This window comes from Diceros bicornis, chromosome X (assembly GCF_020826845.1).
Source record: "Diceros bicornis minor isolate mBicDic1 chromosome X, mDicBic1.mat.cur, whole genome shotgun sequence".
Taxonomy (NCBI): domain Eukaryota; kingdom Metazoa; phylum Chordata; class Mammalia; order Perissodactyla; family Rhinocerotidae; genus Diceros; species Diceros bicornis.
In genome coordinates, this window is record NC_080781.1 from 48,605,470 (window position 1) to 48,677,558 (window position 72,089).

Below are 72,089 nucleotides of genomic sequence, written 5' to 3' on the forward strand. Positions count from 1 at the left end.
TTATGAATAAAGCCACTATAAACATCCGTGTGCAGGTCTTTGTTTACCTTTGGGTAAATACCAAGGAGTGAAACTGTTGGATCATATGGTAAGAGTATATTTAGTTTTGCAAGAACCCACCAAACTGTCTTCCAAAGTGGCTGTACCATTTTGCATTCCCACCAGCAATGAATGAGAGTTCCTGTTGCTCCGCCTCTTTGTCAGCATTTGGTGTTGTCGGTGTTTTGGATTTTAGCCATTCTCATAGGTGTGTGGTGGTATCTCACTGTTGTTTTCATTTGCAATTACCTGATGACATAGATGTTGAACATGTTTTCATACACTTATTTGCCATCTGTATATCTTCTGTGGGGAGGTGTCCGTTGAGATCTTTTGCTCGTTTTTAAATTGGATTGTTTGTTTTCTTATCGTTGAATTTTAAGAGTTCTTCGTATATTTTGGATGTCAGTCTTTTATCAGATGTGTTTTGCAAATATTTTCACCCATTCTGTAGCTTGTCTTTTCATTCCTCTTAACAGTGTCTTCCACCGAGCAGGTGTTTTTAATTTTAATGAAGGCCAACATATTGATTTTTTCTTTCGTGGATTGTGTGTTTGGTGTTGTTTCTAGTCATTGTCAAACCCAAGAGCACCTAGATTTTCCCTTATGTTATCGTCTAGAAGTGTTATAGTTTTTCATTTTACACTTAGGCCTGTGGTCCTTTCTGAGTTAATTTTTGTGAAGGGCATAAGGTCTGTGTCTAGATTAATATTTTTGCATGTGGATGTCCAGTTGTTTCAGCACCATTTGTTAAAAAGACTATCCGTTCTCCATCGAATTGCCTTTGCTCCTTTGTCAAAGATCAGTTGACTATATTTGTGTGGAGCTACTTCTGGGTTCTCTATTCTGTTCTATTGATCTTTTTGTCTGTTCTTTCACCAATACCACACTGTCTCGATTACCTGTAGCTTTATAGTAAGTCTCAAAGTAAGGTAGTGTCAGTCCTCAGACTTTGTTTTTCTCCTTCAATATGGTGTTGACTCTTCTGGGTGTCTTGCATTTACAGATAAACATTAGAATCAGTTTGTCAATATGTACAAAATAACTTGGTGGGATTTTTATTGGGATTGCATTGAATCTGTAGATCAAGTTGGGAAGAACTGACATCTTGACAATATTGAGTCTTCCTATCTGTGTGTGTGGAATATGTCTTAATTTATCTTCTTTGATTTTTTTTATCAGAGTTTTATAGTTTTTCTTATATAGTCCTTGTACGTATTTTGTTAGATTTATATCTAAGTATTTCATTTTTTTGGTGCTAATGTAAATGGTATTTTTGGAAATTTAAAATTCGAATTGTTCATTGCTGGTATAAAGGAGAGACTTTTGTGTATTAACCTTGCATCCCTCAACCTTGCTATAATTGTTTATTAGTTCCAGCAGATTTTTTGTTGATTCTTTGGCATTTTCTACGTAGACAATTATGTCATCTGTGAACAAAAACAGTTTTATTTCTTCCTTCCCAATATGTACACATTTTATTTCCTTTTCTTGTCTTATTGCATTAGCTAGGACTTCCATTACAATGTTGAATAGAAGTGGTGAGAGCAGAAATTTTTGCCTTGATCCTGATCTTAGCAGGAAAGCCTCTAGTTTCTCACCATTAAATATGATACTAGCTCTAGGGTTTTTGTAGATGTTCTTTACCTATGTTTTTTTAATTAGGATTTTTTTCTCCAAAATTTTTATTCAGACAATTTCAGACTTACAGAAAAGTTCCAAGAATAGTACAAAGAACTGCTATATACACTTCACCCAGATTCCTCAATTGTTAACTTTTTGCCACATTTGTTTATCCTACTCTATTTCTCCTCCTTTCTCATCTATATATATTTCTTTTTTCTCCTGAACCCATTTATACTCAGTTGCAGACATGATGCCCCTTTACCCCTAAATACTTCAATGTGTATTTCCTAAACGAGGAATTAGCTTAGTAAACACAGAGCAATTAGGAAAATCAAGAAATTCACTTTGATACAATACTATTATAAATATAATCTACAGAACTTATTCAGAACTTACCAGTTTCCTCAACAATGTCCTTCATAGCAAAAGAAAAGTCTGAATCATGTGCATTCAGGTGTCATATCTCTTTGGTTCCCTTTGATAGGGAAGAGTTCCTCAGTCTCTCTTTGTGTTTTCTGACACTAACATTGTTTAAGAGTGCAGGCTAGTTATTTTTAGACTATTCCTCAACTTTATTTTGTCTGATGTTTCCTCATGCATTTTGGTAGGAATTTTACAGAAGTGATGCTATGTCCATTTATTTATTTTTTTTGAAAGTTTTTACTTATCTTTATGGCCATTTAATATTTGTTTTTAATTTTTTGTTTATTGCAGTAACATTGGTTTGTAACATTGTATAAATTTCAGGAGTACATCATTATACTTCTATTTCTGCATAGATTACATCATGTTCACCACCCAAAAACTAATTACAACCCATCATCACACACATGTGCCGAATTATCCGTTTCACCCTCCTCCCTCCCCCCTTCGCCTCTGGTAACCATCAATCCAATCTCTGTCTCTATGTGTTTGTTTATTGTTGTTGTTATTACTACTTAATGAAGGAAACCATATGGTATTTGACCTTTGCCCTCTGACTTATTTCACTTTGCATAATACCCTCAATGCCCATACATGTTGTCACAAAATGGCTGGATTTCATCGTTTCTTATGACTGAGTAGTATTCCTTTAGGCAGTACGCTCTTTGACATCAGTCTGAGCAACATATTTTCAAGCACCATGTCTGACCTGGCAAGAGAAACAATAGAAAAAATAAACAAATGGGACTACATCAAACTAAAAAGCTTCTGCACAGCAAAGGAAACCATCAACAAAACGAAAAGACAACCTAACAATTGGGAGAAGATATTTGCAAACCATACAACTGATAAGGGCTTAATCTCCAAAAGATATAAAGAACTCATGCATCTCAACAACAAAAAAAACTACCAACCCAATTAAAAAATGGGCAAAAGACCTGAACAGACATTTCTCCAAAGAAGATATACAGATGGCCAACAGACACATGAAAAGATGTTCAAAATCACTAACTATCAGGGAAATGCAAATCAAAACTACAATGAGATATCACCTCACGCCAGAATGGCTATAATTAACAAGACAGGAAACAACATGTGTTGGAGAGGATGTGGAGAGAAGGGAACACTCCTACACTGCTGGTTGGAGTGCAAACTGGTGCAGCCACTATGGAAAACAGTATGGCGATTCCTCAAAAAATCAAGGCTAGAACTACCATATGATCCAGCTATTCCACTGTTGGGTATTTATCCAAAGAACTTGAAAACACCAGTTTGTAAAGGTACATGCACCCCTGTGTTCATTGCAGCATTATTCACAATAGCCAAGACTTGGAAGCAACCTAAGTGCCCATCAAGGGACGAATGGATAAAGAAGCTGTGGTATATATACACAATGGAATACTACTCAGCCATAAGAAACGATGAAATCCAGGCATTTGTGACAACATGGATGGACATTGAGGGTATAATGCAACGTGAAATAAGTCAGAGGGAGAAGGTCAAATACCGTATGATTTCCTTCATTAAGTAGTAGATAATAACAACAATAAACAAACACATAGGGACAGAGATTGGATTGGTGGTTACCAGAGGGGAAGGGGGGAGGGAGGAGGGTGAAAGGGATAATTCGGTCCATGTGTGTGGTGATGGGTTGTAATTAGTATTTTGGTGGTGAACATGATGTAATCTATGCAGAAATAGAAGTACAATGATGTACACCTGAAATTTTTACAATGTCATAAACCAATGTTACTGCAATAAACAAAAAATTTAAAAAAATAAATCAATCAAATAAAACAATAACAAAAAATCTTAAAAAAAAAGATTGGGTAAGAAATAAATGAAATAAAGAACAAGAAAACAATAGAGAAGATAAGCAAATCTAAAAGTTGGTTCTTGGAAAAGATAAACAAATTGACATATCTTTAGCTAGATTAACCAAGGGAAAAAGGAAGAGAACCCAAATCAACTAAGTTATAAGTGAAAAACATTACAACTGACACCACAGAAATACAAAGGATCATAAGAAGCTACTATGAACAACTATATGACAACAAAGTAGGCAACCTAGAAAAATTCTTAGAAACATGCAACCTACCAAGACTGAATTAGGAATAAATAGATAGTCTGAACCTGCCAATTACTAGAGAGATTGAGTCAATAATCAAAATTCTCCCAATAAAGAAAAGCCCAGGATCAGATGGTTTCAATGGTAAATTTTACCAAACATTTAAAGAAGAATTAACACTAATCCTTCTCAATATCTTCCAATAAATCAAAGAGGAGGGAACAGGGCCAGCCCCATGGCTTAGTGGTTAAGTGTGCACCCTCCGCTACTGGTGGCCCCGGTTCGGATCCCAGGCACGCACCAACACACCGCTTCTATGGCCATGCTGAGGCGGCATCCCACATACAGCAGCTAGAAGGATGTGCAACTATGACATACAACTATCTACTGGGGCTTTGGGGGGAAAGAAAAGGAGGAGGATTGGCAATAGATGTTAGCTCAGAGCCGGTCTTCCTCAGCAGAAAGAGGAGGATTAGCATGGATATTGGCTCAGGGCTGATCTTCCTCACAAAAAAAAAAAGAGGAAGGAACATTCACAAACTCATTTTATGAGGCCAAAATTACCCTGATACCAAATCCAGAAAAAGACACTAGAAAAAAAGAAAACTACAAGCCAATATCTCTGATGAATATAGATGAAAAAAATTATCAATAAAATTCTAGCAAACAAAATTCTACAGCACTTTGAAAGGATCATTCACCATAATCAAGTGGGTTTATTTCTGGAATGAAAAGAAGGTTCAATATATGTAAATCAATCAATGTGATACATCATATTCACAGAATAAAAAAATATCATATCATCATCTCAGTATATGAAGAAAAGATTTTGACAAAATTTAACATCTCTTCATGATAAAAGCTCTTTAAAAATTAAGTATAGAAGTATCATACCTCAACATAATAAATGTCATATATTATAAGCCCACAGCAAACATCATACTCAACAGTGAAAGTTTGCAATCTTTTCCTCTAAGAGGAGAACAAGTCAAGTACTTCCACTCTCACTAGTCCTATTCAACATAGTATTGGAAGTCCTAGCCAGAGCAATCAGGCAAGAAAAATAAATAAAAGGCATCAGAATTGGAAAAGAAGAGGTAAAATTGTCTCTATTTGCAGATGACATGATTTTATATACAGAAAATTTGAAAGACTCCACCAAAAAACTGTTAGATCCAATCAACAAATTCAGTAAAATTGGAAAATGCAAAATTAACATCCCCAAATCAGTAGCATTTCTATATACTAGCATCAAACTATCTGAAAAAGAAATTTAAAAAAAGATCCCATTTACAATGGCATCAAAAATAATAATAGACTTAGGAAGAATTTAACAAAGGAGGTGAAAGAACTTTACAATGAAAACTGCAAAACATTGATGAAAGAAATCACAGAAGACACAAATAAATGGAATGATATCTCATGTTCATAGACTGGAAGATTTTATATTGTTAAAATGTCCATACTACCCAAAACCATTTATACATTAAATACAATCCCTATGAAGATTCCAATGACATTTTTCACAGAGGTAAAAAAAAAAATCCTAAAATTTCTGTGGAACCACAAAAGACCATGAATAGCCAAAGCAATCCTGAGGAAAAACAAGAAACCAGGAGACATCATACTTCCTGATTTCAAGCTAAATTATAAAGCTATAATAATCAAAAGAGTAGGGTGCTGCCATAGAAACAGACACATAGACAAATGGAACAGAATTAAGAGTCCAGAAATAAACTTACACATTTATATAGTCAACTAGTATTTGACAAGGAAGCCAGGAATACTCAATAGAGAAAAGACAGTCTTTTCAATATACTGTGTTAGGAAAATTGTATATTCACATGTGAAAAACAAAACTAGGCCCCTATCTTACATCACTCACAAGAATTAATGCAAGGGGATTAAATACTTAAATGTAATACTAGACACCATAAAACTGGAAGAAAATATAGGAAAAAAATCTCCTTGACCTAGGATTTGGCAATGATTTTTTGGATATGACACTTAAAGCACAAGCAATAAAATCAAACACCAGCAAGTGGGACTACATCAAACTAAAAGGCTCTGCATAGCAAAAGAAATGACCAACAAACAAAAAGGCATCCTATGAAATGGGAAAAAGTATTTGAAAATTATATATCTGAAAAGGGGTCCAAATGTATAAAGAACTTGTACAACTCAACAGCAAAAAAACAAATAATCTAATTTAAAAATGGGCAGAGGACCTGAATAGACATTTTACAAAGAAGATATATGAATGAACAACAGGTACATAAAAATGTGCTGAGCATCACTAATCATTAGGTAAATGCAAATCAAAACCACAATGAGATATTATCTCACACTTGTTAGAATGGCCATCATCAAAAAGACAACAAACAACAAATGTTGGCAAGGGCCGGCCCCGTGGCTTAGCGGTTAAGTGCGCATGCTCCGCTGCTGGCGGCCCGGGTTCGGATTCCGGGCGCGCACCGACGCACTGCTTCTCCGGCCATGCTGAGGCCACGTCCCACATACAGCAACTAGAAGGATGTGCAGCTATGACATACAACTATCTACTGGGGCTTTTGGGGGAAAAAAATAAATAAAATTTAAAAAAATTAAAAAATTAAACAAATGGCAAGAAGGTGGAGAAAAGGGAACACTTGTGCACTGCTGGTGGGATTGTAAATTGGTACAGCCACTATGGAAAACAGTATGTGGGTCCCTCAAAAAATTAAAAATAGTACTACCATATGACCTAGTAATTCCACTTCTGGGAATATATCCAAAAGAAAAAAAAGTACACTATGTTGAAGAGATATTTGCATCCCCATGTTCATAGCAGTATTATGTACAATAGTCAAGATATGAAAACAACCTAAATGTTCATTGACAGATGAATGGATAAAGAAGTTGTGGCATATAGATATAATGGAATATTATTCAGCCATAAAAAATAAGGAAATTCTGCCATTTGAGACATGAAAGGACCTTGTTGCTAAGTGAAATGTCAGACAGAGGGAGGTAAATACTGTATGATCTCACTAATATGTGTAATCTAAAAAAAAAAAAAGCCTCAGAGAAAAAGATCAGATTTTCAATCACCAGTGGTGGGGAGGTGGGGAAATTAGATGAGGGTGTCAAAAAATACAAACTTACAGTTATAGGATAAATAAGTATTGGGAATGTAATGTATAACATCATGACTATAGTTAACACTGCTGTATGGTATATTTGAAAAGTGATAAGAGAGCAAATCATAAAAAGTTTCATCACAAGGAAAACATGTTCTTTTCCTTTTTCTTATCTATATAAAATGATGGATGTTAACTAAACTTAGTGTGGCAATCATTTCAAAATATACAAAAGTAAATTTATTATGCTTAACTTATACAACTTGAATGTCTCAATAAAACTCAAAAAAAGATGTAAATACCACCCAAAACAATCTACATATTCAATAAAATCTCTATTAAAATCCCAGTGTTGTTTTATGCAGAAATAGAAAAATCCATATAGACTAAATTCGTATAGACAATCAAGGGACCCCAAATAGACAAAATAATCTTGAAAAGGGAGAATGTAGTTGGAGATCTCATACTTCCTGATTTCAAAACATATTACAAAGCTACATCAATCAAAACTGTATGATACAGACTTAAGGACCTACATACAGACCAATGGAATAGAATAGAAAGCTAAGAAACAAACAATTGTATATATGCTCAAATAATTTTCCATAGGGGTGCTAAATCATTCAACGGAGAAAGGACAGTCTTTTCAACAAATTGTGTTAGGAAAATGATATCCACAGGCAAAATAATGAATTTGAGCCCTTACCTCACATCACATACAAAAATTATCACACAATGGATCAAAGACCTAAACACAAGAGCCAAAATTATACAATTCTTAGAAGAAATCATAGGGACTGTGTGGGAGTCAGGAATAAGATAATTATTTCATGAATACGACACTCAAAGCACAGGTAACAAAAGTAAAAAAAAATAGATAAATTGAACTACATTAAATTTTTTAAAAAATTTGTGCATCAAATGACACAATAAACAAAGTAAAAAGGCAATTTTCAAAATGGGAGAAAATATTTGCAAATTGCATATCTGATGACTGGTTAATATCTAGAATATATAAATAACTTCTACAACTCCATAACAAAACACACACACACAAAAAAAACAATAAAAAAAATGGGTAAACAACTTGAATAGACAATTCTCCAAAAAAGATGTACAAATGGCAATAAGCATATGAAAAGACATTCAACATCACTAATTAAACAATGTTGGAAACACTAAGATAACGAAAAATGTTAGAAGGAAAAACTAAGGAATGAGATTTCCATAAGGGATTTGAATAGTTCCAATACATTACTGGTAATCTAGAAGATCACACATATGCATAGGGATGTGCATATGCCCAAGGCTGTGTGGATGCACAGAAAAAACCAGAGAAGGCAATAAGTGCTCACCTTTTGCTGAATTTGAGGCTCCGTGCAAGCAGGAAGTGAAGATGAAAGCAGAATTGTCAACTCATGGTTGAATGTTGAAGGCATGTTCCAACATGTACAGAAAACTCCTTGGTAAACACTGGTAGACTTACTGGAACCAGACATTTAAGAAGATACTTGTGCATTCACTACCTGACCATTAATCTAATGGAACAGAGACTTCAGTGGCCACACACATGACAAAAATACAGAGTATACAGAATTAGTTCAAAAAAGTCACTGAACAATTAAAGACAATAGTTACCAAAAGCAGCAAAAACAACGAATACTTGGGAGAGGAGAGAATTTGATCTCCAGAGTTCCCAGATTGTATTATTTAAAATGCACAGTTTTCAACAACAAAAAAATATAAGACATCAAATAAATAAGCAAACTATGCTTCTTAATCAGACAAAAATATACTCTCCACACAGAAGGAAGGAAACCATCTCTAAAGAACTAAAGACAAGTTTGAGAAAGGTATCTCATAAGGTAGAGACAGACATTTTTAAAAAGAGCCAAATAGAAATTAAAATGTTGAAAAGTGCAGTAACTGAAATGAAAAAAAATCACTAGAGGGGCTTAACAGTATAGTTGATCAGACAGAAGAAAGAATCAACTAACTTAAAGTTGGTCAATTGGCATTATCCATTCTGAGACAGACAAGGTGGAAAAATGACAAAAAATGAACAGAGCCTCAGAGACATATGGGACAACATCAAGCATACCAAAATTGAGAGTACAGATATAAATCCATGTATTTATGCTTGATTGATTATTAACAAGGGTTCCAAAACCATTCAATGGGGGAAAAATAGTATTTTCAACAAATGGCGTCAGAGACAACAGGATATCCACATACAAAAATGTGAAGTTGGATCCCTACGTTCTACCATATGTAAAAACTAACTTAAAATGTATCATAGACCAAAATGTAAGAGCTAAAATTATAAAACTCTTAGAAGAAAACAGGGGCACATCTTCATGACATTAGATTTGGTAATGGATTCACAAATATGACACCAAAAGCACAAACAATAAAAGAAAAAAACAGATAAATTAGACTTCATTTAAAAACTTTTGTGAATGAAAGGACATTGTCTTGAAAGACAACCCACAGAATAGGAGAAAATAATTGCAAATCACACAACTCATAAGAGTCTGGTATCCAGAATATATGAAGAACACTTACAACTCAATAATAAAAAGATAGATAACTCAATTTTTAAGTGGGCAAAGATTTGAAGAGACTTTTCTCCAAAGAAGGCAGACAAATGTTCAATAAGCATATGAAAACATGCCCATCACCATTGTTTATTAGTGAAACACAAATCTAAACCACAATGAGATACCACCTCACACATTAAGATGACTACTTTTGAGGTTCCTTGAAAAATTGAAAATAGAACTAGAATATGATCCAGCAATTCCATTTCTGGGTATTTATCAAAAGAAAACAAAAACACTAACTCAAAAAGATATGGAAACAACTTAAGTGTTCATCAGTGGATGAACTGATAAAGAAAATATATATGAATATTATTCAACTATTAAAAAGAATGATATCTTGGGCCAGCCCCATGGCTTAGTGGTTAAGTGCACACGCTCCACTACTGGCGGCCAGGGTTCGGATCCCGGGCGCCCACCGACGCACCACTTCTCTGACCATGCTGAGGCCACGTCCCACATGCAGCAACTAGAGGGATGTGCAGCTATGACAAACAACTGTCTACTGGGCCTTTGGGGGAAAAAAAAAGGAGGAGGATTGGCAATAGATGTTAGCTCAGAGCTGGTCTTCCTCAGCAAAAAGAGGAGGATTGGCACGGATGTTAGCTCAGGGCTGATCTTCCTCACAAAAAAAAAAAAGAATGATATCTTGCCATTTGCAACAACATGGACGGACTTTGAGGGCATTATGCTAAATGTAATAATTCAGACAGAAAAAAATACCATATGATCTCACTTATATGTGGAATCTAAAAAAATGAAAAAAACAAGCTCAGATATACAGAAAACAGGCTGATGGTTGCCAGAGGTGAGAGGTGGACAAAATGAGTGAAGGGAGACAAAAGGTACAAACTTCCGGTTATAAAATAAAGAAGTCACGGTGATGTAATGTACAGCAATGGAGACTATAGTTAATAACACTGCATGGCATATTTGAAAGTTGCTAAGAGAGTAAAGCTTGAAAGTTCTCATCACAAGAAAAAAATTCTGTAACTATGTGTGGTGATGGATGTTAACCAGACTTATAGTGGTGACCATTTCCCACTATATACAAACATTGAATCATAATATACAGGTGAAACTAATATAATTTTGTATGGCAATTATACCTCAATTTAATAAAAAGGGATGCAAAGAAACAGCAAAGAAAAGATGACTACTATCAAAAAAACAGAAAATAATGTGTTGACAAGGATGTGGAGATATTGGAATACTTGTGGACTGTTAGTGAGAATACAAAATAGCACAGACTTTATAGAAAATATTGCATTCCCTCAAAAAATTAAATATTGAATCACCTTATAATCTAGCAATTCCACTTCTAGGTTATATCCAAATTTTTTTTTCCTTTTTTCTCCCCAAAGCCCCAGAAGTCAGTTGTATGTCATAGTTGTACATCCTTCTAGTTGCTCTATGTGGGACGCCACCTCAGCATGGCCTGCTGAGTGGTGAGTAGGTCTGACCCCAGGATCTGAACCTGTGAACCCTGGGCTGCTGAAGCAGAGCACACAAACTTAACCACTATGCGACTGGGCTGGCCTCTATGTCCAAAAACTTTAAAAACAGGATCTTCAAGAGATATTTGTACACACACGTTCATAGCACCATTATTCACAACAGTCAAAAGGTGGAAGTAATCCAGTGTCCATCAATAGGTGAATGGATGAACAAAATGTGGTATATACATTCAGAGGAATATTATTCAGCTTTTAAACGGAAGGAAATTCATACACATGCTACACCATGGGTGAACCTTGCAAACATTATGCTAAATAAAATAATTCAGTCACAAAAAGACTAATATTGTGTGATTCAATTTTTATGATACTACAGTAGTCAAACACATAAACACAGAAAGTAGAATTGTGGTTTCCAGGGGCTGGGGGCAGTGGGGAATGAAGAATTGCTATTTAATAGATATAGCATTTTGATTTTTGCAAGATAAAAAAACTTCTGGAGAGTGACGTCAGCGTCATGGTGGTGTGAGCTTTCCTGTAAACACTTCCCCTGATAAGATACAACAAAAGGAACAGTCACAGACCAACAACAGACTGCAAAAAGCAAGATTGGAAAGATCCACAATGCCACACATCTGAGAGTGGAACATGTAGGGCCCCCGGAGGAAGTGTGCAGAGGTAAGGACAACTCCTCTCTCCCCATCAGGTCAGAAATCCTGGTCCACACGGCTCCCCGAGAGGAAGGAGGGGCAGCCCACTGCGGGGAAATTGGAGCTCTTCGGGCTCTCTCAGCCAGTGGGCAACTACCACACAGAGGACTCAGAACTGCTACCGGGTACCATCAACATCTGATAACCACAGGAGAGTGGATAATGAGGGGCGAGTGATAAGCCCCCCATGCCAGGGATCCAGGGTGCAACAGAGCGAGCCGCCCCACTGCCTGCATGCCGGACACTGAAGCTTAGTCGACCACACCAGACTAAGCGGCCAGCGGATTGCAGCGAACAGCCAGGGCAGAGCACAGGGGGCTCAGATTACACAGCCCTTAAGCCCCACACAGTGGCGGCAGTTGAAATTGCAACCAGATATTTCCAGAATGAGGAAAAATAAAGCCAATACAGGAACAACAGAGCAAATGTACATGAAATCACAAGACCAGAAGGAAAATGGCAAGCACCCAGAAACCAACCCTGAAGACACAGAAATCCATAACCTAAATGACAGAGATTTCAAAATAGCTATCATAAAAAAACTCAACGAAATATGAGATAACACAGACAAAAAACTCAATGAGATTAGGAGTTTCTTCACAATAGAAATTGAAATCATAAAGAAAAAAACAGTCAGTACTAATGGAGATGAAGAACACAATGGAGGAGATAAAGGATAATCTGGAATCTGTAAAGAACAGAGCTGACAATATGGAGGAAACAATTAGCATTATAGAGGATAGGAATACAGATATGCTCCAGATGGAAGAGGAGAGAGAACTAAGACTAAAAAGAAATGAAGAACGTATCCAAGAAATATCTGACTCTATTAAGAAATGTAACATAAGAATTATAGGTGTTCCTGAGGGAGAAGAGAGGGAAAGAGGAACAGAGAGCATATTCAAGTAAATAATAGCTGAGAACTTCCCAAATCTAGGGTAGGAGCAAGAAATACCAGTAAGTGAAGCCAATAGGTCACCTAAATATGTGAAAAGGCAAAGGCCCACTCCACGACATGTAGTGGTAAGGCTGGCCAAAGTCAATGACAAAGAAAAAATGTTAAGGGCAGCTAGACAAAAACAAAAATTAACGTACAAAGGAACTCCCATCAGGGTCTCAGTGGATTTCTGAACAGAAACTTTACAGGATAGGAGAGACTGGAATGATATATTCAAAATACTGAAAGACAAAAACTTTCAGCCAAGAATACTCTATCCAGCAAAAATATCCTTCAAATATGATGGAGAAATAGTAACTTTCCCAGATAAACAAAAGCTAAGGGAGTTCATGGCCACGAGACCCCCACTACAAGAAATACTCAAGAAGGCCCTCAGGCCTGAAAAAAGAAGAGAAAGGGAATACAAAGCTTGGAGCAAGGAGAAAAATAGGTAGGCAAACTCAGAAAAATAGTAGATCTTTACCGGAATAGGTTAGCAACCTCTTAAATACCAAAATCAAAGATCAAAGGAAGGAATTCACCAAAAATAAATATAACCACATCACTGTAAACACACACCCACAACACAAGATAGAATAAGGTATAACAAGAACAACTTAGAAGGGGAAGAGGAAAGTGATTGAATTGATTTAGTATGAGGAAATAAGAGGCCATCAGATAGTGGACTATCTCATACACAAGATTTTTTATAAAAACCTCAGGGTAACCACTAAACAAATAATCAAAACAAAATCACATATGATAAACAAAGAGAAAACTAGAAGAGTCATAAGACAGAACAACCAAACTGAATTGGCAGTCTGAAACAAATGAGACAAGAAAGAAAGGAAATGCAAAAGAACCAGAAAATAAGTGACAAAACAGCGACATTAAGCCCTCATATATCAATAATTACCCTAAATGTAAATGGATTGAACTCTCCAATCAAAAGATACAGAGTGGCAGGATGGATTAAAAAGCAAGACCCAACAATATGCTGCCTCCAAGAAACACATCTCAGCTCTAAAGACAAGCACAGGCTCAGAGTGAAAGGATGGAAGACAATACTCCAAGCTAATGGCAAACAAAAGAAAGCAGGTGTTGCCATACTCATATCAGACAAAGTAGACTTCAAGATAAAACAGGTTAAGAGAGACAAAGGGAAATATATAATGATAAAAGGGACAATCCACCAAGAAGACTTATCACCTATAAATATATATGCACCCAACATAGCAGCATCAAAGTACATAAAGCAACTATTAACAAACCTAAAAGGAGACATTAACAACAACACAATAATAGTAGGGGACCTTAATACCCCACTTACATCAATGGATAGATCATCAAGACAACAAGTCAATAAAGAAATAGTGGACTTAAATGAAAAACTGGACGAGATGAACCTAGTAGACATATACAAAGCACTCCATCCAAAAACATCTGACTACACATTCTTCTCAAGCGTGCATGGAAAATTCTCAAGGATAGACCATATGTTGGGAAACAAAGCAAGCCTCAATAAATTTAAGAAGATTGAAATCCTAACAAGCATCTTTTCAGAACATAATGCTATGAAACTGGAAATTAACAATGAAAAAGAACTAGGAAAGTGACAAAAATGTGGAGATTAAACAACATGCTACTGAGTAACGAATGGATCATTGATGAAATGGCTTCCATCATGTTTGTCCAGCAGTGTACACCAGTGTGCCCACAGCAATTATGGCCCAGCCACAACAAGAGGGTGCACACAGCCTACACAGGGGACAAACCTTGAGCATCTGGCTCTGGTGACCAGAAGGGGTTACACTACCAGGTCCCACAAGGCACAATCTACATAAAGACATCCCTTCAAGACTGGGAGATGTAGTTGACCTGCCTAATACATAGAAACAAACACAGAGAATTGGGTGAAATGAGGAGACAAAGGAATATGTTCCAAACAAAAGAAAACGACAAAACCTCAGAAAAAGAACTAGGTGAAATGAAGAAGCAATCATTTAGAAAAAGAGTTCAAAGTAATGCTTATAAAGAAGCTCACTGAACTCAGAAGAATGGAGGAACGCAGCGAGAACTTAAATGAAGAGATAGAAAATATAAAAAGAAGAACCAATCAGAGCTGGAGAATACAAACACTGAAATAACAAATATTCTAGAAGGAAACATCAGTAGATTAGAGGATATAGAATAAAAGATCAGTGATCTGGAAGACAGGGTAGTGGAAATAACCCAATAGGAACAGGAAAAAGAAAAAAGAATTTAAAAATGAGGGTAGCTTCAAGGACCTCTGGAACAACATCATGCAAACTAACATTCACATTGTAGGGGTCTCAGAAGGAGAAGAGAGAGAAAAAAGGACACAAAAAATGCCTGAAGAAATAACGGCTGAAAGCTTCCCTAACCTGGCAAAGGAAACAGACAGCCAACTCCAGAAAGCACGAAAAGTCTCAAATATGATGAACCCAAAGAGATCCACACCAAGGAATATTAGAATTAAATGTCAAATTAAATTAAAATGTCAAAGTTAAAAGCAGCAAGAGTAAAACAACTAGTTATGTACAAGAGAACTCTCATAAGACTATCAGCTGATTTTTCCTCAGAAACTTTACAGGCAAAAAGAGAGTAGCATGATATGCTCAAAGTGCCGAAGGGAAAAAAAGAGAAACAAGAATACTGTACCCAGCAAGGTTATCATTCAGAATTGAAGGAGGGACAAAGAGATTACAGACAAGCAAAAGCTAAAGAAGATCATAACCACTAAACTGGCATTACAAGAAGTGTTAAGGAGACTTCTTTAAACAGAAAAGAAAATTAACTAGACATAAGAAAATTAGGAGAGGGGAGAAAAGTCAAGATGGCGGCGTAAGCAGACTCTGAACTCACCTCCTCCTGCAGGCACAGCCACTTTACAACTACTAGTGGAAAAATTACCCCTGAAACAGAACTGAAAGCTGGATAAGAGGAACTCCTGCAACAAAGGAAAATCTTAATTGAGGTGAAAGAGGCAGAAACTCCCTCCTGGAGAGAAAAAATGCCACCTTCACAAGGTGCCAGATTCACAACAACCCGGGAGCATCCCAAAGGTATGCAGCCCTCCCTGGAGGAGCGGGGCCCTGAACCAGGGAGCACTATGTGGACCCAGCACAATAGACACAAGTGACATAATATCTGACTTTGCCTGCTACTAAAACATTGGGGAGTACCCCTAGAAAAGCTGGCTCACAAAGAAATTGAAACAGGCTCTTAAAAGGCCCACACGCAAACTCACCCATTTCAGAAAGCAACCGAAAATCACCAGAAAGAAAGGTGCAGAGTGCTTTGGTGAAAAGAGACTCACCTGATAGGCTCTGAGTGCATTGCAGTGAGAGGTGAGATGTCTCCAGGGACTGGGACATTGGCGACATTGGCGGCGGCCATTGTTGTGGCCTGGTGTGGGCGTGCTGACACAGACGCCATTGGAGTTCTCCCTGGGGCCTGCTATCCCCGGTCTGCCCCACTCACGAGAGTACCAATTTAATCCAGCTCAGCCAGGGCAGGCAGCCCACCCTAGAGACTTGCCCCACTCAACAACAAGCCATAGGGCAATGTGTGGGCCTGCATAGATTGGTGACTGCATTCTTTGCAGCATGGAAACTGAGCCCACATCAGTGGGGCAGGGTGTGCCCAAGGTGTGAGTGGAGAGTGTGGGGTGGTGGTGAAGTGTGTGGGGCTCCAGCCATGGAGATACTGGGTCCACTTCAGGAGGTTCGGGAGTGCACAAGGGGCAGGACTGTGTTGACTGTGTGTGTGGGCCTGTGGGTGGCAGGGCTTGTCAGCTGCAGAAGACTTGGGTTTCTCAAAGAACCACATAGGGGGTTTGCCCCAATTTCCAAGCAGGAAACAATTGGGTGCTCCCGTGCCTGAGGCCAGCCCCAACCAGCTGCAATCCTCAGAGGGCTGAAAAGAGACCTAAAAGCTGGAGGCTTATGACAATTGTAAGCCCCTAAGCCTAACAACCTGCCACACTGGGGTCCTAATCACTTAAAAGAAAAACTGCAGCACAAATGTGGTATTAGAACTTGCAGCAAACTGTGCGGGGGCTCCCCACACCTGATAAAAAGACCGAAGGGTCCAAAACAACTACAAGTAGCTGAGAATTACAACAGCTGGTCAGGAGCATAACTTGGCCTCCCTGGGTGCCTACAGGGAGAGCAGAGAGGTCACAACAGAAGGACACACGTAGCCCATATAGGGGTCACCCCTGGAACATTGAGAACTGAGGGAAGCACACTGCAGGTATCCTAAGGCATCACTTATATAAGGTCACCTATCCAAGAGCAAGAGATGTAGCTGACCTATCTACTACATAGACACAAGCACAGGGAAAGAGCCAAAATGAGGAGGCAAGGGAATACATTCCAAGTAAGGGAACAGGACAAAACCCCAGAAAAGAAACTAAGTGAAAGAGAAAAGAGTAACCTATCCAACAGAGTTCACAAAGAGTGTTAAGGATGTTCACTGATCTAGGGAGAAGAATAGATGAACTCAGTGAGAATGTCAACAAAGAAATGGAAGATATAAAAAAGAACCAATCAGGGAGAGTGACGTAAGCATCATGGCGGAGTGAGCTTTCCCGTGAATTCTTCCCCCACAAAATACAACAAAAGTAACAGCCACAGACCAACAACGGAATCCCAGACAGTCAAAAGCTGGAGCGGAGGGATCCACACTGCCGCACATCTGAGAGCGGAACGTGCTGGGCCCCCGGAGGAAGTGGGGAGAGGTAAGGAGAACTCCGCTCCCTCCCCATCAGATCAGCGATCCGGTCCGCGCGGCTCCCAGAGAGGGGGGAGGGGCGGCCCTCGGCGGGAAACTGTAGCTCTTCGGGCGCTCTCAGCCAGTGGGAAACTCCCGCACAGAGGGCTCAGAGGAGCCACAGGGCTACCATCAACATCTGAGCAACCCAGAGAGCGGATAAAGAGGGGCAAACGAGAAGCCTCCCACGTCAGGGACCCAGAGGGCAAAAGAGAGAGCTCCCCCCTACCCGCAACCCGGAGTCTGCAGCTCGACCAGAACTAGCGGTCCGAGGCAGACCTCAATAAACTGGACTGGACCCGTGGATCGCAGTGGGGAAAAGAAACAAAACAAAACAAAACAAAACTGCGGATCGCAGCAGAAAAACTGGGGCAGAGCGCAGGGGGCTTAGACTACACAGCCCTTTACCACCAGACAGTGGCGGCAGGTGGAAGTTGCAACCAGAGACTTCCAGGATGAGGAAAATCAAAACCAACACAGGAACCACAATGCAAAAATATATGAAATCACCAGACCAGAAACAAAATGACAAGCACCCAGAAATCAACCCCGAAGACACAGAAATCCATAAACTAAATGACAGAGATTTCAAAATAGCTATCATAAAAACACTCAACGAAATACGAGACAACACAGACAAACAATTCAATGAGATTAGGAGTTTCTTCACAAAAGAGATTGAAATCATAAAGAAAAACCTATCAGGGCTGATGGAGATGAAGAACACAATGGAGGAGATAAAGGAGAATCTGGAATCTTTAAAGAACAGAGCTGACAATATGGAGGAAAGAATTAGTACTTTAGAGGATAGGAATACAGATATACTCCAGATGGAAGAAGAGAGAGAACTAAGACTAAAAAGAAATGAAGAAAGACTCCGAGAAATATCGGACTCTATTAGAAAATGTAACATAAGAATTATAGGTATTCCCGAGGGAGAGGAGAGGGAAAGAGGAACAGAGAGCCTATTCAAGGAAATAATAGCTGAAAATTTCCCAAATCTGGGGAAGGAGCAGGAAATACCAGTAAGCGAAGCCAACAGGACTCCTATATATATTAACAGACAAAGGCCTTCACCACGACACCTAGTGGTAAGGCTAGCCAGGGTCAACGACAAAGAAACAATATTAAGGGCAGCTAGACAAAAACAAAAAATAACGTACAAAGGAACTCCCATCAGGCTCTCAGCGGATTTCTCAACAGAAACTTTTCAGGCTAGAAGAGACTGGAATGATATATTCAAAATACTAAAAGACAAAAACTTTCAGCCAAGAATACTCTATCCAGCAAAAATATCCTTCAAATATGATGGAGAAATAGTAACTCTCCCAGATAAACAAAAGCTAAGGGAGTTCATGGCCACGAGACCGCCACTACAAGAAATACTCAAGAAGGCCCTCAGGCCTGAAAACAAGAAGAGAAAGGGAACACAAAGCTTGGAGGAAGGAGAAAAGTAGGTAGACAAAATCAGAGAAATAGTAGATCTTTACCGGAATAGGTTAGCAACCACTTAAATACTAAACTCAAAGATCAAAGGAAGAAATTCACCAAAAATAAATTTAACCTCATCACTGTAAACACACAGCCACAACACAAGATAGAATAAGGTATAACAAGAGCAACTTAGAAGGGGAAGAGGAAAGTGACTGAATTGACTTAGTATAAGGAAATAGGAGGCTATCAGATAATGGACTATCTCATACAGAAGATTTTTCGCCCAAACCTCAAGGTAACCACTAAACAAATAATCAAATTAAAACCACATATGATAAACAAAGAGAAAACTAGAAGAATCATAAGACAGAACAACCAAACTGAATTGGCAGTCCAAAACAAATGGGACAAGAAACAAAGGAAATGCAAAAGAACCAGAAAATAAGTGACAAAACAGCAACATTCAACCCTCATATTTCAATAATTACCCTAAATGTAAATGGATTGAACTCTCCAATCAAAAGATACAGAGTGGCAGGATGGATTAAAAAGCAAGACCCAACAATATGCTGCCTTCAGGAAACACATCTTAGCACTAAAGACAAGCACAGGCTCAGAGTGAAAGGATGGAAGACAATACTCCAAGCTAATGGCAAACAAAAGAAAGCAGGTGTTGCCATACTCATATCAGACAAAGTAGACTTCAAGATAAAACAGGTTAAGAAAGACAAAGAAGGGAAATATATAATGATAAAAGGGCCACTCCATCAAGAAGACATATCACTTATAAATATATATGCACCCAACATAGGAGCACCAATGTACATAAAACAACTATTAACAAACCTAAAAGGAGAAATCAACAACAACACAATAATAGTAGGGGATCTTAACACCCCACTTACAGCAATGGATAGATCATCCAGACAAAAAGTTAATAAAGAAATATTAGACTTAAATGAAAAACTGGACGAGATGGACCTAGTAGACATATACAGAGCACTCCACCCAAAAACAGCTGACTACACATTCTTCTCAAGCGCGCATGGAACATTCTCTAGGATAGACCATATGTTGGGAAACAAAGCAAGCCTCAATAAATTTAAGAAGATTGAAATCATAACAAGCATCTTTTCACACCATAAGGCTATGAAACTGGAAATGAACCAGGAAAAAAAAACTGGGAAAGTGACAAAAATGTGGAGATTAAACAACATGCTACTGAACAACCAATGGATCATTGATGAAATTAAAGGAGAAATCAAAAACTATCTGGAAACAAACGAAAATGATAACATGCCATATCAAACCATATGGGATGCAGCAAAAGCGGTCCTGAGAGGGAAACTCATAGCGATACAAGCCCACCTTAACAAACAAGAAAAAGCCCTAATAGGCAACCTTAAATTACACCTAACAGAACTAGAAAAAGAAGAACAAACAAAGCCCAAAGCCAGCAGAAGGAGAGAAATAATAAAAATCAGAGCAGAAATAAATGATATTGAGACCAAAAAAACAGTAGAAAGGATTAATGAAACAAAGAGTTGGTTCTTCGAGAAGATAAACAAAATAGACAAACCCTTAGCCAGGCTAACTAAGAAAAAAAGAGAAAAGGCTCAAGTAAATAAAATTAGAAATGAAAGAGGAGAAATTACAATGGATACCATGGAAATACAGAGGATTATAAGAGAATACTATGAGAAATTATATGCCAACAAATTGGACAAACTAGAAGAAATGGATAAATTCTTAGACTTATACAACCTCCCAAAATTGAACCAAGAAGAAATGGAGAATCTGAATAGACCAATCACAAGTAAAGAGATTGAAACAGTAATCAAAAACCTCCCAAAAAATAAAAGTCCAGGACCAGATGGCTTCTCCAGTGAATTTTACCAAACATTCAAAGAAGATTTAATACCCATCCTCCTCAAACTATTCCAAAAAATAGAGGAAGATGGAACACTTCCTGAATCATTCTATGAGGCCAACATCACCCTGATACCGAAACCAGACAAAGACAATACAAAGAAAGAAAATTACAGGCCAATATCGCTGATGAACATTGATGCAAAAATCCTCAACAAAATATTGGCAAACCGAATACAACAATATATTAAAAAGATCATACACCATGATCAAGTGGGATTTATACCAGAGACGCAGGGATGGTTCAACATCCGCAAATCAATCAACGTGATACATCACATCAACAAAACAAAGAATAAAAACCACATGATCATCTCAATAGACGCAGAGAAGGCATTTGACAAGATACAACATCCATTTATGATAAAAACTCTCAATAAAATGGGAATAGAAGGAAAGTACCTCAACATAATAAAGGCCATATATGACAAACCCACAGCTAACATCATACTCAACGGGGAAAGACTGAAAGCCATTCCTCTGAGAACAGGAACGAGGCAGGGCTGCCCACTCTCACCACTCCTGCTCAACATAGTACTGGAGGTTTTGGCCAGAGCAATTAGGCAAGAAAAAGGAATAAAAGGAATCCAAATAGGTAACGAAGAAGTGAAACTCTCACTATTTGCAGATGACATGATTGTATATATAGAAAACCCTAAAGAATCTGTTGGAAAACTGTTAGAAACAATCAACAACTACAGCAAAGTTGCAGGGTACAAAATCAATCTACAAAAATCAGTTGCATTTCTATATGCTAATAATGAACTAACAGAAAGAGAGCTCAAAAAGATAATACCATTTACAATTGCATCAAAAAGAATAAAATACCTAGGAATAAATCTTACCAAGGAGGTGAAGGACCTATACAATGAGAACTACAAGACATTATTGAGGGAAATCTACGATGACATAAAGAAATGGAAAGATATCCCATGCACGTGGATTGGAAGAATAAACATAGTTAAAATGTCTATATTACCTAAAGCAATCTACAGATTCAATGCAATCCCAATCAGAATCCCAATGACATTCTTCACAGAAATAGAAAAAAGAATACTAAAATTTATATGGGGCAACAAAAGACCCCGAATAGCTAAAGAAATCCTAAAGAAAAAGAACAAAGGAGGAGGCATCACAATTCCTGACTTCAAAACATACTACAAAGCAATAGTAATCAAAACAGCATGGTACTGGTACAAAAACAGACACACAGATCAATGGAACAGAATTGAAAGCCCAGAAATAAAACCACACATATACGGACAGCTAATTTTCGACAAAGGTGCTAAGGACATGCAATGGAGAAAGGAAAGTCTCTTCAATAAATGGTGTTGGGAAAACTGGACAGCCACATGCAAAAGAATGAAAGTGGACCATGTGCTATCGCCATTCACAAAAATTAACTCAAAATGGATCAAAGACCTGAAGGTGAGACCTGAAACTATAAAACTCATAGAAGAAAATATAGGCAACACACTATTTGACATTGGGTTTAAAGGAATCTTTTCGGATGACATGCCTACCCAGACTAGGGAAACTAAAGAAAAAATAAACAAGTGGGACTTTATCAGACTAAAGAGCTTTTATAAGACAAATGAAATCAGAATCAAGATGAACAAACAACCAACCAGCTGGGAGAGAATATTTGCAAAACATACATCTGACAAGGGGTTGATCTCCATAATATATAAAGAACTCACACAATTGAACAACAAAAAAACAAACAACCCGATCAAAAAATGGGCAGAGGAAATGAACAGACACTTCTCCAAGGAAGATATACAGATGGCCAATAGGCACATGAAAAGATGCTCAACATCACTAATCATCAGGGAAATGCAAATCAAAACAACACTAAGATACCACCTCACGCCCGTTAGAATGGCTATAATCACCAAGACAAAAAACAACAAATGTTGGAGAGGATGTGGAGAAACAGGAACCCTCATACACAGCTGGTGGGAATGCAAATTGGTGCAGCCTCTATGGAAAACGGTATGGAGATTCCTCAAAGAATTAAAAATAGAGATGCCCTATGATCCAGCCATCCCACTACTGGGAATCTATCCATCGCACCTGAAATCAACAATCCAAAGAGGCTTATGCACCCCTATGTTCATTGCAGCATTATTCACCATAGCCAAGAAGTGGAAGCAACCTAAGTGTCCCTCGACTGACGATTGGATTAAGAAAATGTGGTATATATATACAATGGAATACTACTCAGCCATAAAAAAAGACAAAATCGTCCCATTTGCAACAACATGGATGGGCCTGGAGCGTATTATGTTAAGTGAAATAAGTCAGAAAGAGAAAGACAAACACTGTATGATCTCACTCATATGTGGAATATAAACCAACACATGGACAGAGAAAACTGGACTGTGGTTACCCGGGAAGTGGGGGTGGGGGGTGGGCACAAGGGGTGAAGGGAGTCATATATGGGGTGATGGACAAACAAAAATGTACAACCCAAAATTTCACAATGTTAGAAACCATTAAAATATCAATAAAAATCAAAAAAAAAAATCAGTTGCATTTCTATACACTAACAACGAAGTAGCAGAAACAGAAATAAGAATACCATCACATTTACAATTGCAACAAAAAGAATAAAATACCTAGGAATAAACTTAACCAAAGAGGTGAAAGAGCTGTACACGGAAAACTATAAAACATTGCTGAAAGAAATTGAAGAAGACACAAACAAATGGAAAGATATTCCGTGTTCTTGGATTGGAAGAATTAACATAGTTAAAATGTCCATACTTCCTAAAGCCATCTATAGATTCAATGCAACCCTATCAAAGTTCCAACAACATTTTTCACAGAAATAGAACAAAGAATCCTAAAATTTATTTGGAACAACAAAAGAACCCGAATAGCTAAAGGAATCCTGAGAAAAAAGAACAAAGCTGGAGGTATCACACTCCCTGATTTCAAAATATACTACAAAGCTATAGCAACCAAAACAGCATGGTACTGGCACAAAAACAGACACACAGATCAATGGAATAGAATCGAAAGCCCAGAAATAAACCCACACATCTATGGACAGCTAATCTTTGACAAAGGAGCCAAGAACATACAATGGACAAAAGAATGTCTCTTCAACAAATGGTGTTGGGAAAACTGGATAGCCACCTACAAAAAAATGAAAGTAGACCCTTACCTTACACCATACACAAAAATCAACTCCAAATGGATTAAAGACTTGAATGTAAGACCTGAAACTGTGAAACTTCTAGAAGAAAACATAGGCAGTACACTCTTTGACATCGGTCTTAGCAACATATTTTCAAGCACCACGTCTGACCGGGCAAGAGAAACAATAGAAAAAATAAACAAATGGGACTACATCAAACTAAAAAGCTTCTGCCCAGCAAAGGAAACCATCAACAAAACGAAAAGACAACCTAACAATTGGGAGAAGATATTTGCAAACCATACAACTGATAAGGGCTTAATCTCCAAAGTATATACAGAACTCATGCATCTCAACAACAAAAAAACTAACAACCCATTTAAAACATAGGCAAAGGCCTGAACAGACATTTCTCCAAAGAAGATATACAGATGGCCAACAGGCACATGAAAAGATGTTCAAAATCATTAACTATCAGGGAAATGCAAATCAAAACTGCAATGAGATATCACCTCACGCCCTTCAGAATGGCTATAATTAACAAGACAGGAAACAACATGTGTTTGAGAGGATGTGGAGAGAAGGGAACTCTCATACACTGCTGGCTGGAGTGCAAACTGGTGCAGCCACTATGGAAAACAATATGGAGATTCCTCAAAAAATCAAGGATAGAACTACCATATGATCCAGCTATTCCACTGCTGGGTGTTATCAAAAGAACTTGAAAACACCAATGCATAAGGATACATGCACCCCTGTGTTCTTTGCAGCGTTATTCACAATAGCCAAGACTTGGAAGCAACCTAAGTGCCCATCAAGGGACGAATGGCTAAAGAAGATGTGGTATATATACACAATGGAATACTACTCAGCCATAAGAAACGATGAAATCCAGCCATTTGTGACTACATGGATGGACATTGAGGGTATTATGCAAAGTGACTAAGTCAGAGGGAGAAGGTCCAATACCATATGATTTCCTTCATTAAGTAGTAGATAATAACAACAATAAACAAACACATAGAGACAGAGATTGGATTGGTGGTTACCAGAGGGGAAGGTGGGAGGGAGTAGGGTGAAAGTGATAATTTGGCACATGTGTGTGGTGACGGGTTGTAATTAGTATTTGGGTGGTGAACTTGATGTAATCTATGCAGAAATAGAAGTATAGTGATGTACACCTGAAATTTATACAATGTTATAAACCAATGTTACTGCAATAAACAAAAAATTAAAAAAAAATAAAAAGAAATGGAAGCAACCCATGTGTCCATCAACTGATAATTGGATAAAGGAGATGTGGTATATGTATATACAATGGAGTACTACTCAGACATAAAGAAAGATTAAATTGTGCCATTTGCAACAAAGTGGATGTATCTGGAGGGTATTAAGTGAAATATTCCAGACAAAGACAAAGACTGTATGATTTCACTCATATGTGGAAGATTAACATACGGACAGAAAGAACAGTTTGGTGGTCACCAGCGGGAAGGGGGTTGGGGAGTGGGCACAAGGCGTGAATGAGCACATTTATATGGTGACTGACAAACAATAATGTACAACTAAAATTTTACAATGTTATAAACTACTATGACGTCAATAAAAAATTAAAAAAATAATAAAAAATAAATAAAAATACCATACAACCCAGCTACCCTACTATTAAGTAATTATTCAAAGAACTTGAAAGCAACAATTCAAAGAGACTTATGCACCCCTATATTCATTGCAGCATATTCACTACAGCCAAGACGTGCAAGCAACCCACGTGCCCATCAACTGATGATTGGATAAAGAAGATGTGTGTATATACAATGGAATACTACTCAGCCATACAAAAAAAGACAAAATCTTCCCATTTGCATCAACATGGATAGACCTTGATGGTGTTATGTTAAGTGGAATAAGCCAGACAAAGACATACACCACATGATTTCACTCCTATGTGGAAGATAAAGAAACACATGGACAAAGAGAACAGATTAGTGATTACCAGAGGGGAAGGGATTTGGAGGGTGGGCATAAAGGGTAAAGAGGCACATGTATATGGTGACTGACAAATAATAACGTACAACTGAAATTTCACAATGTTATAAACTGTTATGACCTCAATAAAATTTTTAAAAATGAAAGTGTAAAAAATAATTTAAAATTTTTAAAAAATAAAAGAAAATCCTAAATGAAAATAGACTACTATCATCCAGAGGTGGGTTCAGTTTTGTTCTTTGTTGTCATCCTTTGAGCACTTGAAATTATGAAAGAAATTCAGATCTATAGCACTTCTCAAATCTCGTGCTAACAGTGCCCTCTTCTGGTTCCATGATTCACATTCAGCTAGTTCATCAATGTTGGGGGGGGGGGGAAGCTTAACTTGGAAAATATGATGGGAAAATTTTTTTTTGAAAGTTTGAAGTAAAAGGTTTAATTTTCCATTCTAGCATAGCAAAAATAAACAAACAAAAATCCAGTTGCGAGTATAATGATAATTGCCAAGTTCTCCAGAGACAAGAAATTGAGAAGTTGTTATTTAATGGATATGGAAAAGTTCTGGAGATTGGTTGTACAACATGGTGAATATACTTAACAGTACTGAACTGTACACAAAAACTGTTAATATGGTAAATTTTATGTTATGTGTATTTTACCACAATTTAAAATAAAAATAAATAAATCCAGTTGAAGTATAAATAGTCCAAACTGATGACAGAAGTTCTAAGGACTGTTTTCACCTCAAGTCAAATGCTTACCATAAATCAAACCCACCTGAATTTGATAGAATAATTTTTAATTCCTGTTATTTTATTAAAGTAGGCACATATTTTTCTTAATTTACTAAAACTATAGCTATAAAACAGCTTAATTTCAACTTTTACTTTTATTTTTTTATTTATTATTTTTAGTGTTCTCAAGTAATTTACTCAACAGTGAAATCTAGTATCACTGATTACATCAATTGTTAAATGGGAAGTGACTTTGAAAATCATATTCACTACAAATAGAAGCATAAAGAAAAATCTGAGACGTATTTAACAAAGAGAAATATTGCTATGTAACCAGACTAGATACTATAAAAAAATCTACATTTGAATTCTTCCATGTATTAGGTTTGTTAAGCATAAATTTTTTTTCCTGGTTGTCTTTTTTTTATCGCGGTAACATTGGTTTATAACATTGTATAAATTTCAGGTGTACATCATTATACTTATATTTCTGCATAGATTACATCATGTTCACCATCCAAATTACAATCCATCACCGCACACACGTGCCTTATCATCCCTTTCGCCTTCCTCCCTCCCCCCTTCCCCTCTGGTAACCACCAATCCAATCTCTGTCTCTATGTGTTTGTTTCTTGTTGTTTTTATCTTCTACTGATCTCAACTTTTAAAGTCTTCAGTCTTGCAGATTTAAGGATCCATGTAAAACAGATTGTGAAAGTGTTACTTCATTTACTTTGGGAAATAAAATATTCTGCAAAACCCAAAAAAAGACTCCAAGATTTGACGTGTACAAGTGGATAGAAGGCATGACATTCACTGAGACTAGGAAAGGAACAAGTTTGAAGGGTTAGGGATAGATAAATGGTTCTCAGTGGGGATGATTTTGCCCCCCAGGGGACATTTGGCAGTGTCTGGAGACACTTTTGGTTATCACAAGGTAGGGCAGAGGGAGGTGCTACTGGTCTGGGTTGGGATACTGATAAACATTCTACAATGCACAGGACAGGCCCCCACCTCAAAGAGTGATCTGGTCTCAAATATCAATAGTGCCAAGAGTGAGAAACCCTGGGTTAGAGTCCTCTCCTCTGACTTCGGCCGCTCTTTCTCAGCCTTTGCAGCAAGCTTCTCTTCTTCTGTCTGTCTCTAATTACTGAATACTCTGTCTTTAGCCCACTTCTTTTTTTCTACATCTTCTCTTGGGGATATCATCCATGCCCATGACTTCAACTAGCACATCTATGTTGCTGACTTCTATATCTATATGTCTAGTCCCAATTGCTCTTCTAGCTCTAGAGCATTGTTTCTCTTGATTTCCCTTCACATCTTTTCATTAACCTACTGCTACCTTTCTTGTCTATTAGTAGCATCTGATAGAAAACCACAGGGTCATTTATTTCCCAAACATCTACTGAGTATCTAGTTTGTGTAAAAGGCTGCACTGGTACTTGGAGGAAGGTCGTGATGATGGAGATGAGAGACAATCATGGTTAATAAGTGTTTTAAATGCATTATCCCTGAATATGGCAATAGTTTTGCAAGGAAGAAATTATTATTTCCTGGAAACTAAAGCTCCAAGTATTTAATCAACTACTTAAATATCACAGCTTGTAAATAGCAGAGTTTTTTAAAAGTCAGTTCTATTTTGACATTAAAGATTGAACTCTCTCCATTAAAAAACACTGAGGACAGTGTTGGGAAAGTGTGGTCTAGTTTGTCCATAGCCAAAGGAGGATGGATGCGAACGATGAAGGTCTAAGTTCTGTAGCCTTTTCTTCTAAGCCACATTGCACCGTCTTCTGATTATTTACCATATATCATAGAGTATAATACGCCAGCGATAGTAAGATGAATCATTATTTTCCCTATCTCTAGGAAAGAAAAAAACGTTGCCAATTAGAATATGACACACCGTCAATTGTCAGATATTTCCAGATGTTGAAACATTAAAAAGAAAAAATAAGCCTTCAGAGATTTCTAATTTGTTAAAATACGAAGAAAAAAGTGATCTTGGATTCTATGACATATGGTGAATTTACTTTCCACGTTCAATTTCCACGGTCAGTGCTAGTGTGGTATTCTGCACTTTAGTCAACAAACATGTTTGTATATGCTTTTGAAATGCTCGTAGATGGTTTCATGGCTCTGCGTGGTGCATCTGCAACTGGATCGTAAAGCCCTTAGCTCTTCAATAATTTGTTCTCCCCTTCCCCTCACACACACCCCGCGCCTCTCCACAATCTATGCAGAGTTGACCACTTAGAAGTAAACCTGAATTTCTTCTAATCTTAAAATTGCATAGATTGTATAAGACTGTCCATAGATTTAGTTACACTTGGGGGGAAGGACAATGGAAAAACATTATATTAAATAAACCCATCGTTTTTTAACGACCCATCCTTCTAGAAACTTTAAAATGGGGTAGGGTAGGGAGCGGGGATGGAGGCGGAGGAGGGATATACGTCTCAGGATACAGGAAATACGGTAAGAGCGAACTGAGAGGAAGCACTATGCTTGGAGGGGACTCGCCGCCATCTCAGGTCTCTCAGCCTCGCCAGGGTTCCCTGGAGAGAGCTGACGCCCGGGTTCTATAATCCTTATGGGGGACCAACCTTGTGGATCCGGGAGATCCACGCTCCCAACTGGAAACACACGGGAAATCAAGCCTCCAAAAAAGCGCTGCCTCCTAGCTCCACGGTGGGATTATCCGGAAGGAACTCCCAACCGAGGAAGTACCCCTCTTCCCTCCGCACCTCCTCCTGCATCACCCGGCCTGAAGTCGCACCCTCCTCCTCCGGAGAAGTAGTAGAATATACTTCTTCCACCACAAACCAGGTCAGATTCTTTCTTTCTCATCTGCGACATCCAGGCTCCCTGAAAATTATTATGTGTTCTCTCAGATCTCCTCCTTTTCCCTGTTCTCACCACGATTTCAAAATTGAAGAAAGGCATGCAGGCATTAAATAGCTCTTTCACAAAATATGCTTGGATGAAATTATAGATATTTAATGGCATTAAGTAATTATTTTTAATATATTAGCTGCGATAATTGTAGTCATCTTTTTTAAGAAATGGATTTAAATGTTTTGATATGCTTAAAAATAATTCAATGGAGCCGAGGTGGGGAGTACAAGCAAAATATTCATGAGTTGAAATTGTTAAAGCTGGATAATATATACATGGGGAATCATTATACTGTTCTCGCTACTTTTGTGTATATTTGAAACATTTTCATTTGAAAAATGCTTGGTTCAAGATCAATAACATCAATGTATTGAAGGCTTAATTCCTATGCCTGGCACCGTGCTAAGAGAGGGTATTGCAAGGTGCCTTTTCAGAAGTGTGTGTTTCCTTGTGTATGGTGGGAGAATTTAATAAGTAAAAAAAAAGTTACAATATGGTAAATCAAACCCAAGTGCTAGAATGTTTGCTTGTTCAAGGTATTCAGGAAGCACCAAGGATGGACCAAGTCATTCTGCCTGGTAGTAATCATGAGCCATCAAAGAGGAAGGGGGAACTTTGGGTGGGTCTTAAAGGGTGAGTGACATCTGCTGTGTTGAGGGAGAGGGAATGCTTTTCAGGCCTAGTATTTCCAGAACAGAAGCACCAAGTCAGGCTTGTTCTGGGAAAAGCTTGAGTATAACTCGGAATCTATGAGAAGGACTAGGAGGTGTGAGATAGAGTGTTGCAGAGCCTTGAATGTTATGCTAAGGAGTATGCAGTTTAATCCATAAGCAGTGGCAACCATTGAAGATTTTCAAGCAAGTGATGTATTTTAGGAGTCCAGTTTTTACTATCAGAGAAGCAATCTCCTATTTAGATGAGCTTTTAGAATGCAAAAAATAAAACCAAATCTGACTCAAGCCTCACAGATCCTTGTAATCTAAAGAAAACAGAGCATCCTTTTTTCATTCCAACAATAAACCTTTATGGAGCCCTTACTAGGCATTGTGCTGAAAGACGTAGGGAATGGATGGCCAAGGTATAGTGCTTGGTACATAGTAGGAGTGAAACAGATATTTGAATAAATAAGTCAATTAATAATAGAATAACAGTGGCAACTAAGAGGGTTCTGGACTTGGGGCTTGGTGTTAGTGCATAGAAAAAGAATGAGCTCAATTTCGCTTGAAAGCATCACCGGGTCATTCTTTACAGCTTGACTTCCCTCAACTTTACCTGTCTGTCCAAAGGGGTAGTTGTAGTGGGAGGGAGGACATAGGGATAGCAGTGGTCATATAGCAAACAAAGGAGGTTGTCTAGGGCAAGAAGTGCAAGAGCTACATAATTTCCTTCAGTGATTCAAATCATTGAAAATTGTAATAATAGCTAATATTTACAGAACATTTTTTATGTGCCAGACACTGTTCTAAAGGGCTGAGTCTATTCTCTTAATTGCTATGCAATAGACCCCTTATAATACTATCGATATAACTGTTTTACAGAAATATATCATTGAAGTGATATGGTGGAGCATAAGGACTTGAGGAGGCCAGGGGAAGACAATAACAGAAGAAATGATTTCACCTTATTTTACTATTTTTCAGTCTTTGAGGGATTGCAGTATGACTCCATTTCCTTGGTGCATTTGTAAAATAGTTCACCCAGTGAAGACAATGAAGATTATTGAAAATGCTACCCTGCTTTTTCTGATATCCTGCACTGGGAAGTTGTGATTTTTAAGGTAATCTCGTTACCAAAAACTTATTAAGGAGGAGGAGAAATGAGTTGATTATGACACATTAAAAATAACTAGCAAAATAAAAAACAAAGAGCTAGTACCAAATGATAAAATTGAAACCATTTTCTGCATTATATAAAACCATACATACCATATAATAATAATGTAATCTATGAGCTGTTTTGTTAGATTCATCCCTAATTACCTTATCATTTCTGTTGTTACTGTGAAATGTATCTTTTACACCACGTTTTTTGATTATTGCTGGTAAGTAGGAACATGATTGATATTTTTAATTACTGATTTTATATACTGCAGCCTTTCTCAATTCTATTTGTTCTAATAATTGTAGATTCTCTTGGACTGTCTGTTAATTAATTATATTGTGAATAATGACAGTTTCTTCCTTTCCAGTGTTTATCTTTTAGCTTGTCTTACTGTACTAGCCAGGATCTTCAGTACAACGAGAAATACTAGCAGTGATTTTCTTGTCTTGCTCCTGAATTTACACGGGAATTCTACAAACGTCTCACCATTTTTAATAGATTTTCTTTTTCAGGTTAAGGAAGTTTCTTTCTATTCTTAGTTTCCTGAGAGTTTTATTACGAATGAGTATGGAGTTTTTTTCTCTAAATACTTTATATCTACTGCCATGATCATATGGGGTTTTTCCTCCATTAATATGAAGTGTAACTGTGTGATAAATTACAATAATCAATTTTCTAATATATTTCCTGTTTTTGATTTCATCAGGCCTTACCACTGAATATTTTGTTTCCCATTTTAATAATTTTTGCTTTTAGCCTTATTTTTTTCTTTACTCTCTTTGCTCTTATTCTAATTTATTTATTTTGACCTTTAGCTCAGTAATTTTCAGTCTTCTTTCTAAAATAAGAATTTTCCACTTCAGTGTATATTTCCTCGGAACAATGCCTGTCTCTTAAATAACCTCAGTACATGTGTCAAAATAGAAAGTTGACATTATTCAAATTTTTTTATGTTTTGTAAACTTTTGTTGTCAAGATTGTTCACTCATACTCACTGAAAAAGGGATGAGTTTGGGAGAACATATATTTCAAATGGACAATGTAAGCTATATTATAGTTCTTTTTTTCCAGTTTTATTGAAATATATTTGACATAAAACATTGTTGTAAGTTTAAGGTGTACAATGTGATGATTTCTATATGTATATATTACAAAATGATTACCACCATTAGGTTAGTTAACATATCAGTCATCTCACATGGTTACCAATTTTTTGTATGTGGTGAGAACTTTTAAGACCTACTCTCTTAGTAACTTTTAAGTATACAATATAGTTTTGTTATCTATAGTCACTATACTATAGTTAGATAACTATAGTATTAACTATAGTTAGATAACTATAGTATTAACTATAGTTAGATAACTATAGTATTAACTATAGTTAGATAACTATAGTATTAACTATAGTATACTGTACGTCATGCTGTTCATTAGATCACCAGAACTCATTTATGTTATAACTGTAAGTTTATACCGTTTGACGACCTTCACCCATTTCCCATACCCTGGAAACCACCAATCTGCTCTCTGTTTCTGAGTTTGTTTTTTTTAGATTCTGTTTATAAATGAGATCATACAGTATTTGTCTTTCTCTGTCTGACATTTCACTTAGCAAAATGCCCTCAAGTTTTATCTTTTATGTCAGAAATAGAATCTCCTTCCTTTTTTTTTTTTTTAGTGAGGAAGATTGGCCCTGAGCTTACGTCTGTTGCCAATCCTCCTCTTTTTGCTTGAGGAAGATTGGCCCTGAGCTAACATCTGTGCCAGTCTTCCTCTATTTTGTATATGTGTTGCCCCCATAGCATGGCTTGATGAGTGGTGTAGGTCCATGCCCAGGATCCAAACCCATGAACCCTGGGCTGCCAAAGTGGGGAGCGCTGAACTTAACCACTATGCCACCAGGGCAGCCCCTAGAATCTCCTTCTTTTTTATGGCTGAATAATATTCCATTGTGTGTGTGTGTGTGTGTGTGTGTGTGCACGCGCACATGTGTGTGTCACATTTTCTTTGTTCATCTGTTGATGGACACTTAGGTTGTTTTCATGTCTTGGTTACTACAAATAATGATGTAGTGAACATGAGGGTGCAGATATCTCTTTGAGATAGTCTTTTCATTTCCTTCAGATATATACCTAGAAGTGGAGTTGCTGGATCATATAGTAGTCCTATTTTTAATTCTTTGAGCAACCTGCATACTGTTTTCCATAGTAGATGTACCAATTTACATTCCCACCAACAGTGCACAAGGGTTCCCTTTTCTCTGTATCCTCACCATCATTTGTTATCTCTTGTTTTTTTTTGATAATAGCCATTCTAACAAGTGTGAGACATCTCATTGTGGTTTTGATTTGCATTTTCTTGATGATTAGTGATTTTGAGCACCCTTTCATGTACCTGTTGGCCCTTTGAATATCTTCTTTGGAAAAATATCTATAAAGGTCCTTTGAACCTTTTTTTTTTTGTGAGGAGGACTAGCCCTGAGCTAACATCTGATGCCAATCCTCCCCTTTTTTCTTGAGGAAGATTGGCCCTGAGCTAACATCCGTGCCCATCTTCCTCTACTTTATATGGGACGCCGCCACAGCATGGCCTAACAAGTGGTGCGTCGGTGCGTGCCTGAGATCTGAACCTGTGAACCTGCAAACTCCGGGCCGTGGAAGCGGAGCACGCACACTTAACCGCTTGTGCCACTGGGCCGGCCCCCTTTGAACCTTTTCTAATTGGATTATTTGTTTTTCTACTGTTGTGTTGTATGAGTTCCTTATATATTTTGGATATTAATTCCTTATGTGGTTTGCAAATATTTTTTCCCATTCCATAGGCTTCCTTTTCACTTTGTTCATTTCTTTTGCTGTGCAGAAGCTTTTTAGTTTGATGTAGTCCCACTTGCTTATTTTTTGCTTACGTTGCTTGTGCTTTGGGTGTTATATCCATAAAATCATTGCAAAGACCAATGTCAAGGAGCTTTTTCCCTATGTTTTCTTCTAGGAGTTTTATGGTTTCAGGTCTTACTTTTAAGTCTTTAATCCATGTTGAATTAATTTTTGTGAGTGGTGTAAGATAGGACTCCAGTTTCATTCTTTTTCATGTGAATATCCATTTTTTATAGCATCATTTATTGAATAGACTGTCTTTTCTTCATTAAGTACTCTTGGCTCCCTTGTCAAATATTAGTTGACCATATATGTGGGGGTTTATTTCCGGGCTCTCAATTCTGTTCCATCGGTCTATGTGTCTGTTTTTATGCCAGTACCATACTGTTTTGATTATTATAGCTTTATAGTATAGTTTGAAATCAGTGTTCCAATACTATTATCTAGGCCATATTCCAACTTGACCAATTGTTCCAGTAATGTCTTTTATAGCTATTTTCTTTTCTTAGTCAAAGTTTCAATCCATGATGATGCATTGCATTTAGTTGTTATGTCGCTTCAGTTTTCTTTAATCTAGAGTAGTTCAGCCTTTCTTCGTCTTTCATGACATTGCCAATTTTTAAAAACATGCAGCAGTTGATTTTGTAGATTACCCCTTAATTTAAGTTGGTGTGCTATTTCCTCATTATTATATTTAGATTATGCATTTTGGCAGGAATACCAGAGACGTAGTGTTGTATTGTTCTCAGGGCATCATATCAGTGGCACATGATTCTGGTTTGACCCCTTAGAAGTAATGTTAACCTTGATTACTTAGTTAAGATGTTGTTTCCTAGATTAATTCACTCTAAAGTTACCATTTTTTCTCTTTGTAGTTAATAATTTTGCTGAGGACACTTTAAAACTGTGTAAATGTCCTGTTCCTCATCAAACTAAAATCCACTGGTTTTAATATCCACTGATAATTCTTGACTGAATTGGTTATTGTTTTGATGGCTGCAAAATGGTAATTTTCAAACTCCATAACTTTTACTACATTTATTAGTTTGTATTCTACCTGAAGGAAGAGCGTTTTTTCTCCATCTAGTTTATTTATTTATATTAGTTTGGACACATAGATTTTTACTTTATTTCATGAATATCCTATTGCTATCATTATTTATTTTAATGTTCAACTTGTCCCAGATTTCGCCGGTGACAGCCCATTCAAGCTGGCTTCTCTGTACATTTGATGTGTTCTCATCATTCTTTGATACATACTTTGACTTCAGCATTTCCTTACTTCCTTACTTTCAGGCTTATCTTATATTTCTTACCTCATTGACCATTTCTCTATGGAGCACTGGTACCTTTTAGTGGGAGATAGTATTTAGAAACCAAGACATGGGTACATGGATATTTTTTAGCTTAACATTTTATTCTTTTCCATTTAATTGCACTTAGTAGAGACAATATGGTTTATATGATACTGATTATTTAGTATTTGTTGAGATTTGCCTTATGTTCTAAAGAACATGATCGATTTAGAAGTGTTTCATGTGTGCCTGAAAAGATTTTGTATATTCTAATTGTTACATGTAGGGTTATATAAATGTTCATTAAACTTTTAATTGTGTTGTTTGTCTTCCATATCACTATTTTGTTTGTTTGTTAGAGCTATCAATTACTGAGAGAGGTAGACTTAAAATCTCCCACTGTGATTGTAGATTTGTCAAATTCTTATAGTTCTGTAAATTTTTGTTTTACATGTTTGAGGCTTTGTTATTATGTGTTTACAAGTATAAAATAGATATGTCTTTTATAATTTTTAGTGACCTGTTTTACCTTTCTGCATTTAAAGTCTATTTTGTTTGATAGACTTTCCTTTGGATGATATTTCTTTTTCCATCCTTTTACTTACTCTCTTTTTTTCTTTCTTTTATTTTTCAGAAAATATTCTACCAAAAAAAGTGAATGCATTGATTTATTTCTGAATTTACCAGCAGGATTTATAATTAGCAGTAGGGATAAGCTTTATATCTCCACACTTTTTTCTTCATCAACTTTTTATTTTATAAAATTTTAACTCTTCAAAAAAGTCAAAAGAAACCTTTCATGTAGATCCAAGTGTTTATTTTGTTACATATGGTTTATCTCTTTATAAATATATATATATATATATATATATATATATATATACTTTTTTTACTGAATCGTTTGGAGGTAACTTGCGGATATCATGACACTTCAGCCCTAAACACTTCAGTGTCTATCTGTTAAGAACAAGAGCATTACTATTATCACACTCAGAGAAATTGAACAATGATATTGTCTAATATACTATCCATGTGAAAATTCCCCAGTTGTTCTAACAATATCCTTTATAGCTTTTTATTTGTTTTGATGCATGATCCACTCAAGAATCACGCACTGTATTTAGTTGTCATGCCACTTTGGTCTTTTTAAAACTAGGATAGCACCATCTCATCCTTTTTTTTTAAATTTTTTCATAACATTAGCATTTCTGATGAGTCTAGGCAGTTGTCCCACATATGTCCCACCATCTGAACTTGTCTATTTTCCCATGATTAATTTAAGCATTTTTAGCAAGAAGACTACATAAGTGATGTTGGGTCCTTGCTATTACATCACGTCAGGAGGCACAAAATGCCAGTTTGTCCTGTTCATTATTAATAGTGCTAAGTTGGTTGACTTTTTTTAAAGGCTTTTTTTGAGAGCAGTTTTAGGTTCACAGCAAAATTGAGAAGGAAATTACAGAGATTTTTCATAAACCTTCTGCCTCCACACTTGCACAGCCTTTTCTATTATCAACATCCCCTACCAGCGTGGTATGTTTGTCACAATTGATGAACCTACATTGACATATCATAATCACTCAAAGTCCGTAGTTACATTATTATTCACTTGGTGTTATATATTCTGTGGGTTTGGACAAATGTATAATACATTTGGAAAATGTATATTTTCACTGCCTTGAAAATCCTCTGTGCTCCACCAATTCATCCCTGCCCTCTCAATCCCTGGTAACCACTGATCTTCTTACTGTCTCTATAGTTTTACTTTTTCCAGAATGTTCTATAGTTGGAATCATGCAGTATGCAGCCTTTTCAGATTGGCTTTTTTCCCTTAGTATTATGCATTTAAGTTTTCTCCTTATAAATGAGCTCGGTAGCTCATTTCTTTTTAGCTCTGAATAACATACCACTGTCTGGAGGTGCAAGTTTATTTATCCATTCACCTACTGAAGGACATCTTGGTTGCATCAAAGTTTTGGCAATTATGAATAAAGCTGCTATAAACATCCATGTAAACGTTTTTGTGTGGACATAAGTTTTCAACTTTTTGGGTAAATATCAAGAAGCCTGATTGCTTATATTTATATTTTTTATGTTTATAATTATATTTATTTATATTTATATATACACATGCACATGCATATACACACACACACGTACATTTGACACACCACTTGACAATAAGTTGCCTCATGACTCCTAAGTACTTCAGTGTGTGTTCCTTAAAGACCTTATTCATTTTTCACAAATTATGCCAATAATTATCCTTTACAGCAAAAAAAGAAAAGAAAAGAAAATCTGGTCCAGGATCTAATCCAAAATCATATGTTGCATTTAGCTGTCATATCTGTTTTGTTTCCTTTAATCTTCAATAGTTTCTTAGACTGTATCTAAGAAAAAATATTTTTCAAGATAACAGTTATTTTATAGAATGTCCTTCAATTTCAGTTTTTCTGATGTTTCCTCATGATTAGGTTCAGCTTATGCATTTTTGTCAAGGAATACCACTGAAATGATGTTTTATCCTTCTCAGTTTATTGTATCAGGAGGCACGTGGTGTCAATTTGTTCTATAACTTTAACTTTTAATTTCTTGTTACAGAGTACGGTTCAGGAGATTTCAGAATGTAAGGCTTTGATGCCCTTTGGTGATTTCATGGATAGCTAGGTTGGTGGGTACTTTTTACTTTCTCCTTAGGAAATAGTCACTTTCTTTTGGACACAGGTAGAATTATAGTTTATAAATAGCACCATATTCCCTATCTAGCTTGCCTCTTTGTAGAAGTGCTCAGCATTAAAAGGAATTCTTATGTCTATTCTGCTATCAAATTTTCTTGCCTCAGAGCATTTACCTAGCCTGGCTGGTTGTCTGTCTGTTTCTCTCTCAGAAGAGTTATTTCAGCAGCTTCATGATCAGAGTCTCCCTAATCAACTTTCTCTGTGAGGTTAGCCATTTTTTTCCCCTCTCATTACATAAGGACCTTCCTATAGTACTTTAGATTGATTATTTTTAAAAGGAAAATATGATATGATCAAATTCCTTTCCTGGTAAGCTTACTTCCTGACATATTATCATATCATTTCGGTCTTTTATCTTTCTTGGAAGTGCACCAGCTTTTCTTGCATTAATTCTGTATTACTTTTCTATTATTGCCATAACAAATTTATCACAAACTTAAGGGCTTAAAACAACACATTTATTATCTTATAGTTGTGTAGGTCAGAAACTTGGTACAAGTCTCATCAGATGAAAATCAAGGTGTTGGCAGGCTGCTTTCCTTTCTGGAGGTTCCAGGGGAAAATCTGTGTCTTACTCATTTGGTTGTTTGCAGAATTCAGTTCCTCATGCTGAATTCTGAATTCGTAGGTCTGAGATCCCTGTTTCCTTTCTGGCTGTCAATTGAGGGCTGTTTCCAGCTTCTAGAGGCCACCTGCGTTCTTTGGCTTGTTGCACCCTTCTTCAGTCTTCAAAGCCAACAACAGTAGGTCAGGTCTTTCTCACACTAGAATTTCTCCATGTTCTTTTTTTTTTATTCTGAGAGATACAAGCTTTAGAAATTTACATCACCTAGGATATGTGTATCTGTTTGAGTAGCATTACACTAAAAAAGATATATAGTGACACAAAGAAAATGTGGTATTTATTTTTCTTTTAAAAATAATGGTTTTATGAATCACTTTTAAGGAAAAAATAGGTAACAGAAGCATTCTTATGTTGTTATAAGAGAATCTTTTCTAAAATCATAAAATCTGGGTTCAAATATGATTTTTTCATTCTGATTATATCACCTGAAGCAAGTTATGGAACTTCTGAGTCCAATTTTCATCTATGTAAATGAGGATAATAAATATCTGTCACATTTGACTCATAAGCTATTATTAAGGTCAAATGGCATAAGTAAAATTAAAAAAAAAATATGTGCATGTAACAATATATTAAAATAAATCTATTGTGATTTTAGTTTTGGCAGAGCTCTCAAGTCAATATCTGTCAACTTCTACAAGCTTCCAAAGTCAGCCATGAAACCACCACGCTTCATTTGCAAAAACGTGAATGAAAGCAAGTTTCCTGACTATTATCCTCAACCATAAAGAGTGTATAAAATGGTCCTCATGGATAGTAGATGCAGACATTTTTCTACAAGTGGACTATATGTACCCAACACCCACTAATAAGAGTGGGTATTGATAGGGGTTTTTATCCTCATCTCACAAATTTTTTCAGCTTTATTGAGGTATAATTGACAAATAAAGTTGTAAGATGAAGTGTACATTGTGATGATTTAATATACGTATACATTGTGAAAGTATATACGTATACATGTGTGAAATAATTAACACATCCATCACCTCACATTTATCTTTTTATTTTGGTGAGAACATTTAAGTTCTACTTTCTTAACAAATTTCAATTATGTAATACAGTGTATGTTTTACGTTAGATCTTCAGACCTTATTCATCTTATAGCTGAATGTTTATACCCTTTGACCAACCTCTCCCTGTTTCCCCACCTCCCAGCCCTTGGCAATGACTTTTATACTCTCTATTTCTAAGAGTTTGACTTTTTTTGTTTAGATTCCACATACAAGTGATTCCATGCAGGATTTGTCTTTCTCTGTCTGGCTTATTTCACTTAACGTAATGCCCTTAAGATCCATCCATGTTGTCACAAATTTCAGAATTTCCTTCTTTCTCATGGCTGAATATATATAAAATCATGTCTTCATCCTTTCAACCATTGATAAACACTTAAGTTGTTTCCATATCTTGGCTATTGTGAACAATGCTGCAATGAACATGGGAGTATGGTTCTCTCTTCGATATGCTGTTTTCATTTCCTTTGGCTATATACCCAGAAGTCTCCAATATCTTTCGTCTTCACATCTCTCTCTACTCAGCTGGGGAAAAGTCCTCTGTTTTTAAGGACTCATGAAATTAGTGTTACCACCCAGGTAATCCAGAATAATCTCCCCCATCTGAAGGTCCTTAACTTAATCACATCAGCACTGTTACTTTTGCCATAGGTAAAATAGCCATAGGTACTGGGAATTAGGGTGTGGACTTCTTTGGGTAGACATAATTCTGCCTACCACAGATTCCATTACAGCAGCCAACCATAACCTGACACCCAGATCATGATCCATTCATTCTTTCATTCAATCAGTAAAAATATATTGAGCATCTCCTAAATTCCAGGCATTTTTCTAGATGCCAGGGTTATGAAAATACGACATCTGACTCACCCAAAGAGTTCATAAACTGATTTGGTAAGTTCTATAGATAGAGACTGGCACAGAGTGTTATAAGGCAATATAGGAGGACATATACCTTAGACTAATAAGGCCAGGGATGGCCTCCTCTGTGAATCAGTGTCTAAGCTAAGTCTTTAAAAAGGGAGTAAAGAAGTATTAAATTAGGATGGGTGATAGTAGAGGGGCAAATAGAGGGAAGAACTTCAATCAGTGAGAATAGAATGACCAAAGGTACAGAAGTTTGAGATAGCCTGTTCTTGTTGGGGGATGGAGGTGGATGGTAGGCAGGTCTACAAGTCATATGGTTTTTCTGGAGAGGAGAGGTGAGGCTAGATCAACAAGCTGGATCATGAAGATGAAGACTTTGTGTGCCATGCTAGGTAGGTGTAAGAAAAATCTGTAAGAAATGGGAAATCATTCAAGATTTTTAAGGAGGGTACTATGTTCACATATATATTTTATATAGATCATACTAGGGGACATGTGGAGGATAGTGCAGAAAGAGATTGGGGTAAGAAAACCATTTAAGATACTTTTGTGATAATCCTGACAAGAAATGATGAGAGCCTGAACTCAATCAATCATAGTTGGGGTGGATCACGGAGGAATAGATTTGAGAAAGATTGATGAAGTGTTACTGATTAGATGGTATATCAGTCAGGGTTCAGCCAGAGAAAGAGAACCAGTAAGAAATATATATTAAGAAATGTATTGCAAGGAATTGGCTTATGCGGTTGTGAGGACTGGCTAGGCAAGTCTGAAATCCACAGAGCAGTCTCATAGGAAATGCAGGCTGGAACTCTCTGGTGCAGGCTGAAGCTGATGTTCACAGGTGAAATTTCTTCAGGGAAGCCTTAGCTGTACTCTTAAGGCCTATCAACTGATTGAACCAGGTTCACCCAGATAATCTAGGATAGTCTTTACTTAAAGGAGATTACAGACGTTAATCATATCTACAAAATGGCTTCATAGCAGCACCTTAGATCAGTGCTTGATTGAATAACTGGGGAATCTAGCCTAGCCAAGTTTACACATTGAAAGACCATCACAGATGGGATGGAGGCCAATGGAGGCAGAATAATAGAGAATGATTCTCAAGTTTCTGGCTTGAGTATTAGGTGAAATCACTGAGATATAGAATACAAGAGAAGGAGCATGTTTTAAACATTTTGAGTAAGATAGATGTAAAGTTCTGAGATTGCAAGAAAAATTTCTATGAAATAAATACATTTGGAAACCATCAGCATAAATGTGATAGTTGAACCAGGGAGGTAAATTTGATGATCTAGAAGAGGGTGTATATGGGGAAAAGTTATGAGTTGAGAAGGAAATTCTGGGGACCACCAACATTTAAGAATTATATAGAAAAAGATGAAAAGATAAAGAAGAAATAGGATGAGGAGCGAACTCAGAAGTGTTTGATGCCTAGTTTTAATAAAAATGTAGTGAACAGCAGCATGATATATATTAGAGGGTTCAGTAAGTTTAGTACTGAAAAATATATATTTGTGAATTCACTAGTGAATTTAGCATGAATGGTTTCAGTGTTAGAGCAGAAGCCAGACTGCCGTGGGTTGAATGACTAGGAGGTACCAAATTGAAGCTAGTTGGTGTAGACCACTCATAGGAGATGTTTAGATGAGAAGGGGAGGATAAAAATTGATGATATAACAAAAAGGATGATAACTATAAGATGATTAAGTACCAAGGGAGGATTTAAAAAATGGTAGATTGTTGTTATTATCTACTACTTAATGAAGGAAATCATATGGTATTTGACCTTCTCCCTCTGACAGATAATGACAACAATAAACAAACACTTAGAGACGGAGATTGGATTGGTGGTTACCAGAGGGGAAGGGTGGAGGGAGGAGGGCAAAAGGGCTAATCCGGCACATGTGTGTGGTGATGAGTTGTAATTAGTATTTGGGTGGTGAACATGATGTAATCTATGCAGAAATAGAAGTATAATGATGTACACCTGAAATTTATACAATGTTATAAACCAACGTTACTGCAATAAACAAAAAATTTAAAAAATAATAAAGTTTAGACTCCTCAGCCTAAAATAAAATAAAATAAAAGGAAAAATGGTAGAAACTTGAGAAAGTTTATTGGCTGAAAGTAACAAGAAAAGAAGGAGAGATTAAAGATCTACGAGAGAAGAGAATACATAATAACTGAGAAAGAAAAGAAATAGGCCTACTTTTTAGAGGGTGATACAATGCCAAGGGAAGGAATTGTTTTCTTCTTTGGATGGAAATAGAGTAGTGGCTCTCAATGAAGGGAATATAAACCCAAGGAGATGGTTTGAAAGTTTGTGAGAGGCGTTTTAGATCATCATAATGATTGGAGGGCTTCCTGGCATATTGTGGGCAGGGTCAGGGTTGGTGAATGTTCTGCAGTATGTAAGACAGCCTGCACAAAAAATAATTTTCTTATATCCCATACACCTTTTGAATATCCCATTGTATGTTCATATAGGTGAAAAACTTGTTTATATTGATCTAGGCCTTGAATCATGCTCCATTTTATATACAAAGAAGAAAGTTTTAATATACACTGACTTTTCCAGGAATGCAACTACCATGTAAACCTATGTAAGTTCTTACTTTGTTTTGTTCAGGGTGTTACCAAGAATGTTTATTTTAGGAAATCATGTCACCTACAAAAATACTCCTCTTGGATATTTGAAATAACGGTGATAACACACCAGTAGCAGTCAGCATTTGCAGCTGCCACATTTACAGTCATTCTTTGTATATTTTTCTGCATGTGTCTTCTAGTGCCGTCATGTCCCAGCATTTACATATTGAAATAATACATTTTATTTCATTATAAACTACTTTCTTTGTATATCTCTTTCATATTATAGATATCAAATTTTTGAAATTATGTGCATTTTATTTCAGTATAGTAAAATAGGCATTAAAATATTTAAGAAAGGGGGCCAGATAGGATTGAGAAGCACTAGCCCAGAGGAAAAAAGATAAAAATGGGTGAGAACTTAATACATTTTATTTAGAGATGCAGGAATTTGTGAGAATGGCTATGCATTAGGCTTTGTGGTAGAGGTTACCATAGCTCTAATTGCCAAATCTAGTGAATTGCTTTCAGTCCTTATCTGGACCCTCTGTAACATTTAAAATTTTCTCCTCTCTTCCTTTCTATGACATCCTTCTCTTCCAGTTCTACTTTTACATATCTGGCCATTGTTCCTCACTCTATTTTCTGAATATTCCTTCTCTGCCTGGATCCTTAGATTTGGTGGTTCCTAAATCTCTCTGTATCAATTCTCACTTCTCCTTGGCAATCTCACCCTCTTCCTTGAGTTAAATTAAACATATATGTGCCTTATCAGCACGTCAAAGTGAACTTAGCCAAAACTAAACTCTTCATCACTCCACTAGCAGCACCACAAGCCTCTTCCTTATTCTTGTTGGTACTAATACTCCCAAGGCAAAATCTAGGGCATCATGTCATATTTCTCCTTTCTGACCTCCACTGTTTAATGTTACAAAATCATAATGATTATACCTTCAAAATATTTCATGAATTTGTTCTTTTTTCCATTCTCAATACTCCATTCCCATGCCCTGGTTTGGACCCTTACCATTTCTCTCCTAAATGACAATAATAGTTTTCTAACTGATCTGCCTCCATTACTGCCTATTGACCATTGGTACAGTCTCTAGATAAATCTCTAACCATATTGTTTCCCTGATTAAAATCCTTTAATTTATGTTTCCTGGTTTTCTTTTTTTTTGTGAGGAAGATCAGCCCTGAGCTAACATTTGCCAATCCTCCTCTTTTTTTTGCTGAGGAACACTGGCCCTGGGCTAGCATCCATGCCCATCTTCCTCCACTTTATATGGGATGCCGCCACAGCATGGCTTGACAAGTGGTGCACTAGTGCGCACCCGGGATCCGAACCGGCGAACCTCGGGCTGCCGCAGCAGAGCGCGCACACTTAACCACTTGTGCCACTGTGCCGGGCCCTATGTTTCTTGTTTTCTATGATAAAGTCTTAGTGTGGCCTAAAAGATTTTCTCTGACATGCCTCTTACTCAAGCTTTGTCTATTGCCACTAATCCCTACACCCCATCCCAACCTTACACAACTCTTTTCTTGTATTTTATGCTCCACTAGGGTTTCCTTAAACCTACTGTGTTATTTCATTCCCATTTTTTTGTGCATTTGGCTTCCTCTAGTATCTTTACAACCTTATCTACCTCATGAACTTCAGACTTCAAAGTCTAGCTCAGTTGTCCTAGCCTCAGGGAAATTTTCTCTCATTTCCTCTCCTCTGTCTCTAGAAGTGATTACTTCCTCTTCGCTACTTCTCTGCCTGGTATTTGTCTATTACAGGTATCATATACAGACTTGGTAGATGCATATTGATTTGAATTGAATTCTCAGTATATCATCTTTCCATCTGATTGATTAGGAATGTAAAAGAAAAAGTGCACAGCGGAAGTTCACTGGTTTGTTTCTTTTGTTTTGCTTTTTAATTGAGATATAACTCATAGTAAAGTACATAAATCTTAAGTATATAGCTCAATGAATTTGTACATATATTTATACCCTCGTGTAACCACCACCTAGATCAAAATATAGAACATTTCCAAAAACCCAGAAGGCACACTTGTGCCCTTTCCAAGTCACTACCTTCCAGAAGTAACCACAATTCTGACGTCTATCACCATCGATTAGTTTTGCATGTTCTTGAGCTTTACATGAAAGGAATCACAGAGTATGTGCTCTTTTGTCAGACAGGTTTTTATATGAAGCCTTATAAAAACCTTAGAACTCTGGTGCACCCTGATGGTGTCTGTGAGGAAACAGATACTGAAATAGCCCATGAGATGCTCCAAGAGGGAGTCAAGGTTTCAACAACTCTTGAGTCACAAAATTCAGAAAGTCTATGAGCATTTGGATGGTGTCCTCACAGTGAAATAAAATGTTGTATCACATTATCCATGGCAAGTCAAAATGAAATATTAAGAGTTTTTAAAACACTGTAGAGGAAAAGATCCTCAAAATTTTCTAGGAAAGAAAAGATGCTAATTTGAAACTAACTCAGTTCTATTCAATCAACACTTACTGAGAACTTACTGTGTGTCCAGCAGACAAATTATTAAACCATGCACCTGCCCTTGAAGACCACACAGTCTAGTGCTGGAGACAAAATCATCCTATAAGGGAGAAGATAAAGGTAGGAAGCACCAAGGAGGAATAGTGAGCTCAGACAGAGAAGGCTTCTTGGAAGAGATAATGTTCAAATTAAACCTAACATTATAAGTTGGAGACACCCAGGTGGAGAAAGTTGACAAGGTATTTCATTTTCAGCCATGATCAATTTGAGGTACCTGTGGGACATTGAAGTACAGATGTTCATTAGAATGTCAGAATTATAGGCAAGGGGTGCAGATTTGGATGTTCTCAGCATATAGATGGGAGTTGTCAGCATATATGTTGGAGCTGAAGCCATGGGGAGTATATATTACGAGAAGAGAAGACAGCAAGAATGGAATTCTGAGGAACACCAACATTGCAATAACTGGCAGAGGAAGAGGATCCTGCAAAGAAACTGAATAGCCAAAGAAGTAAGGAAGGAAAGCAGAAAATGAAGTGTCTTGGAACCTAAGGGAAGAGAGTATCTCAAGAAAGAAGGAGTAATCTATAGTATCAAATATTTTTTGTAAGAGAAGGACTTAAATGTGTCCATTGGTGTTCGAGAAGGAAGGGAGACAACTACTGCATCTATCAAAGGAGGTCCTTGGTTGGTGAATTTGGTAAGAGCAAATTCATTCGCATAAAGGAGACAGAAAAATGATTATAATAGATTGAGGAGTGCATGGAGGGAGTGTGAGGAAGTGGTCAAAGAGAGGGCAGACAGTGCTTTCAAGAAGTTGAACTATGATGCATAGGAAAAAGGAGAAGGAGTTATAACTGGAGGGGAACATAAGGTTAGGGGAACTGAGTGTTTTAAAGAGGAAAAGATGAGAATTTTTCAATGTTTATGGGAAAGATCAAATACAGAGTGAGAGACTGAAGAGAGAGGTGAACACGGGTATAATTAATAATTTGAGGGAAGTGAGATCATATGGGATTCAGAACAGAGATGGAAGAGTATGGAAGAAAGTGTCAACTTTCTTCACCTGAGTGTCTCCTCAACTTTCTTCACCTGAGTGTCTCCTATTAAATTAAGTTTAATTTGAACATTATCTCTTCCAAGAAGGCTTCTCTGAGCTCACTATTCCTCCTTAGGTGAGGAGGGAACTGAAGGTAGAAGTAGACAATAATAGTTGGAGATTTAAATACCCCACTTTCAATAATGGATAAGACATGAAGGCAGAAGATCAATGAAGAAATAGCAGGCTTGAAAAAGACTATAAACCAACTAGACCTAACAGGCAAGTATAGAACACTCCATCCAACAACAACAGTGTACACATTCCTCTCAAGTGCCATGAACATTTTCTAGGATAGGTCATATGTTAGACCACAAATTGAAATCATACAATATATCTTCTCCAACCACAATGGAGTGAAGCTAGAAGTTAATAACTAGAAAATTTACAAATATATGAGTTAAATAACACATCTTTAAATAACAAATGGGTCAAAGAAGAAATCACAAGGAAAATTATATAATACCATGAGATAAATGCAAATGAAAATACAATATACCAAAACTTATGGGATGCAGTGAAAGCAGTGATCAGAGGGAAATCTGTAGCTGTAAATGTCAATATTTAAAAAGAGGAAAGATCTCAGAACCTGACTTATACCTTAAGGATCTAGTACAAGAAGAACAAGCCAAACCCAAAGCTATCAGAAGGAAGGAAATAATAAAAATTAGAGTGGATATAAAATAGAGAATAGAAAAACAATAGAACAAACAAATCTAAAAGTAGATTCTTTGAAAAAATCAACAAAATTGACAAAACTTACCTGGACTCAGAAAAAAAAAGAGAAAAGATGAAAATTACTAAAATAATAACTAAATCAGTAATGAGTGGAAACATTACTGCCTTATAGAAATAAAAAGGATAATAAGAGAATACTGTGAATAACTGTATATCAACAGGTTAGGTAACCTGAGTGAAAGGAACAAATTCCTAGATATACACAAATTACTGAAACCTGCTCAAGAAGAAACAGAAAATATGGATCAGTATTCCAAGAATCTCTCAACAAAGAAAAACCTAGGAACACACAACTTCACTGATGGATTCTACCAAACATCTAAAGAAGAATTAACACCAGTCCTTAAAATTTTCCAAAAAATAGAAGAGGAGGGAACACTGCCTAAGTCATTTTATGAGACCAGAATTACCCTGATGTAAATGCTGGAAAAAGACACCACAGGAAAGGAAAAATACTGACCAATATCCCTTATGAATGTAAATGCAAAAATTCTCAACTAAATACTAGCAAACTGAATCCAACTTCATATTATATATGGATATATATACATGGATTATACACCATGACTCAAGTAGGTGGGATTTATCTCAGGAATAAAAGGCTGGTTCAACATAAGAAAATCAATCAATGTAATATGCCACATTAGTAAGTTGAAAGAAGAAAACACATAATAATCCCAATTGATACAGAAAAAGCATCTGACAAAATCCAACACCATTTCATGATTAAAAAAATCAAGGCCAGCCCTGGTGGCCTAGTTAAGTTTGACACACTTTGCTTTGGCAGCCCAGGTTAGGTTCCCAGGCGTGGACCTACACCATTTGTCTGTCAGTGGCCATGCTGTGGCAGTGGCTCACATACAAAAAGAGGAAGACTGGCAACATATGTTAGCTCAAGGGGAATATTTCTCAGCAAAAAAAAAAAAGAGAAAGAAAACTAGTAATAGAACTTCCTCAACATAATAAAAGTCATCTATGACTAACAAACAGCTAACATCATACTTAATGATAATAGACTGAAAGCATTCCTCCTAAGATCAAGAAGAAGAGATGGACAAAGTGATGTCAGCATCATGAAAGAGTGAGTTCCCTTAGTCTCTCCCCCCTAAGTTACAATGAAATGGACATTCATTAACCAACAGAGGATTTCCTACAAAGCACAATAGGACATCTGAGAGATCCACGCAGCCATGCATCTGAACGTACAGGTACTGGATCCCCGGGAAACAGTGGAAGGAGGTGAGCGGATGCTCTCCCCCTCCCCAGAGGCAGCAATCTAGATCACGGGTCCTCATACAGCAGCTGGCACACTACTGAGAAGGAGATGGGGGAGCAGGCAGGCCCGTGCACAAACACTTTACTTTTGGAGTTGCAGCCTGGCCTACTGGAATGCTCCACACCAAGTGGCATGGCTCAGCCACTGCATGGGCACCCCCACCAAGTGCAACAGCCCAGACAAACTGCACATGAGCACAGAGCAGGCCTGCATGCATGAAAGAAAGCACCCCTCCCCTCCTGCCTAATGCACCACCGTGTCCAGTTCCCAGCCAAGGCAGCGGTTCTGCACAAGAGCACTTGCATGTGTGTGTGTGACCCACCAAGTTGCTGTGGCCAGCAGGCAAACACAGATGAGCCCTAGTGGCAGAATTTCAAGCGGAAATGAAAGGTTTAGAAAACACAACTCCTACCCACCTCAGAAGTGGCCAGTGGAATCTGCAACCAGATACTACTACAAATGCCTTCACAAAGAATGAGTTCATCAACACCAAGAAAAACTACAGTAACACTTCAAAGCAGAATGAAAATGACAGGTCTCCAGAAACCAATCATGAAGTCAAAAAATTTAAAACTTAAATGACAGAGAATTCAAATGTGTCATAAAGAAACTCAGTGAGTTATAAGAAAACTCAGACAGTTCAATGAACTCAGGAATAAAATTAATGAGCAGAAGGAATACTTCCACAAAAAGATTGAAACTCTAAAAAAAGAACAAATTCTGGAGATGAAGAACATAATGAATGAGATTAAAAAACTAGCTAGAAACCTTAAAAACAGAGCTAGTGTTAGGGATGACAGAATTAGTGATTTAGAGGACAGAAATATAGAAATACTTCAGGTGGAGGAGGAGAGAAAAATAAGAATTTAAAAAAATGAAGAAATTCTTTGAGAAGTATCTGACTCAATTAGGAAACACAATGTAAGGATTATAGGTATTTCAGAGGGAGAAGAGAAGGAGAAAGGAGCAGAGAGCTTGTTCAAAGAAATAATAGCTGAGAACTTCCCAAACCTGCAGAAGGAACTGGACTTACAAGTACACGAAGCCAATAGAACTCCTAATTACATCAATGCAAAAAGACCTTCTCCAAGGCATATAATATTAAAACTATCAAAAGTCAATGACAAAGAAAAAATATTAAGGGCAGCAATGCAGAAGAGAATAATCTACAAAGTAACCCCTATCACGCTTTCAGCAGATTTCTCAGCAGAAACATAACAGGTGAGGAGAGATTGGAATGATATATTCAAAATATTGAAAGACAGAAGCTTACAGGCAAGAATACTCTATCCAGCAAAACTATCCTTCAGATACAATGGAGAAATAAAAGATTTCCCAAATTAAAAAAGCTGAGGGAGAGTGACGTCAGCATCATGGCGGAGTGAGCTTTCCCGTGAATTCTTCCCCCACAAAATACAACAAAAGTAACAGCCACAGACAAACAACGGAATCCCAGACAGTCAAAAGCTGGAGCGGAGGGATCCACGCTGCCGCACATCTGAGAGCGGAACGTGCTGGGCCCCCGGAGGAAGTGGGGAGAGGTAAGGAGAACTCCGCTCCCTCCCCATCAGATCAGCGATCCGGTCCGCGCGGCTCCCAGAGAGGGGGGAGGGGCGGCCCTCGGCGGGAAACTGTAGCTCTTCGGGCGCTCTCAGCCAGTGGGAAACTCCCGCACAGAGGGCTCAGAGGAGCCACAGGGCTACCATCAACATCTGAGCAACCCAGAGAGCGGATAAAGAGGGGCAAACGAGAAGCCTCCCATGTCAGGGACCCAGAGGGCAAAAGAGAGAGCTCCCCCCTCCCCACAACCCGGAGTCTGCAGCTCGACCAGATCTAGCGGTCCGAGGCAGACCAGAATAAATTGGACTGGACCCGTGGATCGCAGTGGGGAAAAGAAACAAAACAAAACAAAACAAAACTGCGGATCGCAGCAGAAAAACTGGGGCAGAGCGCAGGGGGCTTAGACTACACAGCCCTTCACCACCACACAGTGGCGGCAGGTGGAAAGTGCAACCAGAGACTTCCAGGATGAGGAAAATCAAAACCAACACAGGAACCACAATGCAAAAATATATGAAATCACCAGACCAGAAACAAAATGACAAGCAACCAGAAATCAACCCCGAAGACACAGAAATCCATAAACTAAATGACAGAGATTTCAAAATAGCTATCATAAAAACACTCAACGAAATACGAGACAACACAGACAAACAATTAAATGAGATTAGGAGTTTCTTCACAAAAGAGATTGAAATCATAAAGAAAAACCTATCAGGGCTGATGGAGATGAAGAACACAATGGAGGAGATAAAGGAGAATCTGGAATCTTTAAAGAACAGAGCTGACAATATGGAGGAAAGAATTAGTACTTTAGAGGATAGGAATACAGATATACTCCAGATGGAAGAAGAGAGAGAACTAAGACTAAAAAGAAATGAAGAAAGACTCCGAGAAATATCGGACTCTATTAGAAAATGTAACATAAGAATTATAGGTATTCCCGAGGGAGAGGAGAGGGAAAGAGGAACAGAGAGCCTATTCAAGGAAATAATAGCTGAAAATTTCCCAAATCTGGGGAAGGAGCAGGAAATACCAGTAAGCGAAGCCAACAGGACGCCTATATATATTAACAGACAAAGGCCTTCACCACGACACCTAGTGGTAAGGCTAGCCAGGGTCAACGACAAAGAAACAATATTAAGGGCAGCTAGACAAAAACAAAAAATAACGTACAAAGGAACTCCCATCAGGCTCTCAGCGGATTTCTCAACAGAAACTTTTCAGGCTAGAAGAGACTGGAATGATATATTCAAAATACTAAAAGACAAAAACTTTCAGCCAAGAATACTCTATCCAGCAAAAATATCCTTCAAATATGATGGAGAAATAGTAACTCTCCCAGATAAACAAAAGCTAAGGGAGTTCATGGCCACGAGACCGCCACTACAAGAAATACTCAAGAAGGCCCTCAGGCCTGAAAACAAGAAGAGAAAGGGAACACAAAGCTTGGAGGAAGGAGAAAAGTAGGTAGACAAAATCAGAGAAATAGTAGATCTTTACCGGAATAGGTTAGCAACCACTTAAATACTAAACTCAAAGATCAAAGGAAGAAATTCACCAAAAATAAATTTAACCTCATCACTGTAAACACACAGCCACAACACAAGATAGAATAAGGTATAACAAGAGCAACTTAGAAGGGGAAGAGGAAAGTGACTGAATTGACTTAGTATAAGGAAATAGGAGGCTATCAGATAATGGACTATCTCATACAGAAGATTTTTCGCCCAAACCTCAAGGTAACCACTAAACAAATAATCAAATTAAAACCACATATGATAAACAAAGAGAAAACTAGAAGAATCATAAGACAGAACAACCAAACTGAATTGGCAGTCCAAAACAAATGGGACAAGAAACAAAGGAAATGCAAAAGAACCAGAAAATAAGTGACAAAACAGCAACATTCAACCCTCATATTTCAATAATTACCCTAAATGTAAATGGATTGAACTCTCCAATCAAAAGATACAGAGTGGCAGGATGGATTAAAAAGCAAGACCCAACAATATGCTGCCTTCAGGAAACACATCTTAGCACTAAAGACAAGCACAGGCTCAGAGTGAAAGGATGGAAGACAATACTCCAAGCTAATGGCAAACAAAAGAAAGCAGGTGTTGCCATACTCATATCAGACAAAGTAGACTTCAAGATAAAACAGGTTAAGAAAGACAAAGAAGGGAAATATATAATGATAAAAGGGACACTCCATCAAGAAGACATATCACTTATAAATATATATGCACCCAACATAGGAGCACCAATGTACATAAAACAACTATTAACAAACCTAAAAGGAGAAATCAACAACAACACAATAATAGTAGGGGATCTTAACACCCCACTTACAGCAATGGATAGATCATCCAGACAAAAAGTTAATAAAGAAATATTAGACTTAAATGAAAAACTGGACGAGATGGACCTAGTAGACATATACAGAGCACTCCACCCAAAAACAGCTGACTACACATTCTTCTCAAGCGCGCATGGAACATTCTCTAGGATAGACCATAAGTTGGGAAACAAAGCAAGCCTCAATAAATTTAAGAGGATTGAAACCATAACAAGCATCTTTTCAGACCATAAGGCTATGAAACTGGAAATGAACCAGGAAAAAAAAACTGGGAAAGTGACAAAAATGTGGAGATTAAACAACATGCTACTGAACAACCAATGGATCATTGATGAAATTAAAGGAGAAATCAAAAACTATCTGGAAACAAACGAAAATGATAACATGCCATATCAAACCATATGGGACGCAGCAAAAGCGGTCCTGAGAGGGAAACTCATAGCGATACAAGCCCACCTTAACAAACAAGAAAAAGCCCTAATAGGCAACCTTAAATTACACCTAACAGAACTAGAAAAAGAAGAACAAACAAAGCCCAAAGCCAGCAGAAGGAGAGAAATAATAAAAATCAGAGCAGAAATAAATGATATTGAGACCAAAAAAACAGTAGAAAGGATTAATGAAACAAAGAGTTGGTTCTTCGAGAAGATAAACAAAATAGACAAACCCTTAGCCAGGCTAACTAAGAAAAAAAGAGAAAAGGCTCAAGTAAATAAAATTAGAAATGAAAGAGGAGAAATTACAACGGATACCATGGAAATACAGAGGATTATAAGAGAATACTATGAGAAATTATATGCCAACAAATTGGACAATCTAGAAGAAATGGATAAATTCTTAGACTTATACAACCTCCCAAAATTGAACCAAGAAGAAATGGAGAATCTGAATAGACCAATCACAAGTAAAGAGATTGAAATAGTAATCAAAAACCTCCCAAAAAATAAAAGTCCAGGACCAGATGGCTTCTCCAGTGAATTTTACCAAACATTCAAAGAAGATTTAATACCCATCCTCCTCAAACTATTCCAAAAAATAGAGGAAGATGGAACACTTCCTGAATCATTCTACGAGGCCAACATCACCCTGATACCGAAACCAGACAAAGACAATACAAAGAAAGAAAATTACAGGCCAATATCGCTGATGAACATTGATGCAAAAATCCTCAACAAAATATTGGCAAACCGAATACAACAATATATTAAAAAGATCATACACCATGATCAAGTGGGATTTATACCAGAGACGCAGGGATGGTTCAACATCCGCAAATCAATCAACGTGATACATCACATCAACAAAACAAAGAATAAAAACCACATGATCGTCTCAATAGACGCAGAGAAGGCATTTGACAAGATACAACATCCATTTATGATAAAAACTCTCAATAAATTGGGAATAGAAGGAAAGTACCTCAACATAATAAAGGCCATATATGACAAACCCACAGCTAACATCATACTCAACGGGGAAAGACTGAAAGCCATTCCTCTGAGAACAGGAACGAGGCAGGGCTGCCCACTCTCACCACTCCTGTTCAACATAGTACTGGAGGTTTTGGCCAGAGCAATTAGGCAAGAAAAAGGAATAAAAGGAATCCAAATAGGTAACGAAGAAGTGAAACTCTCACTATTTGCAGATGACATGATTGTATATATAGAAAACCCTAAAGAATCTGTTGGAAAACTGTTAGAAACAATCAACAACTACAGCAAAGTTGCAGGGTACAAAATCAATCTAGAAAAATCAGTTGCATTTCTATATGCTAATAATGAACTAACAGAAAGAGAGCTCAAAAAGATAATACCATTTACAATTGCACCAAAAAGAATAAAATACCTAGGAATAAATCTTACCAAGGAGGTGAAGGACCTATACAATGAGAACTACAAGACATTATTGAGGGAAATCTACGATGACATAAAGAAATGGAAAGATATCCCATGCACGTGGATTGGAAGAATAAACATAGTTAAAATGTCTATATTACCTAAAGCAATCTACAGATTCAATGCAATCCCAATCAGAATCCCAATGACATTCTTCACAGAAATAGAAAAAAGAATACTAAAATTTATATGGGGCAACAAAAGACCCCAAATAGCTAAAGAAATCCTAAAGAAAAAGAACAAAGCAGGAGGCATCACAATTCCTGACTTCAAAACATACTACAAAGCAATAGTAATCAAAACAGCATGGTACTGGTACAAAAACAGACACACAGATCAATGGAACAGAATTGAAAGCCCAGAAATAAAACCACACATATACGGACAGCTAATTTTCGACAAAGGTGCTAAGGACATGCAATGGAGAAAGGAAAGTCTCTTCAATAAATGGTGTTGGGAAAACTGGACATCCACATGCAAAAGAATGAAAGTGGACCATGTGCTATCGCCATACACAAAAATTAACTCAAAATGGATCAAAGACCTGAAGGTGAGACCTGAAACTATAAAACTCATAGAAGAAAATATAGGCAACACACTATTTGACATTGGGTTTAAAGGAATCTTTTCGGATGACATGCCTACCCAGACTAGGGAAACTAAAGAAAAAATAAACAAGTGGGACTTTATCAGACTAAAGAGCTTTTATAAGACAAATGAAATCAGAATCAAGATGAACAAACAACCAACCAGCTGGGAGAGAATATTTGCAAAACATACATCTGACAAGGGGTTGATCTCCATAATATATAAAGAACTCACACAATTGAACAACAAAAAAACAAACAACCCGATCAAAAAATGGGCAGAGGAAATGAACAGACACTTCTCCAAGGAAGATATACAGATGGCCAATAGGCACATGAAAAGATGCTCAACATCACTAATCATCAGGGAAATGCAAATCAAAACAACACTAAGATACCACCTCACGCCCGTTAGAATGGCTATAATCACCAAGACAAAAAACAACAAATGTTGGAGAGGATGTGGAGAAACAGGAACCCTCATACACAGCTGGTGGGAATGCAAATTGGTGCAGCCTCTATGGAAAACGGTATGGAGATTCCTCAAAGAATTAAAAATAGAGATGCCCTATGATCCAGCCATCCCACTACTGGGAATCTATCCAACGCACCTGAAATCAACAATCCAAAGAGGCTTATGCACCCCTATGTTCATTGCAGCATTATTCACCATAGCCAAGAAGTGGAAGCAACCTAAGTGTCCCTCGACTGACGATTGGATTAAGAAAATGTGGTATATATATACAATGGAATACTACTCAGCCATAAAAAAAGACAAAATCGTCCCATTTGCAACAACATGGATGGGCCTGGAGCGTATTATGTTAAGTGAAATAAGCCAGAAAGAGAAAGACAAACACTGTATGATCTCACTCATATGTGGAATATAAACCAACACATGGACAGAGAAAACTGGACTGTGGTTACCCGGGAAGTGGGGGTGGGGGGTGGGCACAAGGGGTGAAGGGAGTCATATATGGGGTGAAGGACAAACAAAAATGTACAACCCAAAATCTCACAATGTTAGAAACCATTAAAATATCAATAAAAATGTAAAAAAAAAAAAAAAAAAAAAAAAAAAAAAACAGCATGGTACTGGTACAAAAACAGACACACAGATCAATGGAACAGAATTGAAAGCCCAGGAATAAAACCACACATATACGGACAGCTAATTTTCGACAAAGGTGCTAAGGACATGCAATGGAGAAAGGAAAGTCTCTTCAATAAATGGTGTTGGGAAAACTGGACAGCCACATGCAAAAGAATGAAAGTGGACCATGTGCTATCGCCATACACAAAAATTAACTCAAAATGGATCAAAGACCTGAAGGTGAGACCTGAAACTATAAAACTCATAGAAGAAAATATAGGCAACACACTATTTGACATTGGGTTTAAAGGAATCTTTTCGGATGACATGCCTACCCAGACTAGGGAAACTAAAGAAAAAATAAACAAGTGGGACTTTATCAGACTAAAGAGCTTTTATAAGACAAATGAAATCAGAATCAAGATGAACAAACAACCAACCAGCTGGGAGAGAATATTTGCAAAACATACATCTGACAAGGGGTTGATCTCCATAATATATAAAGAACTCACACAATTGAACAACAAAAAAACAAACAACCCGATCAAAAAATGGGCAGAGGAAATGAACAGACACTTCTCCAAGGAAGATATACAGATGGCCAATAGGCACATGAAAAGATGCTCAACATCACTAATCATCAGGGAAATGCAAATCAAAACAACACTAAGATACCACCTCACGCCCGTTAGAATGGCTATAATCACCAAGACAAAAAACAACAAATGTTGGAGAGGATGTGGAGAAACAGGAACCCTCATACACAGCTGGTGGGAATGCAAATTGGTGCAGCCTCTATGGAAAACGGTATGGAGATTCCTCAAAGAATTAAAAATAGAGATGCCCTATGATCCAGCCATCCCACTACTGGGAATCTATCCAACGCACCTGAAATCAACAATCCAAAGAGGCTTATGCACCCCTATGTTCATTGCAGCATTATTCACCATAGCCAAGAAGTGGAAGCAACCTAAGTGTCCCTCGACTGACGATTGGATTAAGAAAATGTGGTATATATATACAATGGAATACTACTCAGCCATAAAAAAAGACAAAATCGTCCCATTTGCAACAACATGGATGGGCCTGGAGCGTATTATGTTAAGTGAAATAAGCCAGAAAGAGAAAGACAAACACTGTATGATCTCACTCATATGTGGAATATAAACCAACACATGGACAGAGAAAACTGGACTGTGGTTACCCGGGAAGTGGGGGTGGGGGGTGGGCACAAGGGGTGAAGGGAGTCATATATGGGGTGAAGGACAAACAAAAATGTACAACCCAAAATCTCACAATGTTAGAAACCATTAAAATATCAATAAAAATGTAAAAAAAAAAAAAAAAAAAAAAAAAAAAAAAAAAACAGCATGGTACTGGTACAAAAACAGACACACAGATCAATGGAACAGAATTGAAAGCCCAGGAATAAAACCACACATATACGGACAGCTAATTTTCGACAAAGGTGCTAAGGACATACAATGGAGAAAGGAAAGTCTCTTCAATAAATGGTGTTGGGAAAACTGGACAGCCACATGCAAAAGAATGAAAGTGGACCATGTGCTATCGCCATACACAAAAATTAACTCAAAATGGATCAAAGACCTGAAGGTGAGACCTGAAACTATAAAACTCATAGAAGAAAATATAGGCAACACACTATTTGACATTGGGTTTAAAGGAATCTTTTCGGATGACATGCCTACCCAGACTAGGGAAACTAAAGAAAAAATAAACAAGTGGGACTTTATCAGACTAAAGAGCTTTTATAAGACAAATGAAATCAGAATCAAGATGAACAAACAACCAACCAGCTGGGAGAGAATATTTGCAAAACATACATCTGACAAGGGGTTGATCTCCATAATATATAAAGAACTCACACAATTGAACAACAAAAAAACAAACAACCCGATCAAAAAATGGGCAGAGGAAATGAACAGACACTTCTCCAAGGAAGATATACAGATGGCCAATAGGCACATGAAAAGATGCTCAACATCACTAATCATCAGGGAAATGCAAATCAAAACAACACTAAGATACCACCTCACGCCCGTTAGAATGGCTATAATCACCAAGACAAAAAACAACAAATGTTGGAGAGGATGTGGAGAAACAGGAACCCTCATACACAGCTGGTGGGAATGCAAATTGGTGCAGCCTCTATGGAAAACGGTATGGAGATTCCTCAAAGAATTAAAAATAGAGATGCCCTATGATCCAGCCATCCCACTACTGGGAATCTATCCAACGCACCTGAAATCAACAATCCAAAGAGGCTTATGCACCCCTATGTTCATTGCAGCATTATTCACCATAGCCAAGAAGTGGAAGCAACCTAAGTGTCCCTCGACTGACGATTGGATTAAGAAAATGTGGTATATATATACAATGGAATACTACTCAGCCATAAAAAAAGACAAAATCGTCCCATTTGCAACAACATGGATGGGCCTGGAGCGTATTATGTTAAGTGAAATAAGCCAGAAAGAGAAAGACAAACACTGTATGATCTCACTCATATGTGGAATATAAACCAACACATGGACAGAGAAAACTGGACTGTGGTTACCCGGGAAGTGGGGGTGGGGGGTGGGGGGTGGGCACAAGGGGTGAAGGGAGTCATATATGGGGTGAAGGACAAACAAAAATGTACAACCCAAAATCTCACAATGTTAGAAACCATTAAAATATCAATAAAAATGTAAAAAAAAAAAAAAAAAAAAAAGCTGAGGGAGTTCATCACCACTAGACTTCTCTTACAAGAAATGATCAAAGATGCCCTCCTACCTGAAACAAAAAGACAAAGGTTTGCAAAGCCTTAAGCAAGAGGATAAATAGACAGACAAAATCAGAAAATCACAGCTCTCTATCAGAACAGGTTAGCAAACAATTATAACATAAAAGATAAAAGGAAGGAAAGCATCAAAAATGTCTATAAACACTTCAATTTAATCACCTACTCACAACACAAAACAGAATAATTTGTGAAAACAATAACTTAGAAGGGGAAGAGGAAAGAGATGGAACTTAGGCTGATGGAGATCAGAGACTATCAGAAAATGATGATCTCATTTATGAGATCTTTTACACAAACCTCATGGTAACCACTAAACAAAAGATCAGAGCAGAGACACATATCATAAATAAAGAGAAAACTGAGAAAACCATCACAGAAAACCACCAAACTGAAATGGCAGTCAGAAATACAAGGGAACAGAAAAAAATGGAAATATAGAACAACTGGAAAACAAGAGATAAGATGGCAGTATTAAGCCCACAGATATCAATGATGACTCTAAATATAAATGGATTGAGTTCTCCTGTCAAAAGAAAGCATGGCTGAACAGATTAAGAAACAAGACCCAACAATATGCTGCCTCCAGGAAACACATCTCAGGTCTAAAGACAGGCTCAGAGTGAAAGGGTGGAAAATGATACTCCAAGAAAATGGCAAGCAAAAGAAAACAGGTGTTGCCATACTTATATCAGATAAACAGACTTCAAGATAAAAAAATGCAATGAGAGACAAAGAGGGACAGTATATAATGATAAAAGGGACATTCTACCAAGAGGACATAACACATATGAGTATATATGTACACAACACAGGAGCACCAAATTATATATAGCAACTATTAACAGACCTAAAGGGAGAAATTAACAGCAACACTAATAGTAGGGGACCTCAACACCCAACTTACATCAATGGATAGACCATCCAGACAGAGAGCCAAGAAGGAAATAGTCGACTTAAATGAAAAACTAGACCAGTTGGACTTAATAGATATATATATATAGAACATTCCATCCAAAAGCAGCAGAATACATGTTCTTCTCAAGTGAACATGGGCCATTCTCAAGGATAAACCATATGTCAGGAAACAAGGCTAGACTCAATAAATTTAAGAAGATTGAAATCACATCAAGCATCTTTTCCAACCACAGTGCTGTGAAACTAGAAATCATCTACAAGAAAAAGCTATGAAGGTCACAAAAATGTGGAGACTAAACATGCTACTGAACAACTATTGAATCAGTGAATAAATCAAAGGAGAAATCAAAAAATACCTGGAGACAAATGAAAATAAAAATACAACATACCAACTCTTATGGGATGCAGCAAAAGCAGTTCTAAGAAGTAAATGTATAGCAATAGAGGCCCACTTCAACAAATAAGAAAAATCTCAAATAGGTAATCTTAAACTACACTTCACAGAACTAGGAAGAGAAGAACAAAGCCGAGGTCAGCAGAAGGAGAGAAATAATAAAAATGAGAGAAGAAATAAACGACATTGAAACCAAAAAAAGTGGTAGAAAGGATCAATGAAACAGAGTTGTTTATTCAAGAAGATAAAGAAAATTGACAAACCCTTAGCCAGACTCACTAAGAAAAAAAGAGAGAAGGCTCAAATAAATAAAATTAGAAATGAAAGAGGAGAAATTATATTGGATACCACAGAAATACAAAAGACAATAAGAGAATACTATGAAAAACTATATGCCAACAAATTGGACAATCTAGAAGAAATAGATAAATTCTTAGATTCATACAATCTCCCAAAACTGAACCAAGAAAAAATAGAGAATCTGAATAGACCAATCACAAGTAAAGAGATTGAAACAGTAATCAAAAACCTCCCAAGAAATAAAAGTCCAGGATCAGATGGCTTCTCCAGAGAATTTAACCAAACATTCAAAGAAGATTTAATACTTATCTATTTTAAACTATTCCAAAAAATAGAGGAAGATGGAACACTTCCTAACACATTGTACAAGACCAACATCACCCTGAAACCAAAGCCAGACAAGGACAATACAAAGAAGGAAAACTACGGGCCAATATCGCTGATGAACATAGATGCAAAAATCCTCAACAAAATATTGGCAAACCAAATACAGCAGTATGTTAAAAAGATCATACACCATGACCAAATGGGATTTATACCAGGGACGCAGGGATGGTTCAACATCTGCAAATCAATCAATGTGATACAGCACATTAACCAAAGTAGGAATAAAAACCACATGGTCAACTCTAGATGAAGAGAAGGCCTTTGACAAGATCCAACATCCATTTATGATAAAAACCCTCAACAAAATGGGTATAGAAGGAAAATACCTCAACATAATAAAGGCCATATATGACAAGCCCACAGCCAACATCATACTTAATGGGGAAAGTCTGAAAGCCATCCCTCTGAGAACAGGAATAAGACAAGGGTGCCACTCTCACCTCTCTTATTCAACATAGTACTGGAGGTTTTGGCCAGAGCAATTAGGCAAGCAACAGGAATAAAAGGAATCCAAATAGGCAACAAAGAAGTGAAACTCTCACTGTTTGCAGATGACATGATTTTATATATAGAAAATCCTAAAGAGTCCATTGGAAAACTATTAGAAATAATCAACAACTACAACAACGTCTCAAGGTACAAAATCAACTTACAGAAATCAGTTGCATTTTTATATGCCAACAATGAACTAACAGTAAGACAACTCAAGAAGACAATCCCATTTAAAATTGCAACAAAAAGAATAAAATATCTAGGAATAAATTTAACCAAGGAAGTGAAAGACCTATACAATGAAAAATATAAAACATTATTGAGTGAAATCAGTGATGACATAAAGAAATGGAAAAATACTCCAGGCACATGGATTGGAAGAATAAACATAGGTAAAATGTCCATACTACCTAGAGCAATCTACAGATTCAAGGCAATCTCAATCAGAATCCCAAGGATATTCTTCATGGAAATAGAAGAAAGAATACTAAAATTTACATGGGGCAACAAAAAACCCCAAATAGCTAACACAATCCTGAGAAAAAAGAACAATGCTGGAGGCATCACAATGCCTAACTTTAAAATGTACTACAAAGCAATAGTAATCAAAACAGCATGGTACTGGTACAAAAACAGACACACAGATCAATGGAACAGAATTGAAAGCCCAGAGATAAAACCTCACATCTACGGGCAGCTAATCTTCGACAAAGGAGCTAAGAACACACAACGGAGAATGGAAAGTCTTTTCAATAAATGCTGGTGGAAAAACTGGTCAGACACTTGCAAAAGAATGAAAGTAGACCACTTTCTTTTTCCATACACAAAAATTAACTCAAAATGGATCAAAGACCTGAAGGTGAGACCCGAAACTATAAAACTCCTGGAAGAAAATATAGGCAGTAGACTATTTGTCATTGGTCATAAAGGGATCTTTTCAAATTCCATGGCTATTCGGAGAAGGGAAACGAAAGAAAAAATAAACAAGTGGGACTTCATCAGATCAAAGAAGTTCTACAAGGCAAAGGAAACCAAGATCAAAATGAATAGGCAACCCACCAGTTTGTAAAAAAATATTGGCAAACCATATATCCGACAAGGGATTAATCTCCATAATATATAAAGAGCTCACACAACTGAACAACAACAAAAAAAAACCTGATTAAAAAATGGGCACAGGAAGTAAACAGATACTTCTCCAAAGAAGATAGACAGATGGCCAATAGACACATGAAAAGATGTTCAACATCACTAATCATCAGGGAAATGCAAATCAAAAACGCACTAAGATATCACCTTACACCTGTTAGAATGGCTATAATCACCAAGAGAAATAACAACAAATGCTGGGGAGGCTGTGTAGAAACAGGAACTCTAAATCACTGCTGGTGGGAATGTAAACTGGCGCAGCCTCTATGGAAAACAGTATGGCGATTCCTCAAAAAATTAAAAATAGAAATACCTTATGATCCAGCTATCCCACTACTTGGTATTGGGATATTCAACGAACCTGAAATCAAGAATCCAAAGAGGCTTATGCATCTCTATGTTCATTGCAGCATTATTCACTATAGCCAAGACATGGAAGCAACCCAGGTGTCCCTCGACTGATCAGTGGATAAAGAGGATATGGCATATATATGCAATGTAATACTACTCAGCCATAGAAAAAGACAAAATTGTCCCATTTGCAACAAAATGGATGGACCTGGAGGGTATTATGTTAAGTAAAATAAACCAGAAAGAGAAAGACAAACACCACATGATTTCACTCATAAGTGAAAAATAAACCAACACATGGGCAGAGAGAACTGTTTGGTGGCTACCAGGGTCAATGGGAGTGAGGGGTTGGCACACAGGGTGAAGGGATGCATTTATTTGATGACTGACAATAATGTACAACAAAATTTCACAATAAAGAAAAAAAATAAAATTACAAATGCAAGAGGAGAAATTACAGTGGATACCACAGAAATACAAAGGATTATAAGAAAATACTATGAAAAACATATCCCCACAAATTGGATAACCTAGAATTGGATGAATTCTTAGACTCATACAACCTTCCAAAACTAAATCAAGATAAAATAGAGAGGGCCGGCCCCGTGGCTTAGCAGTTAAGTGTGCGCGCTCCGCTGCCGGTAGCCCAGGTTCGGATCCCCGGTGCGCACCAACAAACTGCTACTCCGGCCATGCTGAGGCCGCATCCCACAGACAGCAACTAGAAGGCTGTACAACTATGACATACAACTATCTACTGGGGCTTTGGGGGAAAAAGATAAATAAATAAAAATTAAAAAAAAGGATAAAATAGAGAATCTCAACAGACCAATCACAAGTCAAACGGTTGAAACTGTAATTAAAAGTCTTCCAACAAACAAAAGTCCAGGATGGGAAGTGCCATCAGCATCATGGCACAGTGAGCTTTCCTGTAAACTCTCCCCCAGATACGTTACAACAAAAAGGGCATTCACATGCCAACAAATGACACTCACACAACACAAGGGGCCATCTGAGAGACCCACACAACTGCACATCTGAGAGTGGACGTGCTGGAACCCCAGGAGGAAGTGAGGAAAGCTAAGGAGAAATCCTCCCCCTCCCCATCCAATCAGCTTCTCTGGGTCCTGGTGGGTCCCAGACAGGGAGGAGGGGCAGCCATCTGTGGGGAAAACCATCGCTCTCCAAGCCCTCTCACAGCCAGTGGGAAAATCCCATATGGAGGAGTCTGAACTGTTGCGAGGGTGCCATCAACATCTGAGCACCCCAGGAGAACAGGTAGTGAGGGAAGAGCAAGAAGCCCCCCCCCAGGGATTGGGCAAGCAAAAGGGAAAGACCCTCCCCCCTGCACACCTGGCATTCCAGCTCAGCCAGTTGGCCAGAGCGCTTGGTTCACGGATTGCAATGGGCTCAGAATACCCAGCCCTTGACTTCCACCCAGATGCAGCAGGTGGAAACTGCAACCAGATGTTGTTAGGATGAGGAAAAATAAATCAAAATCAGCAGGCACAGGCCGGCCCCGTGGCTTGGTGGTTGAGTGCGCGCACTCCGCTGCTGGCGGCCTGGGTTCGGATCCCAGGCGCGCACCGACACACTGCTTCTCTGGCCATGCTGAGGCTGTGTCCCACATACAGCAACTAGAAGGATGTGGAACTATGACATACAACTATCTACTGGGGCTTTGGGGGAAAAAATAAATAAATAAAATTATAAAAAAAAAATCAACAAGCACAATGCAAAAATACATTAAATCTCCAGACCAGAAGGAAAATGACAAGCACCCAGAAATCAAACCTGTAGGCACAGAAAGTTATAACCTAAATGACAGAGAATTCAAAATAGCTATCATAAAAAAGCTCAAGGAATTAGAAGAGAACACAGGTAGACAATGAAATCAGGAATTTCTTCACAGAAGAGATTGAAACCATAAAGAAAAACCAATCAGTATTGTTGGAGATGAAAAACACAATGGAGCAGATAAAGGAAAATCTGGAATCTTTAAAGAACAGAGCTGACAATGTGGAGGAAAGAATTAGCATTATTGAGGACAGGAATGCAAATATGCTCCAGATTGAGGAGGAGAGAGAACTAAGACTAAAAAGAAATGAAGAAATTCTCTGAGAAATATCTGACTCAAATAGGAAATGTAACATAAAGATTATAGGAATTGCCGAGGGAGAAGAGAGAGAAAAAGGAACAGAGAGCTTATTCAAGGAAATAATAGCTAAGAACTTTCAAAATCTGGGGAGGGAGCTGGAAATATTAGTACAGGAAGCCAATAGATCACCTAAATATATCAACAGGAAAAGGCCCTCTCCAAGGCATGTAGTAGTAAAGCTGGCAAAAGTCAATGACAAAGAAACAATATTAAGGGGAACTAGACAAAAAAAATAACATACAAAGGAATTCCCATCAGGGTCTCAGCAGATTTCTCAACAGAAACTTTACAGGCTAGGAGAGACTGGAATGATATATACAAAATTCTGAAAGACAAAAACTTTCAACCAAGAATATCTATCCAGTGAAAATATCATTCAAATATGATGAAAAAATAAGAACTTTCCCAGATAAACAAAAACTAAGGGAGTACATGGCCACAAGACCCCCACTACAAGAAATTCTTAAGAAGGCCCTCATGCCTGAGGAAAAAAAAGACAAAGCATATAGAAAGCATTGAGCAAGGAGAAAAATAGGTAGACAAAATCAGAAAAATAGTAGCTCTCTATCAGAATAGATCAGCAAACACTTAAATACCAAAATCAAAGATAAAGGATGGAAAACAAAACAATAAATATAACCTCATCACTGTAAACACACACCCACAACACAAGATGGAATGAGTTGTAAAATAACAACTTAGAAGAGGAAGAGGAAAGATATCAAATCAACTTAGTCTAAGGAAATAAGATATCATCAGATAGTGGACTATCCCATCCACGAGATCTTTTATACAAACATCAAGGTAACCACTAAACAAGTAATTGGAACAGAAGCACATATGATAAATAAAGAGAAAACTAAAAGAGTCATCATACAGAACTACTAAACTGAATTGGTAGTCCGAAACACACAGAACAAGAAGCAAAGGAAATGCAAAAGAACCAGAAAATAAGCAATAAAATAGCTACATTAAGCCCTCATATATCAATAATCACTCTAAATGTAAATGAATTGAATTCTCCAATCAAAAGACACAGATTGGTGGGATGGATTAAAAAGCAAGACCCAACAACATGCTGCCTCCAGGAAACACAGCTCTAAAGACAAACAAAGGCTCAGAGTGAAAGGATAGAAGACAATACTCCAAGCTAATGGCAAACCAAAGAAAGCAGATGTTGCCATACTTATATCAGACAAAGTGGACTTCAAGATAAAACGGGTAATGAGAGACAAAGAGGGGCAATATATAATGATAAAAGGGGCACTCCACCAAGAAGGCATAACAATTATAAATATATATGCACACAATATAGGAGCACCAAAGTACATCAAGCAACTACTAACAAACCTAAAAGGAGATATTAACAACACGATAATAATAGGAGATCTTAATACCCCACTTTCATCATTGGATAGATCATCCAGACAAAAAGTCAACAAGGAAATAGTGGACTTTAATGAAAAACTAGACGAGATGGACTTAATAGACATATACAGAGCACTCCATCCCAAAACAGCTGACTACATCTTCTTAAGCGCGCATGGAACATTCTCAAGGATAGACCATATATTGGGAAACAAGGCAACCCTCTATAAATTTAAGAAGATTGAAATCATAACAAGCATCTTTTCTGACCATAATGCTACGAAACTAGAAAGCAACCACAAGAAAATAACTGGTAAAGTGACAAAGATTTGAAAATTAAACAACATGCTACTGAACAACCAATGGATCATCAATGAAATTAAAGGAGAAATAAAAGTCCAGGATCAGATGCCTTCTATGGAAAATTCTACCAAACATTCAAAGATTTACTACCTAACCATCTCTAATGCTTCCAAAAAATTAAAGAAGATGGAATGCTTCCTAACACATTCTATGAGGCCAACATCACCCTGATACCAAAACCAGACAAGGACAACACAAAGAAGGAAAATTACATGCCAATATGACTGATGAACATAGATGCAAAAATCCTCAACAAAATATTGGGAAACTGAATACAGCAATACATTAAAAGGATCATACACCCTGATCAAGTGGGATTTATACCAGGGATGCAGGAATGGTTCAACATCAGCAGATTAATCAATGTGATACAGCACATTAACAAAATGCTGAATAAAAATTACACGATCATCTCAAAAGATGCAGAGAAAGCATTTGACATTATCCAACATCCATTTATGTTAAAAACTCTCAAGAAAAGGGCATAGAAGGAAAGTACCTCAATGTAATAAAGGCCATATGTGAAAAACCCACAACCAGTGTCATACACAATGGTGAAAAACTGAAAGCCATTCCTCTGAGAACAGGAACAAGACAAGGGTGCCCACCTCACCCCTCTTATTCAACATAATACTGGAGGTTTTGCCCAGAGCAATTAGGCAAGAATAAGAAATAAAAGGAATCCAAATTGGAAAGGAAGAAGTGAAAATATCATTGTTTGGATACGACATCATTCTATATATAGAAAACCCTAAAGGATCCATGAGAAAACTATTAAGGGGCTGGGCTGGTGGCGTATTGGTTAAGTTTGCATGCCCCACTTCGGCAGCCCAGTCTTTGTGTTTTCGGATCCCGGTTGCAGACATACACACTGCTCATCAAGCCATGCTGTGGTGGCATCCCACATACAAAATAGAGGGAGATTGGCCCAGATGTTAGCTCAGGGACAATCTTCATCACCAAAATAAAAAATAAAAATAAAAAAAGAAAACTATTAGAAATAATCAACAACTACAGGAAAGTTGCAGGGTACAAAATCAATTTAGAAAAATCAGTTGCGTGTCTATACTCTAATAACAAACTAGCAGAAAGAGAACTCAAGAATACAATCCCATTACAATAGCAACAAAAAGGTTAAATGTCTAGGAATAAATTTAACCAAGGAGGTGAAAGATGTAAACACTGAAAACGATAAGACATTATTGAAAGAAATCAATGACATAAAGAAATGGAGAGATATTCCATGCACATGGATTGGAAGAATAAACATAGTTACAATGTCCATATTACCTTAGGCAATCTACAGATACAATGCAATCCCAAACAGAATCCCAATGACATTCTTCATGGAAATAGAACAAATAATCCTAAATTCATATGGGGCAACAAAAAACCCTGAATAGCTAAAGTAATCATGAGGAAAAAGAACAAAGCAATAGGCATCACAAAACCTGACTTCAAAATACACTACAAACCTATAGTAATCAAAACAGCATGGTACTAGTACAAAAACAGACACACAGATCAATGGAAAAGAATTGAAAGCCCAGAAATAAAACCACACATCTATGGATAGCTAATTTTCATCAAAGGACCCAAGAACATACAATGGAGAAAGGAAAGTCTCTTCAATAAATGGTGTTGGGAAAACTGGACAGCCACATGAAAAGGAATGAAACTAGACCATTATCTTATGCCATAAACAAAAATTCATTCAAAATGGATTAAAGACTTGAAGGTAAGGTGTGAAACCATAAAACTCCTAGAAGAAAATATAGGCAGTACACTCTTTGAGATAGGTCTTAGAAGCATCTTTTTGAATATGATGTCTACTCAGGCAAGGGAAACAAAAGAAAAAAATTAACAAATTGGAGTACATCAGACTAAAGAGTTTTTACAAGGCAAAAGAAACCAGGAACAAAATGAAAAGACAACCCACCAACTGGGGGAAAATATTTGCAAATCATATTTCCCACAAGGGATTAATCTCTAAAATGTGTAAAGAACTCATACAATTCAAGAAAAGGTAAACAAACAACACGATCCAAAAATGGGCAGAGGATATGAACAGACATTTTTCCAAAGAAGATATACATATAGCCAACAGGCACATCACAAGATGTTCAACATTACTAATCATTAGGGAAATGCAATCAAAACTACAATGAGATATCTTACACCTGTCAGAATGGCTATAATTACCAAGACAACAAATGTTGGAGAGGATGTGGAGAAAAAGGAACCCTCATACACTGCTGCTGGGAATGCAAACTGGTGCAGGCACGGTGGAAAACATTATGCAGATTTCGCAATAAATTAAAAATAGAAATTCCATATGATCCAGCTATCCCACTACTGGGTATTTATCCAAAGATGTTGACATCAACAATCCAAAGAGATTTATGCACCCCTATGTTCATCGCAGCATTATTCACAATAGCCAAGATGTGGAAGCAACTGAAGTGCCCTGCTATGGATGAATAGATAAAGAAAATGTGATGTACATATACAATGGAATACTACTCAGCCATAAAAAAAGACAAAATTGTACCATTTGCAACAACATAGATGAATGTTGAGGGTATGATGTTAAGTGAAATAAGCCAGACAGATAAAGACAAATACCTCATGATTTCACTCATGTGTGGAAGATAAACAATCACATGGATAAAGAGAACAGATTAGTGGTTACCAAGGGGGAAGGGGGTTGGCGGGTGGGCGAAAGGGGTAAAGGGGCACATATGAGTGGTGACGGATAAAAATTAGACTACAGGTGGTGAGCACAATGTAATCTATACGGAAATTAATAAATAATAATGTAGCCCCAAAATTACACAATGTTATAAACATTTCTGATCTCAATAAAATAATTGGAAAAAAAAATCTCAATAGTGGGAAAGAAACCAGCAACACACGTCTGGACTGTGAGAAGAAAGGACAGACTAGTGGAAAAATAAAAATATATGTAAGATTTCAAAAATAACATAATCTAGAATGACTCTAGTCACAGGTTAGTGCTTGGGCAGTAAAAATAATTTAATAGAAAGATACTTATTGACCCCTGTAATATTAGCCAATACTTTACATGGTAATGACACCAATTTTTGGTGCAGATAACTCTCTCAAAAATAGGTATTATGAAAATATCTTGCTGAAGAAAGATTGGATGTAATTTGTTAAAAATTCTCAACATTACAAGTGGAGGTCAACTTGGAGTACATTACATTTCATATTGCATTCATTTCTTTGTTCAACTTTTTTTTCATTTTGACAAATAAAAATTGCATATATTAAAAAGCACAACATATTTGTATACATTGTGAAATGAAAACTACAATCAAGTTACTTAACGCAACTATCAATTCACATAGTAACATTTTAACTTTTTTCTTTCAGTGACAAGAGGATATACCCTATTAGCAAATTCAAGAAGATACTACTTATATATACGTATATATAATAATTTCAAGTATTTTAACAACAGTGACAGTGCAGAATATTAGACCTCCATAAATTCTTCTTCTTATAAGTGAAAGCTTGTATTACATGACGAATATGTCCACATTGCCCCAGGCCTCGCAGACATGATATTTACCATCTACTTTCTCCTTCTACCAGTTGAATTTATTTGGATTTCAAATATAGATGAAAATATGCAATATTTGTTTTTCTGTATCTGGCATATTTCAGATAGTATATCATACTACAAATGGATCATGTTGTGAAAAATGAAAGGATATTCTTCCTCTACAAGGCTGAATAATATTACATTATAGATACACAACATGTATTATTCATACAGAAGTTTAGATATTAAACACCAGGACACGTCTGACTCTTCCTTGGGGAAAATGCAGGGAGCGAGAAGGGCGGGGATTGGGACCAGCAAGTGGTGGAACCCCCACTCTCAGCCTCAGGGGTCATCGTTTTCTCACCTTTGCATGCATCACTTCACACCCTTCCCTGCATTTGCCTAGGATTACATTCCTGAACTCGGGCACATACGTGCACAGTCGTATTCAGGTAAACCCGTCCGCGCAGGCACCCACACTGGCACACAGGCACACAGCGGAGGTCTACGCGAGGCTTGCTGGACCCGGCTGTGGCCCTTCCTCGTTCCCTTTTCTTCCTCCTTGCCCCTTTCTGTCTGTCTTTCCACTTCCCAGTTGGGCACTACAGCGTGGCCAAACAGGCCTCTCTGCGGACAGGGTTGAACCCCTTGCCTAAGTGGCTGGGACTTTCTCTTGGCTGGTGGCTCTTCCCCTGGGAGGCCGCGGGAGGTCACTGCTGCTTCCACCTGCCCACTTGGGACACAGTGCATTTTCAGATCACCTCCATTCTTCTCCTCCACTAAAACATTGTCTCTCTGCTTTCAATTTGCTCTCCACTGTCAGCTCTTTACTTTCACTTCTTTACTTTTACTTTTACTTTCACTTCTTCCTTTGTGGATGGCCCTCTCTCCAGGAAGGCGGCCTTGGGGTTGAGGGCCCTGTGGGGTGGGGCGTGGGGGGCGCAAGGGGAGCGGTGCCGGAGCGGGAAGGGAGGGAGGGAATCA

General features: G+C 37.4%; 1 protein-coding gene across 3 annotated transcripts; it reads left to right on the forward strand.

The window, feature by feature from the left end:
- Positions 1-29,542: 29,542 nt before the first annotated feature.
- On the forward strand, positions 29,543-40,260 carry NBDY (negative regulator of P-body association). Of its 3 annotated transcripts, none has more exons than XM_058535988.1 (4): positions 29,543-29,839; positions 31,549-31,685; positions 38,499-38,568; positions 39,859-40,260. In XM_058535988.1, exon 1 carries the CDS (start codon positions 29,604-29,606, stop codon positions 29,808-29,810), a length of 207 nt encoding a protein of 68 aa, XP_058391971.1. In that variant the 5' UTR covers positions 29,543-29,603; the 3' UTR covers positions 29,811-29,839; positions 31,549-31,685; positions 38,499-38,568; positions 39,859-40,260. The 3 variants fall into 3 exon arrangements, with proteins under 3 accessions (XP_058391971.1, XP_058391970.1, XP_058391969.1); XM_058535987.1 differs by having other exon boundaries at positions 38,499-38,564; positions 39,859-40,259; XM_058535986.1 differs by lacking the exon at positions 38,499-38,568 and having other exon boundaries at positions 39,859-40,258.
- Positions 40,261-72,089: the final 31,829 nt, after the last annotated feature.

What these genes read in the sequence shown, in the direction of transcription:
- NBDY (XM_058535988.1), top strand. Translation starts at nt 29,604, where the DNA reads ATGGGGGACCAACCTTGTGGATCCGGGAGATCCACGCTCCCAACTGGA.